The sequence below is a fragment of the Lampetra planeri genome, chromosome 5 (genome assembly GCF_965212315.1).
Source record: "Lampetra planeri chromosome 5, kcLamPlan1.2.h2, whole genome shotgun sequence".
In the NCBI taxonomy this organism is placed as follows: domain Eukaryota; kingdom Metazoa; phylum Chordata; class Hyperoartia; order Petromyzontiformes; family Petromyzontidae; genus Lampetra; species Lampetra planeri.
Window position 1 is genome coordinate 16,728,468 of NC_136111.1, and position 62,244 is coordinate 16,790,711.

At 55.1% G+C, this 62,244-nt stretch overlaps 2 protein-coding genes across 4 annotated transcripts; one reads left to right on the forward strand and one right to left on the reverse strand.

The window, feature by feature from the left end:
* Positions 1–1,990: 1,990 nt before the first annotated feature.
* On the reverse strand, positions 1,991–27,122 carry HAGH (hydroxyacylglutathione hydrolase). Of its 3 annotated transcripts, XM_078594759.1 has the most exons (10): positions 27,035–27,082; positions 24,634–24,737; positions 13,282–13,455; positions 11,978–12,042; positions 10,477–10,594; positions 9,846–9,954; positions 5,387–5,490; positions 4,712–4,813; positions 4,004–4,083; positions 1,991–3,894 (listed from the first exon to the last, which is right to left on the reverse strand). In XM_078594759.1, the coding sequence occupies exons 3-10, from the start codon at positions 13,384–13,386 to the stop codon at positions 3,795–3,797; spliced, it is 783 nt and encodes a 260-aa protein (XP_078450885.1). In that variant the 5' UTR covers positions 13,387–13,455; positions 24,634–24,737; positions 27,035–27,082; the 3' UTR covers positions 1,991–3,794. The 3 variants fall into 3 exon arrangements, with proteins under 3 accessions (XP_078450885.1, XP_078450883.1, XP_078450884.1); XM_078594757.1 differs by lacking the exon at positions 24,634–24,737 and having other exon boundaries at positions 27,035–27,122; XM_078594758.1 differs by lacking the exons at positions 24,634–24,737; positions 27,035–27,082 and adding an exon at positions 26,896–27,028.
* Positions 27,123–29,945: 2,823 nt separating this feature from the next.
* On the forward strand, positions 29,946–58,300 carry LOC144719028 (ras-related protein Rab-37-like). The gene is made up of 9 exons (XM_078594760.1): positions 29,946–30,294; positions 34,939–35,049; positions 39,224–39,265; positions 42,918–42,984; positions 48,214–48,266; positions 49,050–49,115; positions 49,908–49,964; positions 50,812–50,888; positions 51,690–58,300. Exons 1-9 carry the CDS (start codon positions 30,052–30,054, stop codon positions 51,793–51,795), a joined length of 822 nt encoding a protein of 273 aa, XP_078450886.1. The 5' UTR covers positions 29,946–30,051; the 3' UTR covers positions 51,796–58,300.
* Positions 58,301–62,244: the final 3,944 nt, after the last annotated feature.

The following is a 62,244-nucleotide window of genomic DNA, read 5'->3' on the forward strand; positions in this document are numbered from 1 at the left end:
CTATACTTTTGAGGCAAAAGCAATGAGGAAATGACACTTACTACCCAGGAACAAAACATTGTGTTAGTATTATTCATTCTGACGACCGATGCAATCTCTACCCACGTGTGTGGACGTGCGTTATGTTGAACCTTTAAAGCGCCGTACACAGCCCCAACCGTGCAAATCGGAGGCGCGGGCAGGGAGTGAGTGAGGGGTGGTAACGACACGGCGATGAATTATATCGATTGCCCTATAACTACATTCTGTAAATCGGCTCGATTATAGTGCGCGCATTATTTTCGCCTTCTTACTCGTTGACAGCCACATCCCCCCCCCCCCCCTTTGCAGGCGGTGACACTCCGTGGCAGCCGCGTTCTCCCACGCGACAAGCATTTTACCACTTTTAATTCGAACCCGTCCGCGGCTAGCGAAGGTGTTGTTAGGGTTTCATTAAGGGAGACCCCCCCTCCTCCTCCTCCCTCCATCCGCGTATCGCCGCCACGCGCCGAGTCTCTTCTCGACAGTCGCCGCAAATTAACAGCCGCCGCCGCTCGTAACGAGATTTGAGAGATAAAGAGGCGTGGGAGGGTCATTGTGTGGGGGGGGGGGCGGTAGTTTAGCGTTTAGAGCGCCGGGTGGGGCTGGGTGGGGGGAGGGTGGGGGCAGGGTGGGGGGAGGGTGGGGCTGGGTGGGGGGAGGGTGGGGGCAGGGTAGGGGGAGGGTGGGGCAGGGTGGGGGGAGGGTGGGGCAGGGTGGGGCAGGGTGGGGCAGAGTGAGGAGGGGCTGGTCACCCCGTGGTGCCCTTATAAAACTCAACGTTTAACCTACTCACGCCGGCTTGTGCCCGCCCTCACAGTCGGGCATATTTGCGGGATACACCACGCCACCGTTGACTCTGCCCATTGACCGAAGCAACCCAACGTTCCTACCAGCTCCCTCCGCAGGAGGAATGTGTTAAGTGACGTTCACCGGAACAGTCACCGTGGTAGGAGCAAGAGAAGAGCTTGCAAGAGACTCCTGCCCAGCTATCGTCACAGCGAGGTGAGGGGGCCCTGTGACCCACCTGTGTGGAATTTCTCGAGTGATTCCCTTCGCGTGAAAACGCTCCTCTGGTTTCCTACCGCGAGCCAATGGCTATCGCGTACAAATGACCTCTCTCACCTGACGTTGAACTCTTGAACCTTCCGAGTTCGGGTCGGGCATCCGCACACCCGGCACCTGGCCAGATCGTGAGCCGTGGTCAACCCACTGCTGGATTAAGGCCTCCCCAAAGCCACCACCACCTTTTGCTGAACTCAAAAACGAAAGTATTTTTTTATTTTACCAGGTAAGGGCCACTGACCTATATAGCGCTTTTTCAGAAGCTACTTGGCTATCATAAATTATAGATCAACGAAGTGGGCTTACGTTGAAATGTATAGCGGCCGGTTACTCCAAACGCACGTTTCTACATGTGGAGGGGAAAAAACCCGGAGTACCCGGAGAATCATCCACTTGACCACGGGGAGAACATGCAAACTCCAAATATACAACAGGCGTCAGGGTCGGGATCGAACCAACGACCCTCCTGTATACCAGGCGAGGTAGTTAACATCTCCTAGCCACCGCGGCGTCCAGCAATGTGCACAATCAACACCCGGCACCTGCGGCACGGACCGAGTATTTTTTGTAATCACTCCATCTCATTGGTAGGAACGTAACCACCCTTCTGAGGACGCGTTCCATGCCTTGGCTGCCTGTCAACTCCCCACCCCGTTATTATTCTTCTTGACTGCCGTACATCATCCGCCCCACTCCCTCTCTCCACCCACCACGCTCGTGACACGTCCAGCCAAAGCGCAGCCGGCACACACATAAAGAGAGTGACGGCGACGCTGCCGATAAATTCCAGCGCAGCGCACAGAGCTCCCGTGCGTGGCCGCACAGAGCCCCCCCCCCCGTGCGTGGCCGCACAGAGCCCCGTGCGTGGCCGCACGCACGCGGCCCAAGAAGGACCCGAACCGCAGCGCAGCGATGAATCTGCAGATTTATTCCTCGTGGTTTGGCAGCGGGACAGCACGAGAATTAAAACGTGGAAGAGAAAAAAAACCAAACCAGGACCGGTGATGAGGCCTCGCGTAGCCGCGTGGATGTCGCGGTCAACCGCATGCCTCGCTCGTCAACCGCACACACTTAATCAAACACACCTCATCGACCACACACACACCTCGTCAACAACACACCCCCTCACTTTAACCGCACAACCCGTCCGCCTTCAATCGCACAGAACTCATCAATTACACAGAACTCATCAATTACACAGAACTCATCAATTACACACGCCTCATCCTCACGGCGTATGCTTTCAATCCGCACACGCTCCCCACCAACCACACGCTCCTCATCAACCAGACACACACACACGCACTTCATCAAACACACCTCATCGACCACACACACACCTCATCAACCAGACACACGCACGCGCACCTCTCATCACAAACAAACGCAGCACCGGAGAATCCGGAGCGCCGGCGTGAAACAAGCAGAGGGCCTCGTCGAGCCGTGGCGGGCTGGGACTGGCGCCGGGAGACGAGGGTGATGAGGGTCAAGACCGCGCACACGCACGTGCACACAAAGACAAAGATCCCCCATATAGATTTAACAGACTGTCGGGGCAAGTGCTGTTAGCGAGAAAATATTAAGGCAGGGAGGGCACACGAGGAGGTGGGTGGCCAGCACCACGCCCGGACGCCTTTGTCTCCCCAGTGGCGACGTTTTTACACGCCGCACCAGGTGCTCATTTGAGGCCGAGTCGACCTAGGGGAGGGCCCCATGACCGGTTCAGATAATCGTCACCGGTGTTGGCCCGTGAGTGGGAATTGAACTCGGGTCGCCGGGTTCGTAGCGCAGCGTGCCAAACGCTACACTACCCCTCCCCTTCACGCACACACGCACACACACACGCACACACACGCACACACACGCACACACACACGCACACACACGCACACACGCGCACACACGGAGTGCATGTGGAGAGTAAGGACGGCTCCTGCAGCAGACTTGTGTGGTCGTACGATCGTCAGCGGCCGAGCTGGGTGGAGCCGGGTCAAGGTGGAGCCGGGTCAAGGTGGAGCCGGGTCAAGGTGGAGCCGGGTCGAGGTGGAGCCGGGTCAAGGTGGAGCCGGGTGAAGGTGGAACCGAGTCAAGATGGAGCCGGGTGAAGGTGGAGCCGGGTCAAGGTGGAGCCGGGTCAAGGTGGAGCCGGGTCGAGGTGGAGCCGGGTCAAGATGGAGCCGGGTCAAGGTGGAGCTGGGTGAAGGTGGAGCCGGGTGAAGGTGGAGCCGGGTGAAGGTGGAGCCGGATCAAGGTGGAGCCGGGTGAAGGTGGAGCCGGGTGAAGGTGGAGCTGGGTCGAGGTGGAGCCGGGTCAAGGTGGAGCCGGGTCAAGGTGGAGCCGGGTGAAGGTGGAGCCGGGTCGAGGTGGAGCCGGGTGAAGGTGGAGCCGAGTGGAGGTGGAGCTGGGTGAAGGTGGAGCCGGGTCGAGGTGGAGCCGGGTCAAGGTGGAGCCGAGTGAAGGTGGAGCCGGGTGAAGGTGGAGCCGGGTCGAGGTGGAGTCGGGTCAAGGTGGAGTCGGGTCAAGGTGGAGCCGGGTAAAGGTGGAGCCGGGTCGAGGTGGAGCCGGGTCAAGGTGGAGCCGGGTCGAGGTGGAGCCGGGTGAAGGTGGAGCCGGGTCAAGGTGGAGCCGGGTCGAGGTGGAGCCGGGTGAAGTTGGAGCCGGGTCAAGGTGGAGCCGGGTCGAGGTGGAGCCGGGTCGAGGTGGAGCCGCTGCTAGTTGGCTGGGGGCCGGAAGGAATCCTTCTCCTGTCGGATAGCGCCCATGGTGGCAATGGGGTCACTCTTCCCTGCGTGCTGCTGCACCGTCGGCTCCCTGTTCCACACAGCGAGGATCACAAGTTTCCAGTTATGAGGAACGCTCGTGTCTGTCTGCGTGAGACCTATGACCACCACGTGCACCACAATGGGAACTCGGCTCTTACCTCACGCGCATGAAGGGGTTAAAGGTGAACTCATCGCCGATGCAGGAGGGCACAGTGGGCTCACCCCTCGCTTGACGCTCCTGCAGCCACGGTCAACACACAACGGTCAACTCACACGTCAACTAAGATGTGGTCAACTCACCGGCCCTCTGTTGTTATTGGGAGGGCGACTGCCTTCAACTGCTCAGTAGCAGCGTCCTTCACGAGCCTCCGCCACAAACACACCCACAAAAAACCGGAAAAGCCCTGGATAGCCTTAACAGACTGTTGTGGCAAGTGCTGTTAGCGAGCAGCACCGATGAAAGCTGGTGTTGGCCGTGAGCGGGATCGAACTTGGGTGGTTGGGCTCGTCGCGCAGCACGCTAACCGCGGCACTACCGCTCCCCACACAAACACACACGTACACACATACACACACACACGTACACAGACGTACACACACGTACACACACACACGTACACACACATACACAGACGTACACACACACACGTACGCACACACACGTACACACACACACACGTACACACACACAGACGTACACACACACACATACACTCTCCTCCAATACACAGGTTATCACCCTTGCGCTACCACACTCCTCTCCCGTGCCTCACTTGGCAGGGGGCTATTGGGTGGGCGGGCTGGGGGGTGGGGGGCTGGCGGGGGGGGGGGTGCTGGGTGAAGGAGGGGGGCGAGAGGAGACGCACCGTTGCCCAAGCCAGCTTCTCCAGCACTGCCGAGTTGCCGGGCTCCACGTGACGCGCAAACTTCAGGTTGTTCACCGTGTACTCGTGCCCGCAGTACACTCGCTGTGGTAAAACACACAAAAACAAAGGGCCCCCCCCGTGTAGCCTTAACAGACTGTAGGGGCAAGTGCGGTTAGCGAGCAATTATGAAGGCCGGCACGGCACACGAGGGGGTGCGTGGCAAACACCACGGCTGGCCGCCTTTGTCTCCCCAGTGGCGATGTTTACACACCGCACCAGGTACTCATTTGAGGCCGAGTCGACTTAGGGGAGACCCATGACCGGTACAGATAATCGATAATAATGGCCGTGAGCGGGAATCGAACTCGCCAGGTTCACGGCGCAGCGCGCGAACCGCTACACGACCACTCCCCACACAGACACAGGCGCACACGCACACACCCACGTACGCACGCACGCGCACGCGCGCCCCAGTCGATAGCAGAGAAAACCAGCGAGGCAGAGTTAATTTAAGCAGACTACTTGACTCGTGAGAGATTGCCAAATGCGTTCACTCGGAAGACGGAGGGCCCAATTGTAAAGATTTTTTTTGTTTTTCTCGTCGGAGCCCCCCCCCGCCCCCCCCCCCCCGAGGGCCGGAGCGTAGAGACGCGGAGAGATGAGAGGGGGACGCACCGACTCGGGGGGCAGGGCCCCCAACACCTCGACGAGCGCCGTGAACATCTCCCGAGGGGTCCCCTCGAAGAAGCGGCCGCAGCCCCCCACGAACAGCGTGTCTCCTGCCGCGGGGGGGCGGGGGGGGGGGGACAAATTAAGAGACAAAGACATCCCCCCACACCCCCCCCCCCCCCCACCGTATTGCCTTGAAAAAACTGTTGGGGACAAGCGCTGTTAGCGAGCACCGATGAAGGCCGTGGGCCGCACGGAGGCCGAGTCGACCTAGGGGAGGAGGCCCAGGACCGGTTCAGACAACAGTCACTGGTGATGGCCGCGAGCGGGAATCAAACCCGGTTTGCCGGGGTTCGTTACGCAGTGCGCCGCCAAACCATCGTGCCGCCACTCCCCAAACAATACGTACAAAGACGCCCGCGCGCACACGCACACCCTGGCGGGTTCTCATATATTCACTCCATCGTGCGTTGCTCCTGTTTATGACCTTTCTATCGTACGTGCACTATAAGGCCTTTGTGAGCCAGGTCTTCCCTCGAAGAGGGCGGGAGAGCTCAGAGTCTCAGCGGGCTCCCCCACTTGATCGTCAGCCGAGATTAACCCGCGGAAGAGTGGCGCGCTCGCACAACACGCGGGCAGCGAGATAAGGAGATGGGGCGGAGGCGAGGAGATAGCGGAGACGGGGAGACACAGAGAGACGACAGGTGGATGTGGAGACAGGGAGACAACAGGTGGATGTGGACACAGGGCGATGGGGAAACAGGTGGATGTGGAAACAGGGAGACACAGAGACAGAGAGACAGATGTCCACCTAGCCTGGTACGTGCACGCGAGTGAAAAAGTGGGGAGGCCCTCGACTACGACATTGAGCCGGGGGGGGGGGGGGGGGCTGCTCACGGAACAGGCGAGTGGAGGAGGGGGATTTGACTTGAAGACAACGAGCGAGGAGCGGGGATCACGGGGAAGCAGCACAAGTGTGCTGCTGCTGCTGCCGTTGCGAGGCTGCCCGCAGGACGGCGAGATGTTAGCGCCATCGCTTGGTATACAAGTCGATCCTGACCCTGACGCCTGTATTTTTGGAGTTTGCGTCTCTCTCCCGGTGGTCACGTGGGTTTTCTCCGGGTCATCCGGTTTTCTCCCTCCACATTGAGAATCAACGTCACGCGTTCGGAGTAATTTCGACGAGCGCTCGAAACTTCCACGCGGTAAGCCACTTGGTCGAGCTATCATTGGCGATGCCCAGCTCGCGTCTTGGATTAGAAAAAGAGCTAAATAGTTCACCTGCTGAAATAGAAACTAGTTTTTGAGTTGAGCAGTTTAGAATCCAAAGAGCGGAGTAGTGAGGCAGCACCGCCACCTCGCCGGAGGGTGACCCCCCCCCCCCGCCCCCCAGCCGTGTGGGGGGCGGGGGGGAGGGGGGAGTGACCCCCCCCACCCCCCAGCCGTGTGGGGGCGAGGGGGAGGGGGGGGGGTCAACCACACTTTACTTCAGCAGGCAACGGCGATTCGCGGTGCATTGGCGACGGGGGGAGGGGGGGTAGGGAGCTAGGCCCGGTTGGTGTATCCCTCGCCAACGACGTCATCCACGGGACGGGAACTGGAGTTGGGAGGTTGAGGCTCTTAGCGCGGTGCTCAGGAACCCAGCGGTATGTGACGTGCGCGTGCAGCCCTACATCTGCTAGATTCACACCACCGTCCAAGACAATTGCATTTGCAAAATGCTCAGGAGCAGCAGCAGCAGTGACTCTCTTTCAGAGTGAATCATCAGCGGTGATCTACGTATGTACGTATGGTCTGTTGAACGTCTTTCGCACCGTACGTAGCCAACCGTGCTAATCGAGATGCAGGCCCCGGCAGGAACCATCATCGCCGTCATCTGGAAAAATACGGAAGTGGGGCCAGAGGGCTCAAATTTCGGCCGGTTCTCTCCGCCTGCCCGTTGAAAGAACGCCGCGTAAACGGCCCTCCGAAAAATACACCAACACTCCCCGACGTTCTGAACCCAAACCTCAACGCCACCCTATAGCACACAACACACGCGGCTCAGAAAACCGCCCTCGGTGGATTTACATTTAAATGAGGAAGAGCCTCATCAAGAGCGCCTGAGCAGACGGCGAGTTTGTAGTTGCTCAGCGCACGCGCGCAGACACACACGAGAGCACGCGCGCGCGCACGCACGCTCTCAGCGGCCGAGTTGACCGGGGTGTGAGCGGCGGTCGCTTGCAGCGCTTTGTAAAACTTAAGTCGGACCGGCGCAATGTCATCGCTATTTGCCGAGGCACAGGGAAGCCGGGCAAGTGATGAAGTTCCCCGTGACGGACAGGGCAATTATTGATTGAGAACGAAAAAAGGGCGCGCCCACGGTATTAAATAAGATGCGGGGAGAACACCCCCCCCCCCCGAAGCTCGGGAGTTGAACACAAAAACGGAGAGAGGCAATTTTCGCATGAAAGTAACGGTTCATTAAACAAACGACGCGTGCTATGTGCGCGCGTCATGTTTGACGTTGATGTTAGACATGAGTAATGGGAGGAGGAGGGGGGGGGGGCGTGGGGGGTGGGGGGTGGTGGTCATATTGGAGATAAAACGAGCGTGGGAGTGACAGACAACACACGAGACGACATTTCACAACGGAGGAGCGGCGGCGGCGGCAGTGACAATCCGATGAGTGACGACGGATTCGTGGTCGTGATCCGGTTGGAGAAGTCGACAAAAGTCCAAGGGATGTCCCGTTCAAATGAGCGCTGAGGCAGTGCCGGTGCGCGTCTCCCATTCCACAGCCCTGAAAGCCCCGTGGTGGACAATTCCACCTTTCTACCGGTTCAGACAATCTTCACTGGGGCTGGCGAGTCTCTCCAGGGACGGATGTTGTTGTCGCTTTCAGCACCGTTCCGCACTTTTCTGTCCCGTTATTTAGAGTTCCGCTCGCCCCATTCGCCCGAACGTAATACTGGACCTGTCATTTGAAACGTCAACATCATCTTCATCATGATCATCACGATCTATCCAATGCTGGACAAAGGCCTCATTGAAGTGCTGAATCGATTAACATAGTAATTGCAATATTAGATTACGATTACTCTACATTCGGGTTGGCCAACCTTTGACAGACCCAAAACCAAAAAGTACCCACATTTGACTGCAAGTATTGTGGTTAACGTAAACATGATTCCTTGCAAAAGGTGTCAGTTTTGTTGCCAGAAAAAAAGGGGAAACCCCTATTAGTATATTTTGGTGCTGGCAAAGGAGGTCCCATGATGTGGCTGCTCACCGCGAGCTCTCATCACTCTGGCAGTGCGTTGTCTTGAACTGTGCGCCTTTTGGCGTCATCTGGTCGAACACCATATGAGACTAGGCTCTAAAGAAAGCTGTCTCTGGTGCGGACCAATCAGTTTCAAAGACAATGCATACATTATCAGAGTATTGTTTTTTGTTTGCATTTGACTGCAAGTATTGTGGTTCATGTAGACATGATTCCTTGCAAAAGGTGTCAGTTTTGTTGCCAGAAAAAAAGGGGAAACCCCTATTAGTATATTTTGGTGCTGGCAAAGGAGGTCCCATGATGTGGCTGCTCACCGCGAGCTCTCATCACTCTGGCAGTGCGTTGTCTTGAACTGTGCGCCTTTTGGCGTCATCTGGTCGAACACCATATGAGACTAGGCTCTAAAGAAAGCTGTCTCTGGTGCGGACCAATCAGTTTCAAAGACAATGCATACATTATCAGAGTATTGTTTTTTGTTTGCATTTGACTGCAAGTATTGTGGTTAATGTAAACATGATTCCTTGCAAAAGGTGTCAGTTTTGTTGCCAGAAAAAAAAGGGAAAACCTTATTAGTAAGTACCCACGAGTTCTGCAAAGAGCAAAGTGTTTCTATATAAAGTATATATATATCAAGTATATATATATAAAGTATATATATAAAGTATATATATATAAAGTGTATATATAAAGTATATATATAAAGTATATATATATAAAGTGTATATATACATTGACAGTTATCGGCACAGCACGGCAGACATTCATTATGCTTTGCTACAGCGATGGTGCGTTTCTACGTTATGCCCCTTCGACAGAGCAGCGTGCGGTGCATTCAAGAGCAGCGTGCGGCAACGGAAGATGCCAGTGGGCGACCGCTGCTGTACATAACAGCGTCCTCTGCAGACGATCAATCAGGCGGATTAATCGAGAGGTACCGTGGATGTGGCTGGCGTGCTGGGGTGGCCCGAAACGAATGCCTGGTGAAAATTGACGGACGAGTTGACTGCTTGGAGATAATAGACAGTTGCAGCTCCAGACACACGATGTAGTCTGTGGACGAATCGATTGCGAGAGACGAATCGATGTGTCGCGATAATACCTTGCGGGAGGCAGGGGGCGGGGGGGGGGGGGGTCCTGGGCCTTCACTGGTGAAGAGGGTAATGGGGGCGGAGGGCGGCGGGGGGGGGGGGGGGTAAAGCTCACCGGTGAAGAGAGCGGGGGGCTCCGTGCTCCCCTCCTGGGTCACGAAGTAGCAGATGTGGCCGGACGTGTGGCATGGGGTGAACAGACACCGCACGTTTAGCGAGCCAATCTGCACCGTAAACACACAAAGACAAGGATCCCCCGAATAGCCTCAACAGACTGTTGGGGCAAGAGGAGTTAGCGTGCAGCACCTACGAAGGCCGGCACTGCACACGAAGGGGGCGGGCGGCCAGCGCCACGCCCCGGCCACCTCTGTCTCCCTAGCGGCGATGTTCACACATCGCATCAGACACTCATTTGAGGCCGAGTCGATCTAGGGGAGGCCCAAGACCGGTTCAGATCATCTTCACCGGTGATGTCCGTGAGCGGGAATCGAACTCGGGTCGCCGGGTTCGTAGCGCGGCGCGCTAACCGCTGCAACTACTGCTCCCCTCCACACCGCAACACACGCACACAAACACAAAGATCCCCGACATAGCCTTCAACAGACTGTTTCGGGGGCAAGCGCTGTTGGCGAGCACCTTTGAAAGCCGCTGCACCACGGCTCCCACGCTCACACAGCGGGGGCCGTGGGGGGGGGGGGGGTGCTACAGGGGGTGAAGTATGGCATGCAGCGGGGTGTGACCCCCACCTGCAGCTCATCCCCGTGCTTGACGTGCGAGGTGAGCGCTCCGATTCGCTGGTCTCCCCCGACTACGGTCAGCCCCGGCTCCATGGCAACCAGCTTCTCATTACCGCCAGCGTGGTCCCTTCACACCACACACGCACGCACGCACACACACGCACGCACGCACGCACACACACACACAGGCACACATGCACGCACAGGCACACACACACACGCACGCACACACACACACGCACACAGGCACACACACAGGCACACACACACACGCACGCACACACACACACGCACACAGGCACACACACAGGCACACGCACGCGCGCACGCACACAGGTTACTCACCACGCACTCACCTCTCACTCACCACACTACCCGCACATTGCCCCACACTCCTCACTCACTCACAGCACCCTCAGCGGCACACACTCGCCCCACTAGCGCCACTACGCTCGCCACACACGTCCAGCACACACACTCACCGCACCCTCACCTTCCACCACACCTCGTCACCCGACGCTCACCCCCCCTTAACGCTAAAACCCATTAACCCCACGTTCCCTCCCTTCCTCACCTCCTCCTCCTTGTCCCCCTCGCTCACTCACCCCCTGCAAGGACCCCCGCAGCCCGTTACAAATCATCGACATTGTAATTGGCGAGTGGAGCGCCGCGCACACGGCGCATAGTAATTGTGTTGCGTGCTGCTGATTGTGTCTAAGCGTCGTGTTAATGGTGATGGGCATTGAGAGCAAACAGCATTAGCGGAGCTGCGCGCACGGCTGCGACTCGTGCCCTTGTGCAGCTTTGCGTGACGCGCATGCTAGCAGAGGTGTGCGCGCGCGCACGTGCAGCGCGTTTGTGTTACCGCGTGCGTGCGTGCCGAGTGGTAGTGCAACGGCCAGCGCGCTGCGCGACACAACCCGGCAAGCCGCGTTCGATTCCTAGTTCAAGGCCAACACCGGTGACAGTTATTCGAACCGGTCCTGGGCCTCCCCGAGGTCGACTCAGCCTCAAATGAGTAGCTGGTGCGATGTGTAAACATCGCCACTGGGAAAACAAAGGTGGCCGGGCGTGGTGCTGTCCACCCATCCCTTTGTGTCGCGTGCCGGCCTTAATGGGTGCTCGCTAACAGTACTTGCAGTCTGCTAAAGGCTTTGTTGTGTCACTGTGTATGTGTGTGTGTGAGAATCACTATGTGTGTGTCTTTGTGCTGTCTTTTCTTGGATTTTCTGTTTGCACTTAGTCACATATTCACTTTAAGATGTTTTTTGTTCATGTTTTTGTTTTTGTTTGTTGCGGTTGCACCCGATTCAAGAGCCGAATGGCTCACAGGGCTATACCTAATAAATGAACTTGAAACTTGTGTGCAGGGTGTGTGTGTATTGCAGAGTATGTGTGTGTGTGCAGTGTATTCGATGTAAACAACACAACCACCCGACACATACTCTCCACCCAGCACTCTGCGTGTGTGCCATGTGTGGCGAGTGTGACGAGCGGAGTGTGGTATCACCAGTGATGATGAGTGGTGAGCACAGTAGTGAGCTCCACACCCTCCTCCCGAGCAGCCGCAATAATCTGCACACGCACAAACGACAACAATTCCCCGTATAGCCTCGACGAACTGTTGGGGCAAGTGCTGTTAGCGAGCACCTATGAAGTCCAACATGGCACACGAGGGGGTGGGTGGCCAGCCCAGCCGCATGTGTCTCCGTAATAGTGGCGGTTTACCTGCCGTGTGAGGTACTCATTTGAGGCTGAGTCGACCTAGGGGAGGAGGCCCAGGACCGGTTAGATAATCGTCACTGGTGTTGGTCGTGAGTGGGAACCGAACTCGGGTCGCCGGGTTCGTAGCACAGCACAGCGCAGCGCGCTACCACACACGCACACGCACGCACTGTATGCATGTATCATTACCAAGACAAATATTCCCCGTATAGCCTTACAACTGGAGGGGGAAAGTGCCCGTAGCGAACACCTGTGGAGGCTGGCATGGCACACGAAGGGGTGGGCAACACCATAGCCAGCCACCATTGCCGCCCCCAGTGCTGATGTTTCTCCACCGCACCAGGTACTCATTCATGGGTTAAATATGCCTCAGTCAGGGCCTTGACTCGTCTCAATGCTACTTTTTAATTCTCACCTTCATATTGATCTCAGCCGCAAGGTACCTCTCTGACTCCACGAAGAACCTCAATGAGCCCACGAAATGAAATCTCCCCACCAGATCAAAGAAAAAGGAACTCCCTCCTGTTCATACACGAGATTGTATTTAAATCAAAGATTATATCTGAAGGGTATATATTACTTTCCATATCGTCCAGATTGATAGCGTTAAAGTGACTGCTTTTAAATTGCAAACTTTTTCCTCAAGGAGTTTGAAATGAAATAATAATTTTAAATTCTGAACTATTTCTTCTTCACCAGGTATGGCCCACTGAGCTGTACAGCTCTTTCTCAGAAGCGACCACAAATTTGCCACAAATGAAAGCTCAACGAAGTGGCTCGTATCACGTGGACATTTATAGCAGCCACATACTCACGTTGATTCTAAACGTGGAGGGAAAAAGCGGAAAACCCGGAGAACAATCCACGCGACCGCGGGGAGATAGACACGCAAACTCCAAATATACAGGTGTCAAGGTCGAACCCACGACCTCCTGCATACCAGACGAGGCAATTCACATCTTGCCACGCGGCTCCCTGAATTGCATCAACCACTACCGCGATCACCGGCAGTTGCAGCGTGGATTTGACCCCCCAAAAATCACGACCCAAAATCACGACCGCCCCCAAATTTGACCCCTGACCCCTGACCTTGTCGGGCTCGACGGGGTCGACGGCGGCAGCCCGCTGCGTGCGCTCGTCCACCAGGAGGTACATGAAGTTGTCCTGCAGCGCGGGGACGAGGCGCACCCTCATGGCTCCGTGGCTCGTCGATCCGCTCCGACGGGGAGAACGATCCACTCTGACGCACCGACACGGCAGCTCCTGGCTCGAGCGGGGCGAGGGGGGGGGGGAGAGAAGCGTCACACTCTGCCAGACACGGAGAGAGGGGAGAGAGAGTAATACGAGTAACGGATACAATGTTCAGAAACACGCGTTGAGATTATTTGGCTGCTATGAATGTTCCACGTGATAAGCCACTTCGTTCAGCTACCATTTGTGGCCAGGTCGCTTCTGAAAAATGTTATAGCTCAGTGGCCTTTACCTGGTAAAATAAAAAGTTTAGTTATTTTTGTTATTGTTTTGTGATTACCGTTCCTATACTTTACACTCGTAGCGTGTTTTCGTATTGGTTGTTGTTGTAACTTTCCGACCTTCCCCCTATTGGGCATTTGTAAAGAAGAGCTTCATAGCTCATCGGATTCCTGCAGTATAGATAAACATTCTGGTTCTAAACTATCACTCTCTGCCAGGGAGGGAGATATACCGAGTAATGCACACACTTACTCTCCACCAGGGAGAGGGTAGGTAATAGGAGTAATCCACACTCTTACTCTCTACCAGGCATTGCTATAATACGAGTAATGCACACACTTACTCTCCACCAGGGAGAGGGTAGGTAATAGGAGTAATCCACACTCTTACTCTCTACCAGGCATTGCTATAATACGAGTAATGCACACACTTACTCTCTACCAGGAAGAGGGTAGGTAATAGGAGTAATCCACACTCTTACTCTCTACCAGGGAGAGGGTAGGTAATAGGAGTAATACACACTCTTACTCTCTACCAGGCATTGCTATAATACGAGTAATACACACACTTACTCTCTACCAGGGAGAGGATAATAGGAGTAATCCACACTCTTACTCTCTACCAGGGAGGGAGTAATGCAAGTAATTCATACGCTCTCACTCTCTACCAGGCATTGCTATAATACGAGTAATGCACGCATCGTCAGGGCGATAGTAATACTAGTAATCAAAGATCCCCCGTGTAGCCTTAACAGACTGTAGGGGCAAGTGCTGTTAGCGAGCACCTATGAAGGCCGGAACGGTACACGAGGGGGTGGGTGGCCAGCACCACGCCCGACCGCCTTTGTCTCCCCAGTGGCGATGTTTACACACCGCACCAGGTACTCATTTGAGGCTGAGTCGACCTAGGGGAGGCCCGGGGACGGTTCAGATAATCGTCACTGGTGTTGGCCGTGAGCGGGAATCGAACCTATGTCGCCGGGTTCATAGCGCAGCGCGCTAACCACTACACTATCGCTCCCCACTACTAGTAATGCACACACTGGCACCCTCTACCAGGGTGAGAGTAATGAGTAAGACACAGTCACTCTCTACCAGGAAGAGTGCAATTCAAGTATTGCACTCTCTCTCACTTTCTACACGAGAGAGAATAATACACACTCTCCCTCGCCCAGGGAGAGGGAAAGAATCGCTCGTTTGTATGGAGTATTGTAAGTAAACTCTCTAACAGGGAGACGGTAATATTATCTCTCTCTTTAATATCCTCTTCGAGATACAATGAACATACACTCACTTTCCTAGGCAAACACCACTCTCTTCTCCCATAAAAGACGTCCAGGAACATACACAGTAAAACGCTGTCCCAGAAAGAGATAATAACGCTCTTCGAAATAAAAACACTCACTCTCCCAAACAGAAACATACGTACGTCTTGTTGAACTTCCTTCGCGCCGTACGTGACCAAGCGTGCTAATTGGAGGTGCGGGGCGAGGCCAACAATCGAAATACGAAAAGCAGTTCTATACACTCTCCTAAAGTAAAACACTTACTCCACCAGAAGAAAAATTCACTCTCCCATAGTAAAACATTAACTTTCAGAGAGAAACACTCTCATCATAAAACACTCGCTCCCCGAGAGAGAACACTCTCCCATCGTAAAACACTCACTCTCCCAGAGATTAACACTCTACTATAGTAAAACACTCGCTCCCCGAGAGAGAACACTCTCCCATCGTAAAACACTCGCTCTCCCAGAGAGTGGCACTCTACCATAGTAAAACACTCGCTCTCCCAGAGAGTAACACTCTACCATAGTAAAACACTCACTCTCCCATTGAGAAAGAAACACTCTCCCACCGTAAGAATCACAACACTCCCTTAGCATTGAGGCAGCAACAAAACGCACTCCGCCAAGGTAGAATAACAAAATTACTCCCCCATGGGATGTAAAAAACAAACACTCCCACGCGTGCCGTTAAACACACGATCCCCGCCCCTCTCGGGGGAGAGTAAAAACACTCACGTGGCGCCACTCCCCTCTCCTCCCCGCACTAAATCACACACTCGCACTGACAGCAAATAACAGGTCTTCAACGGGGGGGGGGGGGGGGGTGACGTTAAGCTACCCGCGGAGAGCGTGGGAGGCCGGGTAGCGAAGAGAGGGGAGAGCGGAGGAGATGGTAGGTGGTGGTGGTGGGGGGAGGCAGGCGCTGTGTAATTAGAGCGAGGCCCCTTTATTTCCCCGCGTGCGCACGCTCCGATAACGAGTCGCATCGCCCATTAACTCGACGCGTTGGGCCGGCAAAAGGGCTCTCTGTGTGTGTGGATGGAGGTGGTGTGGTGGTGGGGGGGGGGGGAGCGTGTGGTGAGTGAGGTGTGCGGGGCAATGTGGGGGGTGGGGGGAAGCAGACTCAATTATAATTGCTGATATAATTATACACGTAAACTTCGGTGCGCGGACAAACGCGCATACGTTAATGGACACTGCACGGGAGTCGGTGGTGGTGGTCACGTGGCCAACAACAATGCCTAGAAGCCAGTGAGTGCCAGATAATAGCCATGACCATCATCATCATCACAAATAAGCTCGGTAAATAACAATGAGCTCTGTAAATAAGGACGCGCACGACCCGCGATGCCAAACAGTGTGTATATTGTTGGAATGTCGGTAATGTGAATAATGAAAATGCTTACACAACAACAAAATCGTCTCCCCATTGCCGTTGGTTATTTACTTATTCATTACTTATTTATCCAGGCGAGGCAAACTGAATTCGAGGACTCTTTTTTTCAGGAGGGTCCTGCATTGGGGCTTTTATTTAAGACGTTTTCGGCGAATAAATGACGGGTGTTCATGAAAGTCTAACGAAGCCGGAGCACCCGGAGAAAACCTTCAAGTGCGAAGGGTACAGAACCATACAGATGAAAGCAGATGGCGATTAGTGGCGATTAGTGCACTTGCTGTACTGCCTCTCTCCTGGTGAGCCGGAGTATGGCACCTTGAAGGGAGTTTCACACCTGTGCGATCTGCCAACCCTCACCCCTCCACAGTGCTGAATTACAGGTGTGCCAGCCAGCCAATGAACCCAATGTCAGCCGTAGTCGGGAATCGAACTCTGGTCTCAGATTTCTAGCACAGTGGCCTAACCACTGTGACATTCTCGATTTGAAGCTTTCGTGACTGCAGGAATCCATACTCTTTGGTGCTTTCGGTAAAGTCACGTGGGTAGAAAAAATAATAATAGATCACGACGTTTCGATCGCAACACAAACAGTCGTCCTCAGGCGGAAAACATAATCCAGCAGTTCTACTGCTGGATTATTTTGTTGATCACTAAATTCACCCAAACCACATCAGCCCATCTCTTCTCTCGCCTGTGGTGCACCCGTTCAGCCCCCTCTATCCGACCAAACAGAAGCTGATTTGGGCATGCGGTGGCTGGGCATGCGGGCTACATGACCCAGCCATCGCAGCCTCGCCTGCCAGAGGAGCTTCACTAATGGGACTGTGCGCCGATATTTCAAGGAGCCGTGAGCTCGTCACACAATCCAGCCTTGGAAAGCCCACAATGGATCGTAGGCAGGCCAGCATGAATGGTTCAAGCAAGCTCAGGTGTTCTTGTAAAGGGGTACATGTTTCACAAGCATAAAGAAAGGGTCTAACTGTGGCTGATAAGACGCAGAGCTTTGTGTGGAGTGACAGGCCAGGCAGCTTCCACACAGCGCTTGCGCAGAAGCGGACGCAATGCATGGGGCCAGATAAGCCCAACGGCAGCAGTAGGAGGGGCTGCTAGATTTCCGTGCAGCCCATGGGCTTGTAATTACCAGCATGCTGTTCCCACGTTGGCACATCCGCGCAACATCTTGAGTGCACGCTGGGTCCAGGCAAGAACATCTGCTCAGACTCTTTAAGTGGCAGAACAGCAAATGAGAGCCCATGTCCTTGACACAAGGACCTGCTATGGAGTTAATCTGCTTGTCTCATGGAAGATGTGCTTGGCCCTTCTCCCACTGTGGTGGAGCCCGTCCGCCTAGGCAGGACCCCCATTCAGACCCACAAGAGCCTGGTCTCGACTATCGCTGGTGAGAGTTGCAAGCGTCGCTTGCAGCTGCGGGTTGGAACCGAGTCATCCCCTTCATCCCTGATACTGGAGGGGGGGGGGAGCAGGAGAAACGGGGGGGGGGGGTCAGTGGGGGAACAGGGTGAGCAAAGGAATACTGGGAATAGGAACGGGGGGGAGGGGGGGCAGGGAGTGTAGGAGGAACAAGGGGAGGGGAGCAGGATTGGGGAGCCCAGAGGGAGCAGGAGGAGGGACACAGGGAGAAGGGCAGCAGGAGGGACATGGAGATCTGGGGGCCCAGAGGGAGCAGGAGGAGGAACACAGGGAGAAGGGCAGCAGGAGGGACATGGAGATCTGGGGGCCCAGAGGGAGCAGGAGGGACACAGGGAGAAGGGCAGCAGGAGGGACATGGAGATCTGGGAGCCCAGAGGGAGCAGGAGGAGGAACACAGGGAGAAGGGCAGCAGGAGGGACATGGAGATCTGGGAGCCCAGAGGGAGCAGGAGGAGGGACACAGGGAGAAGGGCAGCAGGAGGGACATGGAGATCTGGGAGCCCAGAGGGAGCAGGAGGAGGGACACAGGGAGAAGGGCAGCAGGAGGGACATGGAGATCTGGGAGCCCAGAGGGAGCAGGAGGAGGGACACAGGGAGAAGGGCAGCAGGAGGGACATGGAGATCTGGGAGCCCAGAGGGAGCAGGAGGAGGGACACAGCGAGAAGGGCAGTGGGAGGAACGTGGACATCAGGGAATGCAGCAGGAGCAAGAGGAGTGGGGAGGGGGGGGGGTAGATGGGACAGGGGGGCATTAGGGGGAGCAGAGGGAGAAGGGGCAGGAGGGGAATCGAAGGAAAAGGGGAATCAGAGGCCACAGGGGGAGCAGAGGGAGCAGGGCAATCAGAGAGAGTGGGGGGAGCAGGGGTAACTTGGGGAGCAGAGGAATTAGAGGGAGCAGTGGGAGTAGGGGGGGGGCAGAGGGAGTAGGGGGGGGGGGCAGAGGGAGTAGGGGGGGGGGCAGAGGGAGTAGGGCAATCAGAGAGAGTGGGGGGAGCAGGGGTAACTTGGGGAGCAGAGGAATTAGAGGGAGCAGAGGGAATAGGGGGGCAGAGGGAGTAGAGGGGCAGAGGGAATGGGGGGGGGCAGAGGGAGTAGGGGGGGCAGAGGGAATAGGGGGGGGGGCAGAGGGAATAGGGGGGGCAGAGGGAATAGGGGGGGCAGAGGGAGTAGGGGGGGGGGCAGAGGGAGTAGGGGGGGGGGCAGAGTAGGGGGAGCTGAGGAATTAGAGGGAGCAGAAGGAGTGGGGGGGGGGGGCAGAGGGAGTAGGGGGAGCAGAGGGAATAGGGGGGGGCAGAGGGAGTAGGGGGGGGCAGAGGGAGTAGGGGGAGCAGAGGGAATAGGGGGGGGGCAGAGGGAATAGGGGGGGGGCAGAGGGAGTAGGGGGAGCTGAGGGAGCACGGGGACTGGGAGGGTCGCCTTGGGAGCAGGTGAGGCACACCAGGAACTGCGTTAATTGCTCAAGGTGGGGCTCTTAATTGGTCGCAGTGGAGTTTAGTTAATTACGCGACGCGAGGCATGCGGCACTGGAGGGGTCAGCTAATTACCCTTGATGGGGGTCGCTTAATTGCGCACGCAGGGGTTTAACTGGTGCAGCGCCGCGGGAGGGCGGGGCGGGGGGGGGCGTCGTAATGGCGCAAGTTTGGGCCCCTTTAATTGGTCACGGGGTCCCTTAATTGCGCAGCGGCGGGGTTCAGTTAATTGCGCGAGGAGGGCCCGGAGGGGGGAGGGGGGGTGCCGCGCGTGGCTCCACCGCTCCGATAGCGCCCCCCGGTGCTCAGAGCGAGTGGCGGCGGACGAAGACGCGTTGGGGGGAGGGGAGATGTGGGGTGGGGGGGATGTGGGGTGGGGATGGTGGGGGGGATGTGGGGGGGATGTGGGGTGGGGATGGTGGGGGGGATGTGGGGGGTAGGGGGGATGTGGGGGGTAGTGTGTTAGGGGATGTGGGAGGGGGGATGAGGGGGGATGTGGGAGGGGGGATGCGGGAGGGGGGATGTGGGGGGTGTGGGGGGAGTGCGGGGGGGGAGAAGATTGGAGGGGGGAAGATTGGAGGGGGGGGAAAAGTGGAGGGGGGGGAGGATGTGGAGGGGGGGATGATTTGGAGGGGGGGATGATTTGGAGGGGGGGGTGTGGAGGGGGAGGATGTGGAGGGGGAGGGAGAAGTGCAAGGGGGGGGAAATGTGGAGGGGGGGAGATGTGGGGGGAGGGGGGGGGGAGACGGGAGGGGGGGAAGACGGGGGGGGGGGGGAGACGGGAGGGGGAGACGGTGGTGATGTAAATGTGCGCACAGCAGGGCGATTTATGGCGACGCAACCCAAACGATGGACCATTGTAGTTAACCCATTGAGGCACGCAGACATACATAGAGACCCACAGAGACTCATAGATATACATCCTAGACAAGCCACAGGAGTGTGATTGTGGCCACGCAACCTTCAACTATGCACCACGTAGTTGAACCACTGCGAGTGTGTGCTCCTTGAAAGGAGTAGGAATGGCAAAACGACACAAACTCTCTCTCTCTCCTGACACCCTTGCCATCGGGCTTCAGCAGACATCTCACAAACCTATCGCTGCCATATCCAGGAAAAGAATCGTGGATGAGGTTCGCTAACAGCACATGCATGGTGGCTCAAACAGCCTGCAAAGGCGTTATACGGGGTTCTTTAACTCTGTAATGGGGTTATGGCGTGCGTGCCTTTCAGAGGTGCTCGTTAATATAATTTACCCCCAATAGCCTGTAAAAATGCACTCGCCTGTAAATGTTATACAGGGGGTTCTTAGTTTCTTAAAGCATTATATGATGTGTTTCTGGCTTTAATAGGTACTCGCTAACAACACTTTTCCTAAGAGCCTGTGAATGGGAGATATATGCATGTGTCCGTATGCGTCGGAACGCACGTCTGTGTGTTTGTCTCTGTGCTCGTGTTTGTCTATGCGAGTCTCTCTACGTTTCTGTCTGTGTCTGGAGTGTGCATGGCTGTGTGGGGTGAGTGTTGGTGTTCCTAAGTCGGTGTACATGTGTGTATATTTCTCTGTGTGTGTGTGTCTGCGTGTATATGGCACAGTAGGGGGGAGGGCACAGTCGTCTCAGTCAGTCGACCCGTGGCACCTGCTGGGTCTGCCCCGTGACCTCCTGCCAGCGGGCGTTCGACACTTCACGTGGCCTCAAGGTGCACATGGCCTGGCACAGGCGTCGTGGTGACGTCACCGCCACTTAGTGGCGAATGGCGGTTGTTGTTGTTGTATCAGAATCTGTATTAAACATGTGTATATTTATAAATGGTTATGAGTGTATATGGCTGTATTAGTGTATCAGAGTCTGTATTAAACATGTGTATAATTATAAATGTTTATGAGGGTATGTGGCTGTATTAGTGTCTCACAATCTGTATTAAACATGTGTATATTTATAAATGTGCCTGAGTGTATGTGGCTGTATTAAGTGTCTCTAATGTGTATATTTATCTATGTCCGAGCGAGTGTGCCCGTCTTCGTGTATCCGTGTGTGTGTACACGCGAGGCACGACGATAAATCATCCTCCTACTGCTCCCGGGGGAGTCACTCCAGCGCTCCTGTATCTCTCTCCCCACGGGGGGAGACTCAATCTTCGCCATTGACCCCGACAGGGTCAATCGCAGCAGTGATGTCTCTGCCCCCCCCACCACCTCCTGAGGCTTCTGTAGGCGGGGGGGGGGGGGGCTCGGTGAGAGGGGTCAGAGTCCATCACTCATTAAACCCGACTGGCGGACTAGCCACACCTCAACAATCACTTGTGCAACCGAAATCGATCTCGAAATCCCGTGCGACTGCTTTGTCCACATCCGAGCGAGTGGCTGTGCAACGGAAAATTCAGTGGCGCACGTTCAGAGGTCGCAACCGGGTACCCGATACCTGTACCCTACCCGATACCCGGCTACCCGTACCCGGCCAGGTACGGGTACGGGTAGACGTTTGCGACCCTGGTGCGGCCGGGTACGGGTACGGGTAAGGAATCAAAACCCGTTTGTGACCTCTGGCGCACGTTCAGGAACGTAGCGGCCCGATGGCCGTTACCCAAAAAACGATCAGACGCGTCGCTACAAATCGCCCAAGCGAATCGATACTTGAAAGTAGTCCCGTCCCCCTCTGCAACCGATTGCAAGGACGTCCACAACATGACGTCCACAGAGGTGTGCGGACCCGGCTAAAGATCATCAGCGAGTTGAAGACGCGCTGGAAAAATTCCCTACGTGGCGTCCTGTAACCAATCACTGTCACAACCATCATCGGCAATGGTCACTCCCCCTCACTGCTGGATTAAGGCAATCCCAAGCCGTCACCATCACTCACTGTTCTGTGATGTAATAATCCACTCCGCACCGACAAACGAGCAGATTTCGTCGCTCCATCTTCACGGTGGACGTAACCAATTGAAAGGCTGGCACTTGAGCTTTTTTTCACCGATGTTAAAAGTAATTATTAATAAGTAGATTTGTCAATCCATTGCTCGACGAAGGCCTGCCCATGCTGCGTTGGTCACGGGGGATTATTTGACCGTACTTCACCACGCTGGACAGTACAGATTGATGCACGGGGGGTGGTGGGTCGGCCTGGTTCAGACATCACTCGCCATCCACGCTAGCCGTGGCTGGGAATCGAACTCGGCTCGCCGGGCTCGTCGTACAATGCACGAACCACCGCCACCGCCTTCCCACGCAAGCCAACGATGAATTTGACAAATCTGCATCCCGCTGACAAGAAACGATGCTTTAGCTATGCCACGATTAACATCCACTTTCTATCTCGTCCCTTGTGTTAGCTCGCCCTTCAGGGGGTCAGTCACTATCTGGTGAGAAACGAGGCCCAAGCATTCATCATTGGAGCTGGCCAAAAAATGCCCAACACGAGGACCACTTGAAACGAAACCTTGGGATTCGGTTCCAAGTCTTTCCCGGGTGAAATAAAGAACGTTTATAGAGCTTCATTTTCCAAGGCCGAATTGTCGTGCCCTTGAATCCTGACAGTTCATCAAATCGCCAGTGTGGTGGGGTTGGGGGGGGGGAAGGGGGTGGGGCGATTTGGGGTGAGGGCCGTATGCAAGTGAAGAAATTTCATACAACATATACAAATCATATGAAACAATCAATTCTCTCAAGCACGATAGTCAGGCTAAGAATTGATTTAATCCATGAAAGAATCGATACATGCCCCACTACTAAAAACCAGCTGGTGAATGTTCATACCGCATCCTCCCGATTGTAAGACGCACTTATCACCCACGCACCCCTCTCCCTGGGTAGGTGTACGTATGCACGAGGCCAAATTTTGTAAACTCTATTTTATATTTAATTTTTCAAGGTAACTTTTGACACTAGGGAATAGGTTTTCGGTGCACCGTGCCTTATTTTCACGCAGAATCTTAAACAATCCAGGGAATTCCGTATAAATCCTCAAAAATAATAAATTATAATTTTGCAACACATAATGGACGGTAAGCGACTATTTCAATCCACGAATCAATACATGCACCGATAAATTATAACTTTTTTGCGCGTATTAATCATTATCGTTATGTTTCTTGACCCAGGAAAAGCCTTACCGAGTCTCAGGGCTCTTTTTCAGGAGGGGTCGCAGTCCAAATGCGATGATTGCTACGTGTATTTCAACTGAGTAATTTGCAGGGGGGTGAGCTTTCAAATTTGTCGAATTTGTACCATGACGCCAGAAACACAATGGCCTACCAGCCGCTTCCAATGACGACCACGATATCTCAAAGCGTCTACTGTGATGCAGACGGCATGTAGTCAGAGTTAGAAGTTCATTTCCCGAGAAAAGCTCACCGTGCTCAGAAGCTGTTTTTCAAGGGCAACTCGGGGCACCAGATAACATCATCACATTCTATAATTACAGATAAAAAAAATTGCAATTATTATGTAAAACGGCATTCGCACGTAAACGTTGGTAATTTTAATCGAGTAATTTTAAATGCGGATAGAGGTGAAACTAGGTGGTTCCAGAACACGCTCGCGCAGCGTTAACCGGGGCGGCCTCTGCATTCGAACCGTGAACATCTGGGCCAATATAAAAAAAAAAGTATAAGGCTTCAGCGAGGATGATGCAGGGGGACTGGGATGATTTTAAATCCCCAGTCTGGTGGCGGAAGCAGCCGCCTCGCGGCTCAGGGCCACAAATTGCGGGGCCATGACACGGAGCGCGCTGCCACCTTAGGTGGCTACCGCGTTAGTGCCGCCAATTTCATTATACGACCAATAAAAGTGAAATATCACGCACGAACACTTCCAAATGAGTAGCTTGTCAGTATTATATTACACTTTAGTAGCAGTTTTTTTTAACAACCATGTTGGAATGGTCTTGCCAGCTCGCTCGGCACTGATGAGTGGAATTTCTGGTCGAGGCTCAGAGTATGACCTGTAGATTACACCGGGGGTAGTCGCGGTGTAATGCTTCACTTTGCGAGATTAAATTTCACGATGTGACGATTATCGTGCTATAAGTTTATGTTACTTTTGTCATTTGTATTTTAACATTTTCATGGACTTGATGTTGTGCTTTGATGTACCTCCGGTACATATTCCAATCATCGCAATAAAAAAATTAGTCAAGCTTATAAATATGTAAGTTGTTAGTTATGAATTGCTCAGGTGAACGATAGGAATGATGTCATATAACTTATCAAGCCGTCCATTACTCCAACCCCACAGAACCAAATCCTACAGACTCCCAACACAGTCCCCAACCCCAAAGACCCCAACCCCACAGACCCTTCAGAGTCCAACACGGCGGGTGAAGCGTAGTATCGACAAGGCTTGATTATTGCAACTCATTACTTTACGGGACGTTTGTCAAAAACATTACCAAGCTGCAGCGTGTACAACATTTTGTGTCACGTGTCGTGCCGGGTACTGCAAGATCCCAACGTGTCTGTCCGGTGCTCGCTCAGCTCCATTGGCTTCCAGTTGCTGAACGAATACATGAAATGGTCGCACTCATTACACACAAAGTGCTTGCCACAAATGAACCACAATACCTTGCTGATCTAGTCAAGGGGCATAAACCACCACGCGAACTCTGGTCATCCTCGCAGAAACTTTTGGCGAGCCATCGAACAAAGATCGTGCACATTCAGATGTGCTTCTGCGGTCATCTGGAAACCTCTTCCTCCCGATATTAGAACGCCACTGGAGGTATGCACTTTTAAATCTAGACTGAAATCGAATTTCCTTAGAACAGTTTTTTGTGTTTAGTTTATCCTTCCCTCGCACCTCCGATGAGCAAGGTTGGCTACGTATGGTGCGAAGTAAGTTCAACATACATACAAAGAACCCAAACCCAGACCGCACATTCAGATCCCAACCCCACAGACCCTACCCAATGCAACAGACTCCATCCCCACAGATCTCAGCTCCACAAATCCCACAGATTTCAGTGGAAGTGAAGGTCTTGGGCCGGGAGCAAGAGTGGGATTCCACTTCCGTATGGGATAAACACCCAATTCACTGGATTATAAGACACTCTGGAAGGTAAGATTGACCCTAAGCCTGTGCCTGGTGTCAATAAAGTTAGAACAAATATTGTTACCCATTCACACACGCATGCCCTACCGGATAACACGCACCCCAACTCTTTATTTATCCAGGAAAGTCTAACCGAGTCTCAAGACTCTTTTTTTCAGGATGGTCCTGCCACATTGCGGCCATGTGTAGCCGTGAGTTCCAAAACCGAGAGTCTGGCTTCACGCGCGAGGAAACCGATGAACCCCGGAGGAAACAACACCGCGCGTTAAATGTGCACGTGGTTCACGCTCAAAAGCTCAGCACGAGACAGATTCAGGACTCCTTGCCCGTGTTGCCATCCACTGGCCACGTCGCAGGCCGAGCCGCCTACAACAATGAATACGCCTGGCTCGACGGCGAAGGCAGTCTCCCATTTCCTGCTTCGCTGCTGACGTGGCAGGGCCCTGCTCAGGGGAGAGATTTGGTCAAAGTTGGACTCAAAGTTGGACTCGTCGGGGTCATCTAAAGGGGCTCTGCGGAATAAAGTGACGTGACTTGGGGGTCACCTCGCAACCCCCACGGGGTCATCTCCCAACCCCCACGTGGTGCACCTCACAGCCCCCATCACCCGGGGTTTGCGAGATGCCCCCCAGCAGGTGATGAGAACCCCTTGCAGCATTTGAGGGCGAGCGTTGTGGTTGTCAAGAGCGCGATCTCCCTGACCCTGACCCCCCCTCCACGAATCACGGGCTGATCCCGAAATAATGACAAACCCTTTTGTCGTGTTGCGTTTTGGGACGTTAATTAATATTTCACTTGGGGATATTTAATAAGTAAAGAAAATGAAGTTACAGTAAACCACCACGATTAAACTAAGGTTCAAATGACCCCTTGGCAACCCCGTCAAAAAAAAAACTTTGGTCAAATACTCGAGACTGGACTCTAGATTGGACTCTACAGACTGTTGTACTCTCGACTGGACTCGACTCCACTCTTATTCTTAGGTGTTTTCGGTAAAGTCACGTAGGTAAAAAATTAATAAAAGTAAAATAAAAATCACGACGTTTCGGAGGCAACACAAGCTTCCGTCTTCAGGTGGAACCGTCACAGCACGATAGCTGTATCAAGTGATATCAACTTGATACAGCAATCGTGCTGTGACGGTTCCACCTGAAGACGGAAGCTTGTGTTGCCTCCGAAACGTCGTGATTTTTATTTTACTTTTATTAATTTTTTACCTACGTGACTTTACCGAAAAAACCTAAGAATATGAATCCTTGCAGTCACGAAAGCTTCAAATCTAGAATCTACTCCACTCTGTCCTCTTGTACTCGAGACTGGACGAGGGCTCCCTCTAGTGGAGGCCCTAGCGCCACGGGCAGGCGGTTCACTTCAGAGGGCCGCAATTCACTTCCTTCACCGCCACCACCACCACCAACTCGTGTGATGTTGTGCGACTTGACCTGGCGTCGTTAGACGGGAAGGAGAGAAGGGGGGGGCTCGCCCCCCCGATCCCGACCCTACTACTGTAGGACCACACACAACCCAGGGCAGCCAAAAGGGCCTCCCCCCCCCCATCTCTCCCAGCGCGGCCCCCTGCCCGGCCACCGCACGGGCCACGTACCGCGGGCAGGGCCCCGCGCCGCGGGCAGCGCGGGGAGCGGCCGAGAGGAGAGGCGAGTCAGAGGGGGCAGCAGCAGCGGCAGCAGCGGCAGCCTCATCCTGGGCCGCGTGCAGCCTCCGCCAAGAGCCCTCTCACTCACCTGCACGAGGTAAGCGTCACGCCGCGTTGTTGCGTGGTGACGTCACCGCGCGTTGTGCGTGGTGACGTCACAGCGCGTTGTGCGTGGTGACGTCACCGCGCGTTGTGCGTGGTGACGTCACAGCGCGTTGTGCGTGGTGACGTCACAGCGCGTTGTGCGTGGTGACGTCACCGCGCCTGTAAACGTGTGCGCGTTGGCGTCACCAACACATCATGGGACTCGTACTCTTAGGTTTTTTCGGTAAAGTCACGTAGGAAAAAATAAATAATAATAGAAATAAAATAATCAATCACGACGTTTCGGAGGCAACACAAGTATCCGTCATCAGGTGGGACCGTCACAGCTCAATTTTACTGTATCAAGTGAGGCAAAATTGATACAGTAAATTTGGCTGTGACGGTCCCACCTGATGACGGAGACTTGTGTTGCCTGCGAAACGTCGTGATTTTTTATTTTATTTCTATTATTATTTCTATTATTTTCTTATTTATTTTTACCTACGTGACTTTACCGAAAAAATCTAAGAGTATGAATCCTTGCAGCCACGAAAGCTTCAAATCTACATCATGGGACCTCCTTTGGCAGTGTCAAAATAAAAGAATAGGTTTCCCCTTTTTTCTGGCCAACAAAACAGGTGTTAAATATTGATTTGAAGCTTTCGTGACTGCAGGAATCCACACTCTTTGGTTCTTTCGCTAAAGTCACGTAGGTAGAAAATTAATAGATCACGACGTTTCGATCGCAACACAAGCAATCGTCATCAGGTGGGACAACCACAGCAATATGGAAACAACTGCTGTAGTATTCATACTCTTAGGTTTTTTCGGTAAAGTCACGTAGGTAAAAAGAAAAATAAATAATAAATTTATAGAAATAAATTTTTTTTATTTTTTTTATTTTATTTCCATTATTTTATAATTTATTTAATTTTTACCTACGTGACTTTACCGAAAAAACCTAAGAGTATGAATCCTTGCAGTCACGAAAGCTTCAAATCTAGAATGCTGTAGTGTTACCACCACAGTAACCGCATGCGTGATGACGTCACACTGTAGCAGGCACTGGCGGCGTCGTACTCTGTGCGATGACGTTCCCCGCGTGATGATGTCACGCGCACGGCGGCGGTGCGCGTGACATGACGTAATTCGACGTGCGGTTATTCCGTCACGAGATAACCATCGTGCGTGGCTACGTCATCGCGAGGGTCTTTCACGTTATAAAATTATTAGGAGCTTGTGTTGCAGTGTTTAATACGAGGCGAAAGCGATCGCGCTGTTGCGTAACGCGTGGAAACGCGGCTGAGGTTGTAATGTAGTTACAAAACGACGTATAAGTGTGAAATGGAATTGCAAAGTTATGGGAAACTGATATCGCGATAAGCGTCATATTTATCGTATCGTAAAAAAATGTGCGTGGTGATGTCATAGCCGTGCGTGGTGATGTCATAGCCATGCGTACGACGTCGCTCGGTTTAAACCCCTCCCCCCTTGCGCGTGTTGACGGAGCTCGCGTGCGTGATGACGTCACGCCTTCACGTTCCTTAGGAAACGCTCGCGACGAAACATTGCTGTGCGTCGTGACGTTGATGCCCGTGCGTGATGACGTCACGCGACCACGTCCCTCAGGAGACACGGGCGACGAAACATTGCTGTGCGTCGTGACGTTATTGCCCGTGCGTGATGACGTCACGCGACCACGTCCCTCAGGAAACGCGCGCGACGAAACATTGCTGTGCGTCGTGACGTTGGTGCCCGTGCGTGGTGACGTCACGTGTTTACGTAGTCCACGCGCGCGCTCCTCTTTACCCGGTCCTCACTGGAACTCCGCTTCCGCGGCGCGGCGGCGCCTCCTCCTCACCACAGCCGCGCTCACCTCTCCTCCTCCTCACCAGCTCCTCACCAGCTTCTCATCAGCTGTCTGCGCTCATCTTGTTCCTCACCTGTTGTGCTCAGACCGACTGCTCCCTCTCCTCACCTGTTACTCACCCCTCTCCTCACCTGTTACTCACCCCTCTCCTCACCTGTTACTCACCTCCGTCATTTACCTGCCTGCTCACCCTCTTTCCCTGAGGCCTCCTCTCCCGTATGATCGGCTCCCGATCACCTGTTCCTCACCTGATTCGCGTGCCCGCTCACCGCTGCTCACCCCGCTCGCCTGTCTGCCCAGCTCCTTGACCGTGTCCTCATCTGTCCCTCAAATCAGTTCCTCCTGAAACCTGTCCTTGCTCCTCTTACCGGGTCCCCACCTGTTCCTTGCCACCGTCCCTCACGCCACAAACCTGTCTCCTCACCTATTCCCCCATCGAAGCTATTGCTCACGGCTGTCCCCATCTGCCTGCTCGTCTATCCACTCTCACCTGCATCCGCAAGCTCACCCGACTCCACACACTTGTGTAGTTCGCCTGACACTCAACTGCATCTCACTCTAAACGCTCTCACTACCTCACCTTTTTCCCTCACCTGTGTGTCTATCATTGCTCACCTGTTCCTGTCTCCCCTCCCACCCCACGTGCCCCCGTCAACTGACGTCTTTCCCGGCCTCACCAATCCTCACCCCGTGTCTCTCTTCCCCCACCCTTTTACACTCACCATTATACCCCACACACCTCACCTCACCTTCCCCCCCTCTCACCTCACCATCCCCCCCCTCACCTCACCTTTCCCCCCCACCTCACCCCCCCACTTCACCCCTCCCACCTCACCCCCCCACCTCACCCCCCCCACCTCACCCACCTCACCTCACCCCCCCCCACCTCACCCCCCCACCTCACCCCCCCCCACCTCACCCCCCCCCACCTCACCCCCCCTCACCTCACCCCTCACCTCACCCCCCCTCACCTCACCCCCCCTCACCTAACCACCCCCCCCTCACCTAACCACCCCCCACCTCCTCCACCCCCCACCTCCTCCACCCCCCTCACCTCACCCCCCACCTCCTCCACCACCAGCCCTGCCATGCTGGAATAGAACTCCCCCCACCCCCCAATCCCCTCACCGCGCGGCTCGTGGTTTGAGGAAATGTCGCGCCGCGCGCGGCTCCCGTTCGGCAGCAAGAGGAGCATCTCCACGGATGTTCCCGCGGGGGTCGGCGGCCCGTCCACGCACTCGCCGAGGCCCAAAGGCGCCTCCGGCCCCGCGGGGCCCCTCGCCAGCATCGGCAGCAGCGGCGGCAGCGGCAGCAGCGGCAGCGCGAACGGGGTTCGCGCTGGGCGCCAATCGCGGAGCGGTAGCGCCAAGGAGGCGTTTGACCTCTCATTCAAGGTGGGGGGCTGGGGGGGGCACGGTGCTGTTGGGGGGGGGGGCACGGTGTTGTTGGGGGGGGGGCACGGTGTTGTTGGGGGGGGGGGCACGGTGTTGTTGGGGGGGGGGGCACGGTGTTGTTGGGGAGGGGCACGGTGTTGTTGGGGGGGGGGGCACGGTGTTGTTGGGGTGGGGCACGGTGTTGGGGGGGGTACGGTGTTGTTGGAGGGGGTGGGGGTGGAGGAGGGCACGGGGGTTAGTGAAGGAGTCATTCTAGGGGGGTGGGGGGAGTGCATGTGGTGGGCTATGGGGAGGGGGGGGGTCTCGGGGGTAGTGGAGGGGTCATGCGAGAGTGGGTGGGGAGTGGGTGGGGGTGGTGCACAGGGGGTGAACGGGGGGGGGGCACGGGAGTTCGTACAACGCAGGTGTCATGGGGGTGGTGAATGTGTGTTGGGGGGGGGGGTGATATGGGGAGCACGGAGTAATGTCAGAGTTCATCCCTTTGTCAATCCGCTGCTGGATGAAGGCATCCCTACGCTGTGCTGGTCGTGGGGGTCATTTGAACAGTGGGGGGTGGGGGAGTTTAAGCGAAGAGAGATAGATCGTGTAGAGGGGTCGTGTGGAAAGGGGGGGGGTTCAATCAGGGGTTCACGTGAAAGTCTGTTTATAAAGATGGGTCGTGTGGAGGGAACACCAGGGTCCGTACAGCGAGGCCCCACAGGGGATGATTACACAGGCGGTCTGTGCAGAGGGGGTCGTGCAGGGCACGACTGTGGCTCTGTGAGCGATCCATTGCGTGTTTGAGATGTATTGCGACTGAGATGTGAGGCACGGGGAATGAGAGAGACGAGAGGAGGGATGTAAGGGAGTTTTGATGGATGCGAGGGGTGTTATGTGTGTGGGAGGTGAGGACGGTGAGGGTGGTGAGCCATGTGAGGATGGTGAGTGTGGTGATTGACGCCAGGGTGGTGTGAGGGGTGTGTGAGCAGGTGAGGTGTGTGATGGAGGTGAGGTGGTGGGTTACGTGAGGTATAGGAGTAATTGGAGGCAAGTGAGGGATGTGGGAGGTGAGGAAGGTGGAATGGGGGGGGGGGGTGAATGATGTGAGGAATGTGAGTGAGGTGGTGATTGACATGAAGTGAGGGAGGTCAGTTATTTCAATGAGGTGAGTGACATGATCGATATGAGGAGGTGAGTTGCGTCAGTGATGTGAGTTAGGTTAGGGATATGAGGGACGTTACGGAGGTGAGCGTGATGAGTGACGTGAGGGTGGTGAGGGAGGTGAGGGTGGTGAGTGATGTGAGGGTGGTGAGTGATGTGAGGGTGGTGAGTGATGTGAGGGTGGTGAGGGTGGTGAGGGTGGTGAGTGATGTGAGTGATGTGAGTGATGTGAGGGTGGTGAGGGTGGTGAGGGTGGTGAGTGATGTGAGGCTGGTGAGGGTGGTGAGGGTGGTGAGTGATGTGAGTGATGTGAGGGTGGTGAGGGTGGTGAGGGTGGTGAGTGATGTGAGGGTGGTGAGTGATGTGAGGGTGGTGAGTGATGTGAGGGTGGTGAGTGATGTGAGGGTGGTGAGTGATGTGAGGGTGGTGAGGGTGGTGAGGGTGGTGAGGGTGGTGAGTGATGTGAGTGATGTGAGGGTGGTGAGGGTGGTGAGTGATGTGAGTGATGTGAGTGATGTGAGGGTGGTGAGGGTGGTGAGTGATGTGAGTGATGTGAGTGACGTGAGGGTGGTGAGGGAGGTGAGGGTGGTGAGTGATGTGAGTGATGTGAGGGTGGTGAGGGTGGTCAGGGTGGTGAGTGATGTGAGGGTGGTGAGGGTGGTGAGTGATGTGAGGGTGGTGAGGGTGGTGAGGGTGGTGAGTGATGTGAGGGTGGTGAGTGATGTGAGGGTGGTGAGGGTGGTGAGTGATGTGAGGGTGGTGAGGGTGGTGAGTGATGTGAGGCTGGTGAGGGTGGTGAGTGATGTGAGGGTGGTGAGGGTGGTGAGTGATGTGAGGGTGGTGAGGGTGGTGAGTGATGTGAGGGTGGTGAGTGATGTGAGGGTGGTGAGGGTGGTGAGTGATGTGAGGGTGGTGAGGGTGGTGAGTGATGTGAGGGTGGTGAGTGATGTGAGGGTGGTGAGTGATGTGAGGGTGGTGAGGGTGGTGAGTGATGTGAGGGTGGTGAGGGTGGTGAGTGATGTGAGTGATGTGAGTGATGTGAGGGTGGTGAGGGTGGTGAGTGATGTGAGGGTGGTGAGGGTGGTGAGTGATGTGAAGGTGGTGAAGGTGGTGAGGGTGGTGAGGGTGGTGAGGGAGGTGAGGGTGGTGAGGGTGGTGAGGGTGGTGAGTGATGTGAGGGTGGTGAGGGTGGTGAGTGATGTGAGTGATGTGAGTGATGTGAGGGTGGTGAGTGATGTGAAGGTGGTGAGGCTGGTGAGGGTGGTGAGGGTGGTGAGTGATGTGAGTGATGTGAGTGATGTGAGGGTGGTGAGGGTGGTGAGGGTGGTGAGTGATGTGAGGGTGGTGAGTGATGTGAGTGATGTGAGTGATGTGAGGGTGGTGAGGGTGTTGAGGGTGGTGAGTGATGTAAGGGTGGTGAGGGTGGTGAGTGATGTGAGGCTGGTGAGGGTGGTGAGGGTGGTGAGTGATGTGAAGGTGGTGAGTGATGTGAGGGAGGTGAGGGAGGTGAGGGTGGTGAGGGTGGTGAGGGTGGTGAGTGATGTGAAGGTGGTGAGGGTGGTGAGGGTGGTGAGGGTGGTGAGTGATGTGAGGGTGGTGAGGGTGGTGAGTAACGTGAGGGTGGTGAGGGTGGTGAGGGTGGTGAGGGTGGTGAGTGATGTGAGTGATGTGAGGGTGGTGAGTGATGTGAGGGTGGTGAGTGACGTGAGGGTGGTGAGTGATGTGAAGGTGGTGAGGGTGGTGAGTGATGTAAGGGTGGTGAGGGTGGTGAGTGATGTGAGGCTGGTGAGGGTGGTGAGGGTGGTGAGTGATGTGAAGGTGGTGAGTGATGTGAGGGAGGTGAGGGTGGTGAGGGTGGTGAGTGATGTGAAGGTGGTGAGGGTGGTGAGGGTGGTGAGTGATGTGAGGGTGGTGAGGGTGGTGAGGGTGGTGAGGGTGGTGAGTAACGTGAGGGTGGTGAGTGATGTGAGGGTGGTGAGTGATGTGAGGGTGGTGAGTGACGTGAGGGTGGTGAGTGATGTGAAGGTGGTGAGGGTGGTGAGTGATGTGAGGGAGGTGAGGGTGGTGAGGGTGGTGAGTGATGTGAGGGTGGTGATGTGAGGGAGGTGATGGTGGTGAGGGTGGTGAGTGATGTGAAGGTGGTGAGGGTGGTGAGGGTGTTGAGGGTGGTGAGGGTGGTGAGTGATGTGAAGGTGGTGAGGGTGGTGAGTGATGTAAGGGTGGTGAGTGATGTGAAGGTGGTGAGTGATGTGAGGGAGGTGAGGGTGGTGAGGGTGGTGAGGGTGGTGAGTGATGTGAGGGTGGTGAGGGTGGTGAGTGATGTGAGGGTGGTGAGGGTGGTGAGGGTGGTGATGTAAGGGTGGTGAGGGTGGTGAGGGTGGTGAGTGATGTGAGGCTGGTGAGGGTGGTGAGTGATGTGAGGGTGGTGAGGGTGGTGAGTGATGTGAGGGTGGTGAGGGTGGTGAGGGTGGTGAGTGATGTGAGGGTGGTGAGGGTGGTGAGTGATGTGACGGTGGTGAGTTGGCGATGCTTGGTGAGGAGAGACGGTGAGATCCGGCTGTTGCTCGTCACGAGGCGCCCGGCGTTTCCATGGCGTCCTGCTCGGCCGGTTGTCATGGCAATGGAGATCCCCGAAGGCACTGGGACCTAAATTCCACCCCACCCCGCCGATTCTTTGGTGCTGCCCCCCCCTCCCAGTTTTACAAAACAGCCTGCCCCCTTCTATATCAAGTAGGTGGCAATAGTTGCCCCCCCCCACCCCCCTGGTTATTTACCAGCTAAGTCGACCTAGGCGTTCCATGGTGTCAGCATTGACTGCTTATAATACACGTGGCCAGGAATCAAACCCAGGTGAATGAGGTGTACAGCAGCGTTCTTCCTTAACCACCTTGACACCACTTCCCAAACACACGCACGCACATTGCAACAAAAGACAAAGATCCCCCCCTTCCCCCCCTTCCCCCCCAAAACCCTTAACAGACTGTTGGGGGCAAGTGCTGTGATTGAGCACCAATGAAGGCCACCACAGCACACGAAGGGGTGGTGCGGCTAGTACCGTGCCTGGTCACTTTTGTCTGCTCAGTGGCGATGCTTAGGAGGGAGGCCCAGGACCAGTTCAGATATTCGTCATTGATGTTGGCCCTGAATGGGAATCGAACTCGGGTAGCCAGGTTCGTAGTGCAGTGCGCTAACCACTACGCCACCACTCCCCACAACACACGGACACACACAGAGACATTCCCACACACAATCACACACACACGCGCAAACACACACAGTAACAATGCGTGTTGAGTACTGCGTGACATGCTGTGTGGTATCATCTGTGCTGTGTATTGTGTGTCTGATGTGGGTGTGTGTGTTATTTGTACTATGTGCGTGATATGTGCTGTGTGCCGTAGGTGACGGTGATCAGAGACTCGGGCGTGGGTAAGACCTATCTGTGATGTCTGCTGTGTGTGCTGTGTTCAATGTGTGCTTTGTGTGCTGTGTGCTGTGCTGTAGGTGATGGTGATCGGAGACTCCGGCGTGGGCAAGACCTGTCTGCTCATGCGCTTTAAAGATGGTGCCTTCCTGTCCGGCAGCTACATCGCCACAGTCGGCATCGACTTCAAGGCAAGACTCCCCCCCCCCCCGGCCACCAATCACTCCCCCCCCCTCCACCTTCTCTCCACTCGTTAAAATACCACGGATGCACACAATTGTACGCACATTCATTCACTTATATATATCCCGCATGAATGCACACAAACACACAAACACCATACCTCACTCGCATCTAAGAATGCAATCACACACACACACCATGACACACATACATACGTGCATGCACACCCAAAGACAAAGATCCCCCGTATAGCCTTAACAGACTGTTGGGCAAGTGCTGTTAGCGAGCGCCTATGAAGGCCAGAACGGCATACGAGGGGGTGGGTGGCCAGCACCACGCCCGACCGCCTTTGTCTCCCAAGTGGAGATGTTTACACACCGCACCAGGTACTCATTTGAGGCTGAGTCCACCTAGGGGAGGCCCACGAGCTGTTCCGATAATCTGCACTAGTGTTAGCTGTGAGTGGGAATGGAACTCGGGTCGCCGGGTTCCAAACGCAGCTTGCTAACTGCTACACCACCACTCCCTACACATGCACACACCCTGACACGCGCACATGCACACACACGCACACACCCTGACACGCGCACATGTGCTTGTATGTACACTCGCACACTGACAGGCATGAGTACACACCCACAGTGACACGTCAAAAAACACACATCCCCCGTATAGCCTTAACAGGCTGTTGAGGCTGTTTGTGAGTAGTGCTATTTGCAATCACCTATGCTCCAGCACGGCACACGAGGGGGTGAGTGGCCAGCACCACGCCCAACCGCCTTTGTCTCCCCAGTGGCGATGTTTACACACTGCACCAGGTACTCATTTGAGGCTGAGTCGACCTAGGTGAGGCCCGGGACCGGTTCAGGTAATCGTCACGCATGCATGCATGCACTGGCGGATGCACCAGTTTCCTGCACATGCACCCACACACACACATACTAGCATGTGCACACGCTTACACACTGGCACATACACATACACACTGGCACGAACACACACACAAATGCCACACACCCCTCCCTCGTTAGCACATCCTGTGTGCACACGCACGGACACACCCATACGCTGACATGCGCACACACACACACGGCCACCCTCCCTCGTTAGCACACCCTGTGTGCATGCGCACACTCACCGACGCAGTTCCTGCTCCTGTCCTCCCACCCATCGTTTAAATCCCTTACGCCCACGCATGCCCACACTTGGCTGTCATGCATGCATGCGCACATATGCATTGCCAGGCATTCAGATATTCTCACTGTTCCAAATGAACGCGTAGAATTTACACGCACAAAAGCACGCGCAACCCACACGCAAGGAGGCAGACAGACATTCAAATTTGCACGCGCGCACACACACACGCAAAACTCGCACACCCACACATACAAAAGAGTGATCACACACACGCACACAAATAGCCCATTTATACACACGCGAACACACGCACACAAATACCCACACACACATAGATATACACACGAGTGCACGCACACACACACACACAAAGATCCCCCTCTAACTGATTGTTGGGCCAAGTGTGGTTAGTGAGCACCTGTTAATGCCAGCACAGTGCATGAAGGGTGGTGTGACCAGCACCATGCTCTCTCCAGCGCTGATTTTTACACACTGCACCAGGTGCTCATTTTTGAGGCCTTAGTTCGATCAAGGGAATGGCCAGAACCATCTAAATTATTTTCCACCGATGTTGATCATGAGTGGGAATCGAACTTGGGTCGCCTGCCACTCCTCCACCTTACACACGCAGACAAACACACATGCGTGCATAATCACTCGCTCGCGGACACACAGATGTGGGCGTACAACATCACATGGAGCTTTTGAGCATGGGTTTGAGCATGGGATCGAGCATGAATTCACAATCGTTATTATCACTGTCGATTCCTCTTCCATAACCTCTTGTGTGGGCAAGCTCACGCCCAGGATAACCTTAATTGGGCCTGAAACACCTATTTTACGGCATTCGCAATTTGGTGCTCTGTATACATCACGGATTCATCCTCTGGCTTTCTAATGGCCTGTGTTGAGCGACAGCCGTTCCTCCGCAAACGCGCTGTAATTCGTCATTTGCTCGTTATCCTTGATGAATACAGATGGGATTCGTTAAAAACCTGAGGTGTCCACCCAGCTGTAAGTGACCCTAAGCGGTGTTTAAATTCTTTAATGCAGGTCTCCTTTGCTCTACGAACACTGTACCCCATTGTGCGCTTACTTGTTTTTTTTTACACTGGTGTGCTGGGTGTGCACACTGGTGTGCGAATGCTTGGATTGTGTGTTTGTGTCTGTCTGTGTGTCTGTGGGGAGCGCTAGTGTAGCGATTAGCGCGCTGCGCTATGAACCCGGCGATCCGGGTTCGATTCCCGCTCACGGCCAACACCAGTGATGATTATCTGAACCGGTCCTGGGCCACCCCTAGGTCGATTCAGCCTCAAATGAGTACCTGGTGCGGTGTGTAAACATCGCCACTAGGAAGGAATAGGCGGCCGGGCGTGGTGCTGGCCACCCCACCTCCTCGTGTGCCTTGTCGGCCTTCATAGGTGCTATGCTAGCAACACTTTCCCCAACATTTTGTTCTGGCTATATGGGGGATCTTTGTCGTTGTATACGTGCATGCGTGTGTGTGTCTCACAGTGTGCATATGTCTGTGTGTGGGGAGCGGTGGCGCAGTGGTAAGCGCACTGCGCTACAAACCCGGCAACCCAATTTCAATTCCCGCTCACGACCAACACCACCAGTGACGATTATCTTAACTCGTGTTGGACCTCCCCTCGATCGACTCAGCCTTCAGTGTGTAAAGTGTGTAAAGAGTGGCATTTGAGAGTCAAAAGCGGCCGGGTGTGTTGTTGGCAACCCACCCCGTCACTTACCCTGCCAACCTTAATAGCAGCTCACGAACAGCACTTGCCCCAAAATCTGTGAAAGCTATACAGGAGGTCTTTGTATATCTGTGTGTGTCAGTGTCTATGTGCTTGTGTGTGTGTCTGGGGGGGTAGTGTAACGGTGAGCGTGCTTTGCTACGAACCTGGCAAGCCAAGTTCCATTCCCGCTCACAGCCCACATCAGTGACGAATATATGAACCTGCCTTGGACCTCCCCTACGTCGACTCGGCCTTAAACGAGTACCCGGTGCGTGCTGCTGGTCACGCACCTACCCCCTTGTGTGCCCTGCCGGCCTTTCATAGGTGCTCATTAACAGCACTTGCCCCAACAGTGTGTTAAGGTTATACGGGGGGGATCTTTGCCTTTATGTGTACGTGCACTGCTTGCTAACAGCACTGTCTTAACATCGATATAGGGGTCTCTGTCGTCTTAGCCTGTGTCCCATGTGTATCGGTGTAGTGTTTGCTAACAGCCCTCGTCTTATGACAATACGCCAGAACGGATGGGCCCTGTGTGGTTTTGTGTGCGTGCGTTTGTGCCCCGTGTGTGCATGTGTGCGCTGGCGTGGCAGAGTGTCACACACTGCAACACAGCAGTTCATGGTCTGTCACAACGTCAGGGGCCTGTGATGAGGAACCTTAGCTTGGTTAGATCGGCTCTCAATGAGCACCTGGTGCAGTGTGGCTTGCAACGCGTGGGTCTGGTCACAAGCATGCCTTTGCCGTGCTATATACTGTGCTTCATCGGTGACCCCTAACAACACTTACACCGATGGCCTATGAGACTAACTGGGTGACCTGTGTGTGTGTTTCTCTGTGCGTGTGCCTGTGTTTTTGCGTGAACGTGTGTGTGCGTGTGTTGATTTGTTTTGTGTGTGCCTGTATGTATGTACATATACGTGCGTGTGTATTCATGGATTTGTATATGTATACGCGTCTGTATTCGTGTGTGTCTGTATGTGTATACGTGTACATGTATATGTGTGCGTGTGTCTGTTTTCGCGTGTTTGTCTGAAATGTATGTGTACCTGTGATGTGTCCGCACGTGTATGTGTCTATAACTGTGCACGTGTATATGTCTACATGCGTGTGCATATATATTAGTGTACATACACATCTGTATATGTGTGTGTGTATATGTATGCATATGTCAATATCAGTGTATATGTCTGTACATGTCCGTGGTGCGTGTATATGCGCGCGTGTGCATGTCTGTCTGTACGTACGTACATTCGTGTACATACGCACGTGTGCATCTCGTCCCGTCCGTCCCCGTCCTCAGAACAAGGTCGTGACCATCGATGACATCAAGGTGAAACTCCAGGTAACCCCGTCGCCACGGTAACCCACAGCGAGGCTGCCCGCTCGGGCCCTCCCCGCAGAGGAGGTTATTCTGTGCTCATTTAGCTTCGTTAAGGCAGTGGCGCTGCTGTGCTGACAGGCGGTGGGGGCGAGGGGTGGGGGTTCCTCGAGGCCACCTCATAAACCACCCTAAGTGGAATCATTCTCTCTCCTTTCTCTCGCTCCTGCTCACTTAGAGCCGCCGCGCGCTGTTTTGTTCGGACGGCGTCTGTTCCTTCGCCCAGGGTTAGCGGGGAACGGGGGTGGGGGGGGGTTCAATTGCTTTGCGTTGTTTGGATTATAGGGCCATGCTCTCGGTTGATTGGCTGTCTGATTGGAAAGGTTTAATGTTTGACGGTGAAAGTGTGGGTCGCATCGGAGGGGATCGCGTTCGAGGTTTGGTTGGCCATTTTGTGGTGAGGGTTATAGTTAGACTTAGGGGTTAGGAATAGGATTAGGGCTAATTTAATGGTTAGGATTAGAGCTTGTGGCAGACTAGAGACTAGGGCTTGGGTTAGGGCTAGGGTCGGATTGGGTTGTTCGTGTGATTAGTGCGAGCCTTACGGTTTGGTTTCCTATTGTGGTTAGAGTCTGGATTAAAGTCAGCACTCGAGATAGTATCAATATCTGGTTGGCTATTGTTGTTTGGGCGAAGGGTTGGTGCTAGAGATAGGGCTCGGGTTATGATTAAGGCGAGGTTCAGCTTGAGGACTTGTATCAGGGTCAGGGTTAGGGTCAGGACTAGGGTCAGGGCTAGTGTCAGGGCTAGGGTCAGGGTCAGGGCGAGGGTCAGGGCGAGGGTCAGGGCTAGGGTCAAGGTCAGGGCTAGGGTCAGGGCTAGGGTCAGGGCGAGGGTCAGGGCTAGGGTCAGGGCTAGGGTCAGGGTCAGGGCTAGGGTCCGGGCTAGGGTCCGGGCTAGGGTCAGGGTCAGGGCGAGGGTCAGGGCTAGGGTCAGGGCTAGGGTCAGGGCTAGGGTCCGGGCTAGGGTCCGGGCTAGGGTCAGGGCTAGGGTCAGGGCTAGGGCTAGGGTCAGGGTCAGGGCTAGGGTCAGGGCTAGGGCTAGGGTCAGGGTCAAGCCTAGGGTCAGGGTCAAGGCTAGGGTCAGGGCTAGGGTCAGGGCAAGGGTCAGGGCTAGTGTCCAGCTGCATAGAGCAGCTTGGTGGAGTCCCGCTTGGCCTCTCACTGTGCGGGAGTCGTTGATCGCAAGCCGTGGGCCTTGCACGTCGTGTTTTATGGGGGTGTCCTGCCGTCCACGCCGCCATTTACCCTGTTCTATATATACACACACAAGCACACACACGAGCACGCACGTGCACACACCGTTGCACACTGAGCGCGGTGTTTATGGAGTCGGCAGCGAGGCCTCGTTTATAGTGTCTCTAAAATGATGGCGTGCGAGGGATCGATCCGGGTAATGGCTCCTCTGCCCAGGCCGATGATTCATTGACTCGGCCTCGGCTGAGTGGCTTTGCCGAACATTATCCCCGGCCCTGGTGATGTCGGCCCCGTGACCGATGATCGCCGGTTAACGGAGAACAAGGAGTGTGCGGTGGTGTGGTGTGGTGTGGGGGGGTGTGCATTGGAGCGGAGTGGATCTAGAGGTGATGTTGATTGGTAAGAGTAGTGGTTTGCACTGCGGCGGTGTGAAATGTTGTGAATGTGATGTTGCAGTGTGAATTGTTGTGAATGTGATGTTGCAGTGTGAATTGTTGTGAATGTGATGTCGCAGTGTGAATTGTTGTGAATGTGATGTCGCAGTGTGAATTGTCGTGGTGTGGTATGAGGATTCCTGTGGGCTGGTGTTGATCATTGTGGTGTGGATTGCCATGGGGTGGTATTGATGGCTGTGGGGTGGTATTGATTGTTGTGGAGTGGATTGCCATGGGGTGGTATTGATGGCTGTGGGGTGGTATTGATTGTTGTGGAGTGGATTGCCATGGGGTGGTATTGATGGCTGTGGGGTGGTATTGATGGTTGTGGAGTGGATTGCCATGGGGTGGTATTGATGGCTGTGGGGTGGTATTGATTGTTGTGGAGTGGATTGCTATGGGGTGGTATTGATGGCTGTGGGGTGGTATTGATGGTTGTGGAGTGGATTGCTATGGGGTGGTATTGATGGCTGTGGGGTGGTATTGATGGTTGTGGAGTGGATTGCCATGGGGTGGTATTGATGGTTGTGGGGTGGTATTGATGGTTGTGGAGTGGATTGCCATGGGGTGGTATTGATGGCTGTGGGGTGGTATTGATGGTTGTGGAGTGGATTGCTGTGCTCTGGTATTGATTGTTATGGGGAGGTATTGATTGTTGTTGGGAGGTATTGATTGTTGTGGTGCAGTATTGATTGTTGTGGGGTGGTATTGATTGTCGTGGCGTGGTATTGATTGTCGTGGTGTGGTATTGATTATCGTGGTGTGGTATTGATTGTCGTGGTGTGGTATTGATTGTTGTGGTATTGATTGTTGTGGTGTGGTATTGGTTGTTGTGGTGTGGTATTGATTGTTGTGGTATTGATTGTTGTGGTGCAGTATTGATTGTTGTGGGGTGGTATTGATTGTCGTGGCGTGGTATTGATTGTCGTGGTGTGGTATTGATTATCGTGGTGTGGTATTGATTGTCGTGGTATTGATTGTTGTGGTGTGGTATTGGTTGTTGTGGTGTGGTATTGATTGTTGTGGTATTGATTGTTGTGGTGTGGTATTGATTGTTGTGGTGTGGTATTGATTGTTGTGGTATTGATTGTTGTGGTGTGGTATTGGTTGTTGTGGTGTGGTATTGATTGTTGTGGTATTGATTGTTGTGGTGTGGTATTGGTTGTTGTGGTGTGGTATTGATTGTCGTGGTGTGGTATTGATTGTCGTGGTGTGGTATTGATTGTCGTGGTGTGGTATTGATTGTTGTGGTATTGATTGTTGTGGTGTGGTATTGATTGTCGTGGTGTGGTATTGATTGTCGTGGTGTGGTATTGATTGTTGTGGTATTGATTGTCGTGGTGTGGTATTGATTGTCGTGGTGTGGTATTGATTGTCGTGGTGTGGTATTGATTGTCGTGGTGTGGTATTGATTGTCGTGGTATTGATTGTTGTGGTGTGGTATTGGTTGTCGTGGTGTGGTATTGATTGTCGTGGTGTGGTATTGATTGTTGTGGTGTGGTATTGATTGTTGTGGTGTGGTATTGATTGTTGTGGTGTGGTATTGATTGTTGTGGTGTGGTATTGATTGTCGTGGTGTGGTATTGATTGTTGTGGTGTGGTATTGATTGTTGTGGTGTGGTATTGATTGTTGTGGTATTGATTGTTGTGGTGTGGTATTGATTGTCGTGGTGTGGTATGGATTGTTGTGGTATTGATTGTTGTGGTGTGGTATTGATTGTCGTGGTGTGGTATTGATTGTTGTGGTGTGGTATTGATTGTTGTGGTGTGGTATTGATTGTTGTGGTGTGGTATTGATTGTTGTGGTATTGATTGTTGTGGTGTGGTATTGATTGTCGTGGTGTGGTATGGATTGTTGTGGTATTGATTGTTGTGGTGTGGTATTGATTGTTGTGGTGTGGTATTGATTGTCGTGGTGTGGTATTGATTGTTGTGGTATTGATTGTTGTGGTGTGGTATTGATTGTCGTGGTGTGGTGTGCACCAGATCTGGGACACCGCCGGCCAGGAGAGATTCCGCAGTGTAACCCACGCGTACTACCGCGACGCCGACGGTAACGACCCAACGGCACCAAACACCACACCACACACCGCACAGCACCACACCACACCACGCACAGCACCGCTCCACGCACAGCACCACACCACACACAGCACCACACCATGCACAGCACCACACCACACACAGCACCACACCACACACAGCACCACACCACGCACATCACCACACCACACCACGCACAGCACCACACCACACCACGCACAGCACCGCTCCACGCACAGCACCACACCACACACAGCACCACACCATGCACAGCACCACACCACACACAGCACCACACCACACACAACACTACACCACGCACAGCACCACACCACACACAGCACCACACCACACACAACACTACACCACGCACAGCACCACACCACACACAGCACCACACCACACACAACACCACACCACACACAGCACCACACCACACACAACACCACACCACACACAGCACCACACCACGCACAGCACCACACCACACACAACACCACACCACGCACAGCACCACACCACGCACAGCACCACACCACACACAACACCACACCACGCACAGCACCACACCACGCACAGCACCACACCACACACAACACCACACCACGCACAGCACCACACCACACACAACACCACACCACACACAGCACCACACCACACACAACACCACACCACGCACAGCACCACACCACACACAGCACCACATCACACACAACACCACACCACGCACAGCACCACACCACACACAGCACCACATCACACACAGCACATCACCACACACAGCACCACACACAGCACAGCACCACACCACACACAACACCACACCACGCACAGCACCACACCACGCACAGCACCACACCACACACAACACCACACCACGCACAGCACCACACCACGCACAGCACCACACCACACACAACACCACACCACGCACAGCACCACACCACACACAGCACCGCTCCACGCACAGCACCACACCACACACAGCACCGCTCCACGCACAGCACCACACCACGCACAGCACCACACCACACACAACACCACACCACGCACAGCACCACACCACACACAACACCACACCACGCACAGCACCACACCACGCACAGCACCACACCACGCACAGCACCACACCACACACAGCACCGCTCCACGCACAGCACCACACCACGCACAGCACCACACCACACACAACACCACACCACGCACAGCACCACACCACGCACAGCACCACACCACACACAACACCACACCACGCACAGCACCACACCACACACAGCACCACACCACGCACAGCACCACACCACACTACACACAGCACCACACCACACACAGCACCACACCACACACAACACCACACCACGCACATCACCACACCACACACAGCACCACACCACACACAGCATCACACCACACACAGCACCACACCACACACAGCACCACACCACACACAGCACCACACCACACACAGCACCACACCACACACAGCACCACACCACGCACATCACCACACCACGCACAGCACCACACCACGCACAGCACCACACCACGCACAGCACCACACCACGCACATCACCACACCACGCACATCACCACACCACACACAGCACCACACCACGCACATCACCACACCACGCACATCACCACACCACACACAGCACCACACCACACACAGCACCACACCACACACAGCACCACACCACACACATCACCACACACAGCACCACACCACACACGGCACCACACCACGCACATCACCACACCACACACAGCACCACACACAGCACCACACCACGCACAACACCACACCACACACAGCACCACACCACACACAGCACCACACACAGCACCACACCACACACAGCACCACACCACACACAGCACCACACCACACACAGCACCACACCACACACAGCACCACACCACACACAGCACCACACCACACACAATACCACACCACACACAGTACCACCCACGCACAGCACCACACCACACACAGCACCACACCACACACAGCACCACACCACACACAGCACCACACCACACACAGCACCACACCACGCACAACACCACACCACGCACAGCACCACACCACGCACAGCACCACACCACGCACAGCACCACACCACGCACAACACCACACCACGCACAGCACCACACCACACACAGCACCACACCACACACAGCACCACACCACGCACAACACCACACCACGCACAGCACCACACCACACACAGCACCACACCACACACAGCACCACACCACACACAGCACCACACCACGCACAACACCACACCACGCACAACACCACACCACGCACAGCACCACACCACGCACAGCACCACACCACGCACAGCACCACACCACACACAGCACCACACCACACACAATACCACACCACACACAGCACCACACCACACACAGCACCACACCACACACAGCACCACACCACACACAGCACCACACCACACACATCATCACACCACACACAGCACCACACCACACACAGCACATCACCACACACAGCACCACACACAGCACCACACCACACACAATACCACACCATGCACAGCACCACACCACGCACAGCACCACACCACGCACAGCACCACACCACACACAGCACCACACCACACACAACACCACACCACACACAGCACCACACCACACACAGCACCACACCACACACAGCACCACACCACACACAGCACCACACCACACACAGCACCACACCACACCACACACAGCACATCACCACACACAGCACCACACACAGCACCACACACAGCACCACACACAGTACCACGCACAGCACCACACCACGCACAGCACCACACCACGCACAGCACCACACCACACACAGCACCACACCACACACAGCACCACACCACACACAACACCACACCACACACAGCACCACACCACACACAGCACCACACCACACACAGCACCACACCACACACAGCACCACACCACACACAGCACCACACCACACCACACACAGCACATCACCACACACAGCACCACACACAGCACCACACACAGCACCACGCACAGCACCACACCACGCACAGCACCACACCACGCACAGCACCACACCACGCACAGCACCACGCCACACACAGCACCACACCACACACAATACCACACCACGCACAGCACCACACCACACACAGCACCACACCACACACAGCACCACACCACACACAGCACCACACCACACACAGCACCACACCACACACAGCACATCACCACACACAGCACCACACACAGCACCACACCACACACAGCACCACGCACATCACCACACCACGCACGGCACCACACCACGCACATCACCACACCACACACAGCACCACACACAGCACCACACCACGCACAACACCACACCACACCACACACAGCACCACACACAGCACCACACCACACACAGCACCACACCACACACAGCACCACACCACACACAGCACCACACCACACACAGCACCACACCACACACAGCACCACACCACACACAATACCACACCACACACAGTACCACCCACGCACAGCACCACACCACACACAGCACCACACCACACACAGCACCACACCACACACAGCACCACACCACACACAGCACCACACCACGCACAGCACCACACCACGCACAGCACCACACCACGCACAGCACCACACCACACACAGCACCACACCACACACAATACCACACCACACACAGCACCACACCACACACAGCACCACACCACACACAGCACCACACCACACACAGCACCACACCACACACATCATCACACCACACACAGCACCACACCACACACAGCACATCACCACACACAGCACCACACACAGCACCACACCACACACAGCACCACACCACACACAGCACCACACCACACACAACACCACACCACACACAGCACCACACCACACACAGCACCACACCACACACAGCACCACACCACACACAGCACCACACCACACACAGCACCACACCACACCACACACAGCACATCACCACACACAGCACCACACACAGCACCACACACAGCACCACACACAGTACCACGCACAGCACCACACCACGCACAGCACCACACCACGCACAGCACCACACCACACACAGCACCACACCACACACAGCACCACACCACACACAACACCACACCACACACAGCACCACACCACACACAGCACCACACCACACACAGCACCACACCACACACAGCACCACACCACACACAGCACCACACCACACCACACACAGCACATCACCACACACAGCACCACACACAGCACCACACACAGCACCACACACAGTACCACGCACAGCACCACACCACGCACAGCACCACACCACGCACAGCACCACACCACGCACAGCACCACGCCACACACAGCACCACACCACACACAATACCACACCACGCACAGCACCACACCACACACAGCACCACACCACACACAGCACCACACCACACACAGCACCACACCACACACAGCACATCACCACACACAGCACCACACACAGCACCACACCACACACAGCACCACGCACATCACCACACCACGCACATGTGTACCACCTCACGGCACGTGCAGAACACAACAACGACAATTGTACCCCGTGAAGCCTGTTAGACTTCAAGCACTTGCTGTTAGCGAGCACCTATTGAGGCCGGTACGGCACACGAGGGTGGGGTGGAGTGTGGGGTGGGGGGCGGATGGCCGGTATCAAACTCGGCAACCTTTGTCTCCCGAGTGGCAATGTTTACACACTGCACCAGGTAGTCATTGCAGGCTGAGGCCTAGGACTGGTTTAGGTAATCGCCACTGGTGGTTGGCCGTTCGCGGGAATCGATCTCGGGTTGCCACGTTCGCAGCGGAGGTCTCCAACCGCTGCACTACCGTTCCCCATACATCTACATTTATAATGCCGCGTGGTGCACACTCACGGCGGTGCTCGTGGCCGTGGTCAGAGCCACATTCCTTTCCTGATGACAGCTGATGGGCGATCATCCCAGCGAACGTGGACCAACGCTGGACCATCGTTGGTTCAACGATGGTGTAACGACGTTAGCCCAACGTTAGTCCGACACGTGCATGTTTTACTGGGACGCAACGTAAACGGAATGTGAGCATCCTTGCGTTGAAATGCTTGTCCTGACCACCCTCTCTGATTCTTGTGTCCCTCCTGCCCATCTTCATCTTCCTGCTGCCCCTGCTGCTGCCCCTGCTGCAGCTCTGCTCCTGTGCTACGACGTGTCCAACAGAGCGTCGTTCGAGAACGTGCGGGTGAGTGTGTGCGCGTGTGATGAAGTCAGCTTGGAATCATCTTTTATTGTCGCCGTCATCGGCAACTGTCATCGTCGTTATTGAGAATCACCAACATGGTCATCATTACTATGGGAACCTCATTTGCCAGTAAAAATATGATAATTGTTTTTTTTTACCCCGCCAAAAGGCGCCTTTTGGCGTCATCTGGTCCAACCCATGTGAGACTAGGCTCTAAGGAAAGCTGTCTCGGGTGTGGACCAATCAACTTCAAGGACAGTGCACATTATCAGAGTTATGTCTTTTGTTTGTATTATGACTGCAGGTATTGCGGTCTATGCAAACATGACTCCTTGTAAAAAGGTGTCAGTTTTGTTGCCAAATAGAAGGGTAAAAAAAACAATTATCATGGTCATCATTATTATTATCATTATGGTTATCGATAACAATCACTGCCGACATTGAAAATCATCATCATCATCAAATTATCATCTTTAATCATAATCATCATTGTCGTAATAAAATTCATCATCGTTTTGATCAAATGAATCATCATCATTATCAATCATCTTCCCATAATCATAATCACCTTCAATATTCTGGCTGGGTAGAACTGTGGCAGAGGGAGAGATTTTCACTTAGAAGTTTTTAATATCGAATTCCTCGTGAGGTTAACTTTGCAGCCCATCATCTCCACAGGCTAAGTAAAATAGGCACCATTTTATGTGTGTGTGATTTCAGCAGTGGTCGTAGGAAGTCACGTGTCCTGTACGTGTGTTCCGTGCGTGCGCCCTGTGTGTGTAGTCTTGGCTGACGGAGGTTCAGAATTTTGCAGACAGCAACGTGGTCCTGATGCTCATCGGCAACAAGGTGAGGGGCGGGGGTGAAGGGCGAGGGGTGAAGGGTGAGGGGTGAGGGGCGAGGGGTGAGGGGTGAGGGGTGAGAGGTGAGGGGCGGGGGTGAAGGGCGAGGGGTGAGGGGTGAGAGGTGAGGGGCGGGGGTGAAGGGCGAGGGGTGAGGGGTGAGGGGTGAGGGGCGGGGGTGAAGGGCGAGGGGTGAGGGGTGAAAGGCGAGGGGCGGGGGTGAAGGGCTAGGGGTGAGGGGCGAGGGGTGAGGGGTGAGGGGCGGGGGTGAAGGGCGAGGGGTGAGGGGTGAAAGGCGAGGGGCGGGGGTGAAGGGCTAGGGGTGAGGGGCGAGGGGTGAGGGGCGGGGGTGAGGGGCGGGGGTGAAGGGCGAGGGGTGAGGGGCGGGGGGCGGGGGTGAGGGGTGATGCCATAGGCTGCAGCTGGGAGGCTATGTGGTGGGCCATGTGCTACGCAATGTGTGTACATGGAGTGCTATGCTACGTGCTGTGGTGTGCTGTGTGTTACGCTGTGTGTTGAGCTATGCGTGTTAGTGTGATGCTATGCTACGTGTGCCTTGGTGTGTTGGTTGTTATGTGAGCTGCACGGTATAACAGCCTTTTACAGTGAGCAGCAATGCGGTGGTGGTTGCGATGGTGGTGAGCCTCAGGCCGGAAGTGTGTGTGTGTGTGCGCGCCGGACTGACTGACACAACAGAGCGCTGGTTACAAAGACTGCGCACTTGTGGTTCTGATTCTTGCTCCACTCCCTCGCCCCCCCCGCCCCGCCCCGCCCCACCCACCACCTCGCCCCAACGCAGGCTGACCTGGGCGGGCAACGCGTGGTTCGCCTGGAGGATGGGGAGAGGCTCGCCAAGGTGACCGATCCCCGCGCTCCCGGCGTTTAGCCACTCTCAAAGCCACTCTGCTCTCGTGCATAATTCACGCGCGGCACTCGGCGCCGAGCATTAGCGGTGGAGCGCTCGGGATTAGGGAGCCTCAAAGGCTGCCCTCTGGTCCCTACGGGGGCCCCCCGCGCTCGCCTGTCTGCGCTTCGCCCACCTGTTGTTCACCTTCTCGCGGACTCAACACGTGCAATCGGTCACTTGCAGACGCGCGCGCGCGCGCACCCGCCAGCACACTTATTTGTGCGCTTACTGGCTCGCTCGCTCGCTCATTGGCTCGCTCGCTTTCTCACTCGCTCACCCGCTCGCCCATTCACCCATCCACCGATGCATTTGCTTACTCAAGCACCCACACAACCCATTCACTAATTCCTCCATTCACTCAATCACCAACTCACCCACTCCTCTACTCAATAACTCAGTCAACCACCAAACTACTCCTCCACTCACTAACGCAGACACTCAGCCAAAACGCCCATGCCGTCACGCCAGAGGTCGCAACCGGGTACCCGATACCCGTACCCTACCCGATACCCGGCTACCCGTACCCGGCTGGGTACGGGTAGCTGGGTATCGGGTAGGGTAGGCCGTGAGTCACCGGTGAGTAACCGTTTGTCACTCATTTCGGGTAGGGTACAGGTACGGGTAGCGTACGGGTACCCGTACCCATACCCGGCCGGGTATGGGTACGGGTACCCGTTTGCGATCCTGGTGCGGCCGGGTACGGGTACGGGTAAGGAATCAAAACCCGTTTGCGACCTTTGCGTCACGCCTCTATACGGTCTCCCCACCCCCTGCCACCCGCGTGCCCCCACCCCAGGAATGCAAGGTGCCGTTCATGGAGACAAGCGCACGGAGCGGCCTCAACGTGGAGCTGGCATTCATGGCCCTGGCCAAGTGAGTGGCAGCGCGAGCAATGCACGTACATGCACACAAAGACCCCCCCCCCCCCCCGTATAGCCTTCACAGACTGTTGGGGCAAGTGCTGTTAGCGAGCACCTATGAAGGCTAGAACAGCACACGAGGGGGTGGGTGGCCAACACCACCCCCGGCTGCCTTTGTCACTCCAGTGGTGATGTTTTTACACACCTCACCAGGTACTTATTTGAGGCTGAGTCTACCTAGGGGAGGCACAGGACCGGTTCAGATCGTCACCGGTGTTGGCCGTGAGCAGGAATTGAACTCCAGTCGCCGGGTTCGTAGCGCGGCGCGTTAACTGCTACCCTACCACTCCCTACACAGGCTGTAGGGGCAAGTGCTGTTAATGTACACGTACGCATGCACGCACTCGTGCGTCCACACTCGCACGCTCAAGAGCACGCGCACTCACACACGAGCACGCACAGAATGTGTGCCGCAACGGCATGTGCACGAATGTGAACAAAGACAAAGATCCCCCGTAGCATATCACGGCACTTGGACGCATCGCTCAACGCACAGTACACGCCATAGCGCACGACCAATATCGGTGACGAACATCTGAACAAGTCCTTGGCCTACCAGGGGTCAACTCAGCCTCCAATGAGTACCTGGCGCGGTGTGTAAACAACGCCACTGGGGAGACAAAGGCGGCCTGGCGTGATGCTGGCCACCTACCCCCTTCGTGTGCCGTGCCGGCCTTCATAGGCGCGGCTCGCGAACAGCACTTGCCCCAACGGTCTCTTAAGGCTACACGGGGGATCTTTGTCTTTGTCAAAGGGCCTTGAAGCAGCGTGAACTGGGGAAGCCGGACGAGCCCAAGTTCCAGCTCAAGGAGTACGTGGAGGCAGCACAGCACAAGTCCAGCTGCTGCCTGACGTCCTGAGCAGTGCACACCATGAACAGTGCACACCATGAACAGTACACACCACACCATGCACACCATGAACAGTACACACCACGCCATGCACACCATGAACAGTACACACCACGCCGTGCACACCATGAACAGTTCACACCACATCAAGCACACCATGAACAGTACACGCCACACCAAGCACACCACACCAAGCACACCACACCAAGCACACAACACCAAGCACACCACGCCATGCACACCACGCCATGCACACCACACCATGCACACCACACCAAGCACCCCCACACCGTGCACACCACACCGTGCACACCACACCGTGCACACCACACCGTGCACACCACACCGTGCACACCACACCAAGCACACCACACCGTGCACACCACACCGTGCACACCACACCAAGCACACCACACCGTGCACACCACACCAAGCACACCACACCAAGCACACCACACCAAGCACACCACACCAAGCACACCACACCATGCACACCACACCAAGCACACCACACCATGCACACCACACCGTGCACACCACACCGTGCACACCACACCGTGCACACCACACCGTGCACACCACACCAAGCACACCACACCGTGCACACCACACCAAGCACACCACACCAAGCACACCACACCAAGCACACCACACCAAGCACACCACACCATGCACACCACACCAAGCACACCACACCGTGCACACCACGCCTTGCACACCACACCGTGCACACCACACCGTGCACACCACACCAAGCACACCACACCAAGCACACCACACCAAGCACACCACACCGTGCACACCACACCAAGCACACCACACCGTGCACACCACACCGTGCACACTACACCAAGCACACCACACCGTGCACACCACACCAAGCACACCACACCAAGCACACCACACCGTGCACACCACACCAAGCACACCACACCAAGCACACCACACCAAGCACACCACACCAAGCACACCACACCAAGCACACAACACCGTGCACACCACACCGTGCACACCACGCCATGCACACCACACCATGCACACCACACCGTGCACAACTCACTATGCACACCACGCCAAGCACACCACGCCATGCACACCACACCGTGCACACCACACCGTGCACACCACACCAAGCACACCACACCATGCACACCACACCGTGCACAACTCACTATGCACCCCACACCAAGCACACCACGCCATGCACACCACACCGTGCACACCACACCAAGCACACCACACCATGCACACCACACCGTGCACAACTCACTATGCACCCCACACCAAGCACACCACACCATGCACATCACACCAAGCACACCACACCGTGCACACCACACCAAGCACAACCACATACAGCATGCGACATCAAGCACATCATACCACACCATGCCCACCACACAATGCCCACCACACGGAGCACACCACAGACAGCATATGACATCAAGCACAGCACCCCACACCATGCACCCCACACCGTGCACACCCCACCGTGCACACCCCACCGTGCACACCACCAAAGACGCCACATAACAGCATGCAACATCAAGCACACCACACCGAGCACACCACAGACAGCAGACTACATCAAGAGCAGCCCACCACCCCATGTGCGACCACGCGGTGCACGCCGCTCCACGCCCCGTGAACGTTCTGTGCAACCGGCACACGCACTGCACACTCGCCGAGCGCCTTCCTCGCCGAGAGTTTACCGCGGTCGCCCGCCGGGTTGACCGTGCCGCGTCTCACCACGTCCCTGCGCCCCGCTCCCCGCTCCATGCCGCCCTGCGCCCAGTGCCACGTGCCGAGCGCGGCTATGGCCCGCGCCACACTGAGCAAAGTGCCACACTCCCTCAGCGCCACACTCCCTCTGCGCCACACTCCCTCAGTGCCACACGCCATGCTGAGCTCCGTGCCACACTCCCTCAACGCCGCACGCCCTCAGCGTCACATGCCACACTGAGCTCCGTGCCACACTCCCTCACGTGCCACATGCCACGCTGAGCTCCGTGCCACGCACCACGCCGAGCTCCGTGCCACATGCCCTCACGTGCCACATGCCCTCAGTGCCGTGCCAGGCTTCGTGCCAGGGCGCCGGAGTGTCCGCCACGCTCTTTCGACTCGTGCCGCTTGGGCCGTTGGACGTGGCGCAGCATCGGAGGCTCGCAGCGCCAGCTCTCGCTGATGTTCGTGCAGGCGGGAACTCGCAGCATCCGGTACGGTGGGCGAGCCCGGAGCCCTTCGCGGCCTCGTCGTACCCGTGCATACGCCCGCCCGCTCGTGTGTACAATGCCCACGGTGCCACCTTAGCTCTTGACGACATTTGCGCATGGGACGGTGCGGACCGTTGACTTGACGAGATGCAGTTTTATTTAATTTTTTGGCCACGTGCGCCCTTCCACCCTGCCGCCTTGAGTCTCTGTCTTGCCCTCGTGCTGCCGTGGCCTCCTCGGCCTTCGCGAGCGGATTTCCAACCCTGGCTCAGCGAGACAAACAAAAGATAACTGGCAGCTCGGCCGCTTCACTCGAAGCAAGCAATCACAGCTGTGTGAGTGCAAATCAAAAACGAGCAAATGTGAAGTCAAATACATTTCACATGGCCGGTTTGCGGTCCATGTTATTTTGAAGTACGGTTCGAGGCGCGCCAGCCAATTGCTTGCTTTAATACTTGAACGTGTGACTACTGTACCTGCTTCGGCATTCTTGAAAGGTGGTGTTCCTCAGTGGCTACTGACGTTTCGGCTCACCTGGTGGTATTCTCGTGATTTACATTATTAGCTTCGTGGCAGCCGAGAGAGGGAACACGCCTGTGAGGGCATCCACTTACCTTGTGTGTGGGTATCAACGTGAATTCGCAGGTTCATTAGAGATGTATGTATGTCGAACTTCTTTCGCACCATACGTAGCAACCGTGCTGATCGGAGGTGCGGGGGAAGGACAACAAACCACAAAAAAGTTTTAAGGAAATTAGTTTTTGATCTCGATTTACAAGTGCATAGCTCCAGTGGTTTCCCAATATCGGAGGGAAGAGTGTTCCAGACGGTCGCAGAAGCGCATCTGAAAGCGCGCGATGCAGTGACCGCCTTTGTTTGATGACGAAGCCAAAAACCGCTGCCGTGAGGATGACGGCTTGGGGGAGGCCTTCATCAGGCAGTGGATTGGCCATGGCTGTGATGACGATGATGAGGTCAGACGGCCGGTGGAGCCAGTGGTACCAGAGGGCGGCATGGTCACGTGAGCACAGGCGCTCTGCGCGCGACGGCGTCCAAGCCGACCGAGATTTGCCGAAACCACTTGGGAGAGGAAGCCGACTGAGGTGTTGGATGAAGGTGTCTGCGACCGAGTGAGTTGTCGGAGAAGGGAGGGATCCGGAAACGAGTTGGGATAATGGAGCCGTGAAAGCTTTGGGAAGGAACCGGGTGATGGAGCAGTGAGGGATGTGGGGGAAGAATTAGTGAGGGATCTGGGATGGATCAGTAAGGGATCTCAGATGGATCGGTGAGAGATCTGGGTGATGGAGCAGTGTTCGATCTGGGATGGAACCGGGTGATGGAGCAGTGAATGATCTGCAATGGATGAGTGAGGGATCTCGGATGGATCTGGGTGATGGAGGCGAGCGACGGACCTGCGTAGCTCCTTCGTCTCGAATGGAATGGCCCTTGCGTTAATTCGCATCGGCGAGGGAACTTCCTTGAGGAGTCTGATGGAACTGTACAAAGTAGAGGTCGTGACCCCTCCCAGGAGGGGTCGCACCCTCTGCGAGGGAGGCCGTCGGTGGCTCTGGTTCGAGCGATGAGCGGTTGGTGGCGGCGCTGCTGCTGCTGCTGTTTGTGGTGAGCACTGTGCTTTTGTGACGCTTCGGGTCACCATCTCATTTCGCTCTGGCTTCATCTGTCGTGGGGAAACTGCTTCCACTGTTTTGAAATGGCGCGGCGGTCTAAGCTCGGCGATTCTTACAGCGACCTCCCAGCGCGTTTGACACGGAGGTGGCGGGAATTACAGTCGTATGGCCACCGATCTGGCTAAAGCTGTCATGATAAGCCAGGCTCAAGCCTCTTCTGAAGAATAAGTAAAAGTTGCCAATTATAACCGGATTGCAGGATGTCGTGCAACAATGCATCGATTAGAATTCATTCTTATGCTCGCCATGCGCGTAAAAATCCATTCCGTACATTTTGTACGCCTCGTAAATGGGTTTAATGTGAGCCATGGCTACCGCGAGACGCCACTTACATTCGCAATGGCCACAACATAAAACAATCAATCCTTGAATCGAATCGTGACAATCCATTGAATTGATGGGGCGGCGAATGAATTCAGGCCTCGTATTTTGTTCTTGTTTCAAGCCGTAAACCCGTTTGAATTGTCACGTGGGACTGCTGCCACCACCCGTGCGCCCCTCTTCCGCTCGCCACGCGATGATCGAGTGTTGAATCGCGTTACATCCAATTCGCGTTTTGAAAACAACACGCCGTTACAGCAGGCCAGACTGCACTTCTCCGCGCCAGGGCCTAAGCCAACCACGCTACCACGCCGGTGCTGCAGTGATGTTTTTTTTCAAAGTATTGTGCCACGTTAAGTGGCCAAGTCATCCCTCGCTCACAGCATCACTGTGACACGTGGGCCAACGTGACGACAGCCACCGCCGCCAGCGCCACCACAGCAACCGGGCTCGAGTCCCAGGGGCCGATCGAATACAACAACACCTTGAAGGTAGCGCGTGCTTCCCTTTCAGTCGATCATGCAGCAAGGGAGTGCAGAGTGAGAGAGCAATCCGTTCATTAAAATCGTAAAGGAGGGAACGCGTTACGCCGATGGCCACGGACTTTCGTCTGCGCACCGATGGTTGTTGGGTGGCACGAACGACGTCTCGAGCGGAGTGTTTCCTATTGTTCGGTTTTTTCGGTAAAGTCACGTCGGTAAAAAATTACAATTAATAAAAGTAAAATAAAAAATAAAAATCACGACGTTTCGGAGGCAACACAAGCTTCCGTCTTCAGGTGACTTTACCGAAAAAAAACCTAAGAATAGGAATCCTTGCAGTCACGAAAGCTTCAAATCTAGAACGGAATGTTTCCCTTCGCTATTCAATGCTGAAGCGCGGGGACGACACCCAAAGCTACCCCACCCCGAACTTCCCCAGTGGCTTCAGATTCGGACGTCCTGGTGTCACCCCGCGTAATTTAGTTTTCCTCCCAGTTTGTTGTTGTTGATTAAACCAGTTGTTTGGTGATGGCAGCGGGTCCACAAGCACAAAGAAACCCGGTGAGCTCAGCACATTCGTCAATGATTACCTTGTGGCCTTGAAAGGAATCGTATATAACAGTTGACGTTTTGGGGTAATTCCCCTTCTTCATAGCACATGGTGAATTAACGGTTTGGGTCATTGTGCTGTTGAGTTAGGGCCACTGCCAGAAACGTCGCCTGTCATTTTCCTTTTAAGCCAGAGTTGAATTGCGTCCTGTTTTTAAATGTTCTCGGCCGCATGCCCGACTGATGATGATGATGACGCAGTCAAAGGGCGGGGGTAGCCAAGGTAATGGGAGGGACAACCCATTCAATGGGCGGGGTTACCCAAAATGATGGGTGGGGCTGTGTAAAAGTAGGCAGGGCCTAACGAGGGATGGGGGGGAAGGTTTCTGGTTCAACATGCGGCCCTGGGTTGAACCTGCGCGGATATCGGAACGGGCTCGTGCGTTGTTAAGCTGACATTTGTTTTACGCTCCCGGTCGAAAAGAAAGACTGCTTTTTTTGTGCGAATCTCATCAAAACTCGTACGCGGCGGGTTCCAGAGAAAAACACCTCCAGTTTTTGCACGAATGCCCATTCACACTCGGGGATGTGAAACTTAAAGACGGGGGGGAGGATGAGATAGGGGGGGGGGATGTCGAGGGAACATTTTTCCCATCAGCTGTTTCGCGCACACACGCCCGCAACGCGGCCTCTCCCTCTCTCTCTGTGGTGGCTTTCGCGTCCCGTCTCCGCAACCGAGCCCGCGCGTTGGTTTCGGTGGTGATCGTGCGTGATTATGATTGTGGATTGCAGTGTGGGTGGTTCGTGGTCTTGTGCGTGTGGGGCTAGGGCTCTGGGCGCATCAATTGTGCGTCTATTGGTTCGTGGTGCAGATGGATGGGTGGCTGGGGAGAGGATATCTCCGTCCGAGGATCTTGGGTCCAAGTGTGGCTCCTGGTTCCTCTCACCCCCCCCCCCCCAACCAAAGGCTACGTTGCTTAATATGGGGGTCTGCCCTAACCCCCCCCCCCTCCCCTTTGATCACTGTATTTGGGGGTCCCGGGCCCCTTCCTCCCACCAGTCGTGGTGTTTAATGGACCCCAGTTCCTGTCGCCATCTCGTGATTTGCACTAGGAGAGCGCGCGGAGAGGGGGGAGGGTTTCGTTTTTAAGAGTTGTTTAAATATCGTTCCATGGATGTTGCTGCACCTCGTGACTTGAGATTGTTCTATACCGTTTTGTTAAAGCGCACTTATTAAATGGTTATTTTGTTGTTACAAAAACGCACCGAGTCGAGTCTGAAGCCGCTGCCGCCGCCCCTGGCGTGTTCGGGTTTGAGAGACTGCCACGCACGGAGACACGTGACGCATGATGCAGCACCCACCCGCACCCCACTTGCCAATCTCCTTGAAAATTAACCCGTAAAAACAAAGTTTTTTCACTATAAATCCTTTATATGCGTGGCGGCTAGAGTCCTCTCGTCCTCTGGCTTGAGATGGCTGCCACCTATGGGTCAGATGATTGCCTGCTACCATTAATCAATTGCTAATTAAATATAATTTATTTTTTCCTAAAAAGTGTAAAATTTTGGAAAAAAATTTTCACGAAAATAAATTGTCACGCACAACGAGTCTGTGTGCAAAATGTCAGCTCGATTGGATCACGGGAAATGGGTTAAAAAACGACCGAAATATTTGCACGGTCGTAAGCGCGCAAGCAAGCAAGTGAACTTAATATAAAGGATTTAACAAGTAAACCCGTAAAAACTAAGTTTTTCACTATAAATCCTTTATATGCCTGGCATCGGGGCGGCTAGAGTCCTCTCGTCCTCTGGCTTGAGATGGCTGCCACCTATGGGTCAGATGATTGTCTGGCAGCATTAAACAATTGGTAATAACAAAAAAATTTCCTAAACAGTGTAAAATTTTGGAAATTGTTTTTCACGAAATTGCATTGTCACGCACAACGAGTCTGTGTGCAAAATGTCAGCTCGATTGGATCACGGGAAGTGGGTTAAAAAACGACCGAAAGATTTGCACGGTCGTAAGCAAGCAAGCGAACTTAATATAAAGGATTTAAAAAGAGATTCCTCGCTCATCGGATTCCTCCAGTATAAATATATTGCCGGACGGAAGCTTCCCCCATGCCATGTCGGTCAAGGCAAATGCAGTTTGACCATACTTCACCACACTGGTCACTACGAGATGGAAGTGGTTTTGGTCGGTGCGCATGCTAGGACCGGTTCAGATATCGCGTGGCCGGGAATCAACTTTCGGTTTCAGGGTTCGTCGCGCAGTGCGCTAATCACTGCACCACCGCTCTTTTCTTTCCTTCACCACTAATGACCTCGGCTATCAAACTCTCTAGTTTTGCCTGTCCTTAACAGCCAGCCAGGTGTTGTGCCTGCTTACCATCAATCCATGTTAACACGGCTTATACCATGCCCTGTAAGATGATACAAAACACATCCCTGCGGAGGGAGCTGGTAGGAACGTTGGGTTGCTCGGTCAATGGCCAGGGTCAATGGCGGCGTGGTGTATTCTGCAAATATGCCCAACTGTGAGGGCGGGCACAAGCCGGCGTGAGTAGGTTAAACGTTGATCTTTATAAGGGCACCACGGGGTGACCAGCCCCTCCCCACCCAGCCCCACCCCTTCCACCCCCCACCCAGCCCCTCCCCACCCTCCCCACCCAGCCCCTCCCTGCACGACGGACACAATAATCCCCTGTGGGCTGGTGTAACCAGGAGGTTCCTACCAGTATTAATGCCTCCGTCGTATATATCTACGTTAAAAGTTGTTTTGGAGTGCACGTTGTCAAGCAGCATCGGTTCAATTCAAGCAAACTCTGGACTGGTTTCAATAGGGTTCCATCGTCAGTCAGCCTTGCTTAAACCTATGCTGGTGAACTCCCCAAATGTTTATACACATTAGAGGCAAGGGCCCTTTCTGTAATGGCTCCTAGTTAGGAGGCAAAACCGTGTATAAAGTACTGTATTATGGCAACACGAGATATTCACGAATAACATTTTTTTCGAGGTAAGGCCCACTGAGCAATGCAGCTCTTTTTCAAAAGCGACCTGGCCACAAATGATAGCTCAACGAAGTGGCTCATCGTGTGGACATTTATAGCAGCCAAATACTCTAAATGCATGTTGATTCTATAGACGTGGAGGGGAAAAACCGGAGGACCAGGATTATCACGCGAATATCCAAACTCCAAATATACAGGCATCGTCAGGATCGGGATCGAACCCACAATTTCCTGCATTACCAGTCGAGGAAGATAACGTCTCGGCCCTGGCGGCGCGAGCCGTTGCGGATGGAGAATGTGAACAACAAAACCCCACAAGATGTCGACGTCGGTGGTACAGTAATTGTCCTCCGATTTTTTTTGTGCGCCGTGTGTCCAATCTAATTGCGGGTTCCTTATTATCGGCATGGCCCCGTGGTTAAGTGCGTTCCTCCTCCTCCAACCCACCACCCACCCAGCCAGCACACCACACCACCCACCCAGCACACCACACCACCCACCCAGCCAGCATACCACCCCACCCACCCACCCAGCACACCACCCACCCAGCACACCACCCACCCAGTCAGCCAGCACACCACCCACCCACCCAGCCAGCACACCACACCACCCAGCCAGCCCCCACCCACCCACCCACCCAGCACACCACCCACCCACCCAGCACACCACCCACCCACCCAGCACACCACCCACCCAGCCAGCACACCACCCACCCAGCCAGCCAGCACACCACCCACCCAGCCAGCACACCACCCACCCAGCCAGCACACCACACCACCCACCCAGCCAGCACACCACCCACCCACCCAGCCAGCACACCACCCACCCACCCAACCAGCACACCACCCACCCACCCAGCCAGCACACCACCCACCCAGCACACCACCCACCCACCCAGCCAGCCAGCACACCACCCACCCAGCCAGCACACCACCCACCCACCCAGCCAGCACACCACCCACCCACCCAGCCAGCACACCACCCACCCACCCACCCACCCAGCCAGCCAGCACACCACCCACCCAGCCAGCACACCACCGACTCACCCACCCAGCCAGCACACCACACCACCCACCCAGCCAGCACACCACCCACCCACCCACCCAGCCAGCACACCACCCACCCACCCACCCAGCCAGCACACCACCCACCCACCCACCCAGCCAGCACACCACCCACCCAGCCAGCACACCACCCACCCACCCACCCAGCCAGCACACCACCCACCCAGCCAGCCAGCACACCACCCACCCAGCCAGCACACCACCCACCCACCCAGCTAGCACACCAGCCAGCCAGCCAGCACACCACCCACCCACCCAGCCAGCACACCACCCAGCCAGCCAGCACACCACCCAGCCAGCCAGCACACCACCCAGCCAGCACACCACACCACCCACCCAGCCAGCACACCACCCACCCAGCCAGCACACCACCCAGCCAGCACACCACACCACCCACCCAGCCAGCACACCACACCACCCACCCAGCCAGCACACCACCCACCCAGCCAGCACACCACACCACCCACCCAGCCAGCACACCACCCACCCAGCCAGCACACCACCCACCCAGCTAGCACACCACCCACCCAGCCAGCACACCACTCACCCAGCCAGCACACCACCCACCCAGCACACCACACCACCCACCCAGCACACTACACCACCCACCCAGCCAGCACACCACCCACCCAGCCACCACACCACCCACCCAACCAGCACACCACCCACCCAGCCAGCACACCACCCACCCAGCCAGCACACCACACCACACCACCCACCCAGCAGACCACACCACCCACCCAGCCAGCATCCCACACTCACCGCCGTCTCAGCCAGAGCCCATTAGAACGTTATGCCCCGTTAAGCTCGGCAGTTTCTCTCGCCACAGCTCCGGCGATGAAGTTCGTCTGGGTTTGCAATTGGATTTTTTTTCTGTTGGCTCGATCGAGCGTCATTTACACAGTCGGTTACTTAGAAAATCAATTGGATACAATTGAAGCCGCCCAAGAAGACTTCACGACCAGGACCAAATTAAGACCTTGTGCCAGAAAGGGTTTTACATTTGCTCTTTCCCAATTGAGGACCACTTACTGATGTAAAAATATTGGATGAACGATTTTGTACCTCCGCAACCCTTGTTAAAGGGGTTAATGGTGCACAGTGTTGTTATGACCAAATCTTTCAGCGTT

Excerpts from the sequence above, each read along its gene's own strand:
- HAGH (XM_078594757.1), bottom strand. The coding sequence starts at position 13,386 with ATGAGGGTGCGCCTCGTCCCCGCGCTGCAGGACAACTTCATGTACCTC. Across the intron at positions 12,043-13,281 it reads ACCCCGTCGAGCCCGACAAG|ATTATTGCGGCTGCTCGGGA; the intron begins GTCAGGGGTCAG and ends GTGCGTGTGCAG. Across the intron at positions 4,814-5,386 it reads GGGCCCTGCCCCCCGAGTCG|CGAGTGTACTGCGGGCACGA; the intron begins GTGCGTCCCCCT and ends GTTTTACCACAG.
- LOC144719028 (XM_078594760.1), top strand. The coding sequence starts at position 30,052 with ATGTCGCGCCGCGCGCGGCTCCCGTTCGGCAGCAAGAGGAGCATCTCC. Across the intron at positions 35,050-39,223 it reads CAGTCGGCATCGACTTCAAG|AACAAGGTCGTGACCATCGA; the intron begins GCAAGACTCCCC and ends CCCCGTCCTCAG. Across the intron at positions 39,266-42,917 it reads ACATCAAGGTGAAACTCCAG|ATCTGGGACACCGCCGGCCA; the intron begins GTAACCCCGTCG and ends GGTGTGCACCAG.